General features: G+C 35.0%; 1 protein-coding gene across 1 annotated transcript; it reads left to right on the plus strand.

Annotated features, from left to right (window-relative positions):
* The first annotated feature begins 13,883 nt into the window (after positions 1-13,883).
* Positions 13,884-40,580, plus strand: LOC131152340 (26S proteasome non-ATPase regulatory subunit 1 homolog A). Its single transcript, XM_058104173.1, has 13 exons — positions 13,884-14,369; positions 20,621-20,684; positions 21,669-21,774; positions 22,787-22,898; positions 23,024-23,192; positions 23,980-24,455; positions 24,579-24,714; positions 24,820-25,068; positions 25,164-25,384; positions 25,479-25,737; positions 25,959-26,191; positions 26,266-26,782; positions 39,613-40,580. Exons 1-13 carry the CDS (start codon positions 14,224-14,226, stop codon positions 39,934-39,936), a joined length of 3,012 nt encoding a protein of 1,003 aa, XP_057960156.1. The 5' UTR covers positions 13,884-14,223; the 3' UTR covers positions 39,937-40,580.
* Positions 40,581-72,089: the final 31,509 nt, after the last annotated feature.

Raw genomic sequence — 72,089 nt, forward strand, 5'->3', positions numbered from 1 at the left:
TTCTAGTCTTTAAGATCATGCCCCTCAACTCGGAAACAAAACCATCAATGGATTGCCATGATTTTCTAAACCCGTCGACTGATTCAGAAAAACATAAAAATTCGTTAAGGGATTTCAGTCTCCAGGCTTACGAAGCAAAACTCAAAATTCCTATTCTACCTATTCCTATCCTTATTCCCAATCTGAACCTATACTCTGGTAAAACCATCCAACCTAGTCTACAAAACCTAGCAACCTAGGCTCTCATACCACTTGTAGCGTCGTGACCCTCCACGTGGACCCAGAATGCTAGTAAAACACATAAATACTCTCTGATACCACCTGTAGTTACATAGCAAGCCGCCCTAACCAGGCAATTTCGAGTGCACCTGTTATTACTGAAATTAAAATCATACAGTGGAAGATTTCTAAAACATCCAAACACTTTAACAGAGTTCTAATTATACCCAAATACATACATAATTCCATATCATGATATTGCAACCTAAAAAGAACAAATTGCTATCTAATGTATCACCAGCTCTGACAATAACAAGTCACTGTCTAATCCCAGCCTCGAAGTAAGCTATTTATGATCCCCTAAAGGATCTGAAAGAAATATTTGGATAATGGGGTGAGACACTTCTCAGTTGGACGAATTACATTATCATCAATGTGTGGCTAGCATGAGTTCCAACATGAATATAAAATCTCCATCATTTAACTGTATATGAAAATGACATTTTAAAACTATACTGCATTGTATATATGAAAATACATAATTTTTGAATAATAAACTGTAGGCTCAATATAACCCATTTTATAGTAAATTTGCCCATATATGCATAAAAGATACAACCTGGACTGCCGAAATAGTGTTGTCACGCTATCATATACTCATACGACATGCTTCCCCCCCATGACGGGTTGTGCAGCCCAAAGGCTAGACTCAACCATGGTTGGCCTACCAAACTAAGTCAAACATGACATAACTACACACGATTGGCCACCCAACATGGTCCGCCCATCTTATTCTCCGCAACACTTCTCAAGTCGGCACATAGTGGGTATCTTACTCTCCACAACACTTTGGGGCTAATCGGCCTCTGACCCAACACTTTCTGAATAGTATGGCTGCACTGTCAGCTAACACCATCCTGGTCCGCCCATCCTGCTCTCTGCAACACTTCTCGGGTCGGCACATAGGGGTTGCATTGTCTGATCTAGCTAGGTAGTTACGGTACTGTGCTCATAATATCACATTCATATCCACACGGCTCTAAAATCATATATGACAATTTACACAATAAAACTATATTAGATCTTATTTCGTATAAAACCTATTATTCAATAAAACCTGGCCCCCAATCGTTATGTAAAATCAAACCCCCGACCGTTATATCACTCTCGGCCCCCGACCGTTATATCACTCTCGGCCCCCAACCGTTATATCAATCTTGGCCTCCGATTATTATATCAATCTCGGCATATAGCCGTCATATCATACTATATAATATCAGTGAAAACCATTTGTTTATATATGTCATTTAAACTATTCTCATGCCACACAAATTTTCCATCCGATAAATAATAATTATTTCATCAACTGAACTCATCATATCATACTAAATATCGACTTAGATAAAAATACGGGTATAATTATCTCCACAGATTTTATTTAATATATATATGTAGGAAAATGGAGCTAATCAACTCTACTCACTTTGACCCTTTATAAAACACCCATAAGAATTTGAAACCAACAATTCCAATCGGTCAAAAAATTCAGAAAATCCAGTACTTTAATCCAGTAATCTCATATTCAAACTTAATTGATTGGTTTCGAAAATAATATTTATTAACCCTAGGCTCGAAAACCTCAGTTTGAATGGTTGATCGGAAGATAAAAGTCGTAATCATATGTATGTAAGCATATACTGCATTTTAATTGGTGAAATTAACTGACATAACATAATCCCCTTACTTGTTTTCCCAAAAACGACCCGAAACGGAGGAAAACCCTGAAACCCTAGCATTCTGAGCCAGCCAAACAACAAGATCCTATGAGCCGAAAGAAGGGAGAGAGAACCGAGGAGCACTAGCGGTGAGTTCCCGAGGCTAGAGAGAGAGAGAAACAAAGCCCTAATTTTTGGAGAGAGAGAGAGAGAGAGAAGAAATTAAAGTTATGAAAAATAAACATAACTTAGCCCTTAATTAAGCCTGCCCACAGGAAACCGTCACTAGTTTTCCCTAGCTTCTAGAAAACTGGCACCATTTTGGCAGCTGATTCTCCTAGTTGATTGAAATTGGCGATAGTTTTCTCACCTTCTAGAAAAACCGTCGACGGTTTGGGACCTACAAAACCAATTTCCTTCTTTTCCTTTTGTTTTCCTTTATTTCTCTCTTTTATATTTATTTTCTTTTATTTTCTCGGTTCGGGTTACTACACTGTAGGCATAGCTCTAGGAAACAAGTAAGGGGAATAAGTTATGTTAGTTATTTTAGAAATTTGTACTAATTAAAATATAGCATGTGATTACAGGATTATAAAGTATGATTGTCTGGATGATACAAAGTATGAAAGTTATGGGTATGGAAATTATAGTTTTACATATATACACGTATTTTGGGGAAAAGCCTGGTATTTTGGATTCAGATAAACCCTTGAGATGAGTATATTATTATTTCATAGTAGAGAATTATAGTTTATCCCATACAGCAAAGAAATACAGTTTTCCATACAGATTATTATATTATGAATATCACTCAAATTGTGTCGCATAAGAAACGATAGTTTTAAATACAGAATTTATATACATTATTTTACAGAGCCATGAAATTACAGTTTATATAGAACCATGATATTACAGATTTATACAGAACCATGATATTACATATTTATACAAAATCATGGTATTACAGTTTATACAGAATCATGGTATTACAGTTTATACAGAATCATGGTAACACAATAATATTTATAAATAGTATTATATAGTATCAGAATCCTGATGGACTAAAGATTTACAGAGAGCACTGACTCACTCTAAAAATGAGCAACTTAAAAGTTATCCAAAGTATAGGAGTTCAATTGTGTAATAATTAGCCCAATGACCAGATCGTCTCCTCAGGGAATGTAGTTTAATTCCAAACTTTGTGTAATCCCAAAAGAAAATAAGGAAAGAAAATTTTTCTGAACACAATTTAGATTCAGTTCCTGGAATTTTTAAGATTTTTGTTATGAAACTTATAATTTAACTAAAAATTTAACACGCATAAAAATAACTAAATAAATGCCAGATTCAATACTAGAATAACGAAAGAAATAAACCTTACAATCATTCAACTGAATGAAAACCAACTACGCAAAATAATAAAATTCAACTCAATAAAAATACCAGATTTAATGTTGAGATCAAGCAAAATTAAACTCTTGCAAAAATACTAAATAAAAATGTGAACTTTATTAATAGAGTGTCCAAGGAAGTTGTTTGAATCCTAAAACATGGTATTTAAATAAGATGAAAAGAAGTTAAATTAAACAGTCCCAAACAAACTTAAAGCAACAATAATTAATTAAAGTAGAAAAAAAAAAAACAAATTAAAACTTGCTGCTGCTAAAAAAAAAAAATTAACAATACTTCAAGAGAAAAATAAAAATAAAAATAAAGCAAAGTAATAAGAGAGAGAGAGAGAGAGAGAGAGAGAGAGAGAGAGAGCAGGAAAAGAGATGTGCAAGCCATGTGGAGAGCAGTAGCAGGCAACCCAAGAGGCAGAGAGATGAGACAGAGAGAGAGAAACCAAGAGATGTTGCGGCGCTCTTTGGTTGCTCCTCCCCCCGGAAGGAGAAAAGAAGACCTCCTGCCAAAACTATATATATATATAAGACCTAAAGAACTATATGTTCAACCCTAGCCTACCCTAATTCCTTAAAATCAAACCCACCTAAAATCAAAAAGCAAAACCCTATTAATGTCTACTCCCCAAAAGCAACCCTAGGCCTTTTTAAAATAATTTTCTTTTCTTTTGCACAAACTACTACCAACATGACTCCCAGCACGGTTCCCACACAAGCAAAAGTGCCGCCTCTCTTTGCATGGCCGGGTCAAATCAAGCTCGACCTCTCCCTTTTTTCTCTTTTGTTCCCAATGCACACACAGACCCATGAATACTCGCAATTCGGCTAGCCCACGAACGCCTTATGGTTGCATGGCCCTTCACTTCATTAAAGCTTCTTCACGAGCAAAGCTCACTTCCAATGCCGCCAGCCCACTTAGCTCTCCACAAGTCCACATGGCCCTTTTTCATTTATTCACGCATGCACACACGACTTCAAACACATGCGTGCATGGCACAATCACGCGCATGACTCACGTACATTTTTATTTCAACTTTAATTTATAAAAATTATCCTGTAATAGTAAAATACCAAAAGTTCATAAATTATTGAATAAAAATTAGTTATTATAAATTGAGCGCAATGTTAAAAGATTGAACATAATTAGGCGTTTAATTAAAAATATAATCTTTAATGCTTGATTTTAAACACCTAATTAAGCAATGTAGACGTGTAATCAAGCACGGTATCGTTGCTATACAGTTATAGCAGTGCAGCCACACTTTCAGATAAAGTGCTGGTAAATCAGTCGATTGGGCCAGAGGAGAGTAGTGGATCCCTCTAGAGTCGGAACAGGCTGGGTAGGCCAATCGTACTAACAGTTACAGTTATAATTATAGATACAAATATAGTTTGACTTAGCCTGGTAGGCCAACTATGGTTAAGTCTAGCCTACGGGCCGCACAACTCGATCATACGGGGTTAATTCATGATTACAGTATCCCTCCAGGGAAGTTTTCACGGTTATATATATACATAGATTTACGAAAGCTGAATTAATTATTATAAGTAAAAGTATGTTCAAATAGAAAATGTGTATCTTAAATGATATAGGTGTGAGTTATGTTATATATATAAAGAGATGTCTCTTCGGTTACAGTTGAATTAATAGCTATGTTTTGATTATAAAACTCATCTGCCACACACTAATATTAACTTATTCCCACTTACTGAGAGGTGTCTCACCCCGAGAATTCAAACATTTTAGGAGATCCAGATAGATAGGCGGAGCGAGCTCCGAGGTAGAGGAGGCTGTGGTACTGCTCTAGTTTCAGGGTAAGTGCTTGAGTTGGGAGATATGTTTTGGTGTAATCCCTACGACTTATGATGACTTTTGGGGATATATGTATGGTTATGTGTTGATGGATGATTAGAACTCTAGTATTATTATTGGATGTATGTATATATATACATATAAGGCGAGGTTGACCGCCCAGTCCAGAGATTATTTTTGGCCATTTTTTAGACTTTTCTTTGACTTCTTTTTTCAATATGCTTTTGAGTTTATATTCTTTGGAATGATTGATCAAGTATGTTGATATTCTGAATCTTGATAGTTTTAAGGGTTTTCTCTTTAAAAAACCAAAAATCACTTTTTTCTTCAAGGAATAATTTTTCAAAAAAAATATTTTAAAAATGATTTTCTGTGATGTGACTTTTGGACACATTTTTTTAGAACAAACTTTTTCTAAATTTCAATTTTTTCAAGGAAGGTTTTATGATTTTCCTTCCAAAAAAACCAAAAATTCAATTTTTTTTAAAGAAAAATATCTTTTCAAAAACAAGTTACTCAAGATTTGGGTTTAGGGTTGGAAAATATTTTTTTTTCTAAAATTGATGATTTCAAGATTCTTTTTTTGTTTTCAGGGTAAGCTTTTGGAAAAGCAAGTTTTTTCATTAAAAATGTTGATTTTTCAAAAATTCAAGGTTTTCTCAAAATAAACCCAAAAATATTTTTAAGTCCAAATTCAAAATATTTTGGGAACTACAGATGGTTTGATCCCTCTTCTAAGGGCATGTAGGCAATCTACTTTTGTAGATTCAACCATAGCATCGAAAAAAATATAATTTCTTTATTTTGTGTTTATTAGCATTTCTGTGCTTTGCGTTTTAGAAAGATAAAGAGTATTAGGGTTTCCATGGGGTATAGTTCTCTTCATAGATCTTATGAAATCCTTTTCAAAGAAGTTCTAGAATTTAAACACTTTTAAAAAAAAAAAATTTTAAAAAGGTGTGGCAGCCTGTTGCAGGCGGTCAACTGGACTAGCCCAAGGGCAAGGCATAATCAACCAATCTCTAGGAGTGGTAAGCCGACCCCTGCCTTCTCTCACATTTTCCTAAAAATTTTAAATTTTAACTTTAGAAAAAGAAATTTTTTTTATGGGAGACATGCACACACATTATAAGCACGATAGCCATTTTAAGAGTGGGTGTTGCAGGGTGGTAACCAGTCAATTTCGTACTTATGGAATTAATAGGTTATCTTTCCTATTCACAGTGGTACCCACTAACTCAAAACTCTTCTAAGAAAAAGGTTTACTTTTACTTTTACCTTTTCAAAAATGAAATAAAGTGGTGACTACATTTTCTAAAAAATAAAAAATAAAAGGGAGTTAGGTACCAATGTATAGTTTTCTATGCTTAGCTCATTTTTTAAAATGGTCACCAAAACTTGTTAGCTACAAGCAGGCTACCTGGGCTCGGTGTTGACAGCTTTGGCAACTCTATTGGGGACTAGTGAGATTTTAGTCACTTTTTATGTGTGTTTATTATTATTATTATTATTATTATTATTATTATTATTATTATTATTATTATTATTATTATTATCTGAATATGTTAGTTTTTCATGTTTGATGTTTTGTAGTGTATGCGTATGTCATGTCATGCATTCATATTTCATAATTGCACTAGCTCACACATGTCACTACATATGCACGAGTCCTATAGTTGCGCTTCCACCCTTTAAGACATAAGAGAAAGAAGAAGTAGTGGGGCTGTGGTGGGGCTTTGTCCTTTATATAGATTGTTGACTCTTTGAGCCCAATCCCTGCTTTGATGTTGACAAAGAACAAGATTCTTATGTGTGTATTCGGTGCTTGAACAGGTTTACAATTCATATCACATATAAGAAAAAGGGAAAGCAAGCCTAAGGAACTTAAAGAACACATCATCTGGCGTATTCCATGGAGAAGTGACGAGCAAAGAAGAGAGAACATGTATTTTAATTTGTAATGCATTTAGGTTTTTGGTCTGCAATAATGCATTTTATGCATGATATGATTGTATACTTAGCAAGACCATAAAGAGACCTTAGGGGACCCAACCTTTAATCAAAAACTTTTTTCATAGAAGACAAAACCATAGAAGGTTTTAAAAATGTTTTTGAAATTAAAATGAGGGCTTAAACTCACGATTTTAAGGTGCTCAGTCGACCAACCACTTTTAGGCATGAAAGCATCAGTCGATCGACCATCACCCGACCGACCAATTTTTCACTCCATCTTCCTCAGTTGACCGACGACCAAAATTATTTGAAATTACTTTAAGGCTAGTCGATTGGTACTTTACTCGGTCGACCCAAGTTCTTCATATGGCCATATCTTTATAGCTCTGTCGACTGGCCATTAAGAACAAAATACCCTCAGTCGACCGAAGAGTGATGCTCAGCCGACTGTCCAATAGCGACAGTCGACCAAGTGTCGAACGATTTGAAAATCGCCCTTGTTCAGTCGACCAACGTCTTACTCAGTCAACTGAACCTCTCAGGTTGACCTTAATTCTCAGCGCTAAATGTAATTAATTTCTTAATTAAACAAATTCAAAATGACAAGCGAGTCCCCAAAACAATCAGATATTGAAAACTTTATAAATACCCCTCTATAACCCATTTTTTAATTAATGCTTAGATTATAATTCTCCCAAAACATTTTGTGCTAAAATTTTTATTCTCTTTCTCATACTCTTTGTTAAATCCTTTTAGAAAGAGAGCACTGAGTCCTCGTCTTCACTTGAAATTTTATTACAACTTGAAGATTGTGGTTGAATCAATATTGTGGGCATATTTCATAAAGCATTCACTCTCATCCATATTGTTTTGAAAGTCATTTTGAGAGTTTTCCTTGAGTTTCTCCCATATTATTTTCTTGATAAATATTTTTGAGAAACTCATGATTACTTGTGAATCTTTGCACATCTATTGCAAAGATTTAAAAGCACATTTGATTTTATTTGCAAAAATCCTTTTGAGCAAAACCCTAGTGTTGACCCCATGGGTCATACCCTGTTTTGATTATGATAAATACTCAGGTATTTAATGGTTGCCAAGTTTGTGTGCAGGTTCTTATTGGCAAACACTCATATAATGACATGCGGTAACCTGAAGTGAAGCCTGAAGACCCTGAAGACTATTTTCATGGTGTAATTCATTTCATTATTATTGGGTTTGTAATATTTAAGTAGGAACGGTCTGTAATAATCTCTACATGTCATGCATATAGGATTTGTAAGCTCAAAGTGACCATAGAATGACCATAGGTGCTGAATGACTTTAGGGCACCCTTCGGTCGACCTTTGGTCGACCAACGCCGGATTTTTGGGACTATCTCAAAATGGCTTCAGTAAGACCCTAGTATGACTTTAGGTCCCAACACTCATACACATATATCATACTAAATTGAGGAGTGTTAAAAATGCGCTTAATTGAATATTTCTAAGGATTTTGAGAGAGCTCGAGTGACTGAACCCTAGGTGAACAAATCACCTCGGGCGCCCGAACTATTGAGAAGTCAACAGTTTGGTCATGCTTCGGGCGATCGAACATATTTTGAGTGTATCTCCCTCGGGCACTCGAACCTGTGTCAGGTTCCTTTTCAACTACCCGGGCGCCCTAACGATCACATTCAAAATAGGCTTGGGCGACCGAATTGGCTGGTTCGGTTAATTGAACCTAGGATCGGGCACCCGAATCTACGAAAGAATATTTCTGACTTTTTTTCAAGCTACTGAACTTAAATTTGGGCTGCTTAACCCATTTACGGACCTTTATTTATTGTGTCTGTTCAAGCGACCGAACCTCGGTTCAGTCACCTGAACCTTGTCGGGTTAAAACTATTTTAACAGAGGTAAACACGGGTTAATTTGGGTTAATATTTCTTAAGCATTTTAGACTTTTCTAAGAATACCCAACAAGTCCTAAACGGTTATAATTTTGCCCTTAACGTGAGATTAGCCAAAATAATTAGCAAAAGTCTTCTCTATCACAAAATCCCTTTTTGCCCAAAATACTCTCAAATATTTATTCCCTTAATACATTTTAGTATTGTGAGAGTATATTGATTGTGCTAGTGTATATTAGGTTGCTAATACTCCCAGTGTTCCTTTTTGATTGATTTATTTATTTTTGGGGAGTTAGCAAAGTTTTTCCCATAGATTTTATTTAATAAATCTTGTATTGGGAAAAACCTAGTAGCTTAAGGATCTTTGCATTGTCATTGCAAAGATTCCTATAACTTGATTTTGTTGTGCAAAATATTTTCTACAAGCTATACTATTTTACAAACTACTCTTGAGCATATTACATTGAAGAAAATCTTTTGAATTGTTTTGAATATTTGCAGCATCTTTGAAACCCTGATTATTATTGATATTTGATATATACTATTCCAAAGAAATAACTTGATTAGAAAACTCTTGAGCATATTAATGATCATATCTTGTTGAGTGTAGTTTGCACAAAAATACGCATCACTGAGCTTACATTTACCTACATTGTTGATGTGTACGTGATTGCGCGTATTAGGTACATATTTGCTTTACATGAAAGTATAATCACTGTACCAGTTATTTGTGAAAAATACTGTTGTATTTCCAGGCGTGGCCTGAGGGGGTTCGATCTAGCCCGAAAGAATCAGGTTAGGGTCAGCCCTGTGAATTTAACCTAGGGTCTTCTCCGCCCCGGAATAAGAGTTTGTAAATGTTGAGGTCAGCCCTGTGCTAATGGACCTGGTTGTATTAGGTGCCGCTCCACCCATTAAATGAGCCATTAGTGGAATCCTCAGGCTTGCGAGTTAGAGGCAGGGACATAGGCACAGTTGGCCGAACCTCGATAACATATCGTGTGTGCATTGTTTATATTTCTGCAATTTACATTTCCGCACGTGTATGTTATAATGTGAATGTCACGTATGATTTAATTTTTGCGTTATATTTATCTGCGCATATTGGAACTACATAGACAAACCCGAAGTTGTGAATTGATTGTTGCTGAACTAGTTTAACCTAGGAGAAAAAGTTTTAAATTCCAATTCACCCCCCCCTCTTGGGAATACACCAAAGCTAACACCTAGCTTCCCTTGTACTGTACCTTTTTGGATATCATTTTTGGGAAAATTTCTTGGGGTTGTTTAGATCTTTGAAATCACATATTTCATATTTCACTTTTGAAATCAAAGATCATATATCTTCATTTGTGCAAAAACCACTTGAGAACAAACCCTAGGTTCTCCTTCATTTTTATTGAAAAATATTTTTCGGAGAAAATAATTTGGGGTTAAATCTTTGAAGCATATATCATATATATAATATTCAAAGATTGCAATATTATATTGAGAAAAACCCATACTCTACTGAGCATTGTTTTATATCATACGAGTTCATTTGAGCTTCATATTGTACATTTATGCTTTTTGAGAAGCATTTCGTTTGTATGACAATTATTATCGCTGTATTCCAGGTATGGCCTAAAAAGGGAGATTTGCCCTATTAAGAGTCCTGAATTGGCTTAGACTCGGTTAAGAAAGTTAGGAGGTGCACCATCCGGTAAAGGGTGTACGACTTGGTTCCACCCGGAAAATGAACCGTGGTGTCTCTGCCTTGTAAGGAGAACCAGTTGTGGCTCAGCCCTATAATTTGAGCTGGGGAGTCTACGCCCTGTAAGGAGAGTGTAAGTGGCTTCACTCCACCTAATTAAGTGAGCAAATAGTTGAATCCTTTTGTTGGTTAGCTTAAGGTGGAGACGTAGGCTGATTTGGCTGAACCTCGATAAAAATATTGTGTCAATTCTCTCTTCCCTGTGCTCTCTAATTTCCGCATTATATTTTCTTGCACATGCATGTTTATAGTTGATATATTATGAATGTTATGCATGTTTTAAATATTGTGAATGGTTGTGAAGTACTGAGTCTACTATACTGTTTTACATATCTGCTCATTTAAATATTGTCAGGATTTATAATACTTAGAAAGACCCTAGGTTGCGTTATACTGACTATGAATCCTAAACATAGGACATAATTGACCTAGGAAGTTTAAAATTTCCAATTCACCCCCTCTTGGGAATACACCATTCCTCATAATTGGTATCAGAGACTTGTTGCAAAAAGCTTAACCGTTTGGGTTAAAGATCGCAATGGCTCTTGCTGGTGTATCCCCATTAGGCGAGGGACAGTCAATTACTAGGCCTCCATTATTTTTTTTGTGTTGATTACACCACCTAGCAATTAAGAATGAGCATATTTATAAAATCAATGGATCGGAGGGTGTGGAAATTGATTGTTAAAGGAACTTGTATGCTTATAAATGCTGTATATATATAATTGCATCAAATATTCATGTTGCCACACAACTGTATTTAGTTTATTTTCCCTTACCGAGAAGTGTCTCACCTCTGAACATTAAATGATTTTCAGGAAACTCAGAAAGCCCGGTGGATTCAGGCCGCCGTTGAGTTAGTTTGATACTACCCCGCTAGGAGGGTAAGTTTTGATCTAGGAATAGTAGATTTGTGTTGTGGGTTCCTAGATATGTATATATATTTTGAATTTTTTGGAGATTGTATATAAACACAGATATTTCGGGAATGTAGTTGACTTTGATATTTGTATTTTATGGTGATAAAATGTGATTTATATTTACTGCTGTTTAGGTTTCCGCTGTGAATGTCAAATGTGTCCCCGTTACCCACGGGTTCAAGTTGACCTTACTATTAAGTATGTTTTATTATATGATTGAATAAGCAGGTCGTTACAGTGCGGCGCTGGTTAAAACACTATTGTTTAACTAGCTAACCTAACGTTTACTACAGTTCACCAACATAACACTTTTTTAGTTATTTAAAGAAGTATAAGCGGAAGCATTAAACAACTTATGAAAGTAATGACACACAATCAATAGACATTGAAACAACGCAATTCATTAATCAATACCTTTAAAAATAATGTGTGTCTAGCAGGGGAAGCAAGTAGGCTAAACATATCCACAATAGTTAGTAAGTTTTGCAAGATGTTCACCCTTTGAGCTTTCTATGTTATTCTCACTTTGACACTAGTAAACATCAATATGATCAAGGAGTTATGCTTTTATTTTTAGTTTAGGGAAAAATTATCTTTGAAAAATAACCTTACACTAATATTTACATGATCGAAACTCATCTTAAACGCACGAGACAAGTAGTCATAGACAAACACAATGCCCTGAACATGCTTGATTTGTAACGAGGCCACCCTTGTTGATGCTTGAGACATAATTCCTTGCCAACAATAACATTGGTATTTTTGGTACTCAATATATATTTTACACTCCATGAAAGTATTATTAGAGGCTTTTCTACAACTTTGTGTCAATGATAAGAAAGGGCAAACCATAATTTTACTCTTTTTGATGCACGCTTCTGATTTTGTGTTGTGAGTATGAATTTATGGTCTCAAATTTAGATTTATATAAATTTCGACAAAATTTAATATAATAACATATACATTTTATTTACATCAATACAAATCCAAACTAAATACCTAGCATGTACATGGAACTAAGGTGAGTTTAGTCTAGTTTTTTCCTCTCAACTTCTCATTTTTAAAAATAAAAGTTGAAAACAATGTGTTTTGTAAACAAACTTTTTCAGCTTTTACAACTTTTAGTTTTTTTTTTTTTAGAAAATTGTAAAAGTTATGGATTTAAACTTTCAAAAGTTAAAAATTTGCTAACAAATTATTTTACATTATTGTTGTCCTTTAATTATTTTTAAATATTACAAAATTATCAATATTTAATTATATTTCCTAAGAATAATATCAATTTTAGTCAATTTAAATACTTGTAGACTCATTATAACATTTTTACTAAATATTTAAAGCAAACCTTATCTTCCTAACATGTAATAACACTTTTTTCACAAAAAGCCAAAATAATTGTTTCTGCAATGTCAATAAGCTCTTTTCAAAAATTGCACGAAACTAAATTAAACTTTAGCATTTTTAATTGAGTGAAAAATTTCAAATATTAGAAAAATTGTCTTTTTCCAATAAAGATGAGGAGAGATTAATATCTTTATTCTCTTATTATTTGATGAAAGCTTAATAAAAATATATTAAAGGATTATATAATCAAATAACAAGAAATATTTGCAAATGTCTTAACATTATTTTTATTGTTACTTGACAAAAAAAAGCTAATAAAAGGGTATAACTGAGGGTATATAATCTAATTCCAACATATATTTATAAAATTATTAATATTATTTTTATCATTTCATCATTTGACAGAAAAAACTAATAAAAATGTATAATTGATTTGTGTATAATCAAATACCAAGAACATAACCCTCATTCATCAGCACGTAAGAAGGAGTAACGGGAGTTTAATTTCAGGTAGATATACTCATGGAGTCAACAATACCTGTGGATGGTGAAAGTTCGCTCTGTAAGCCAGTGGGGATCGTTGATGGTAATGGAGATGTGTCTTGAGGGTTGGGTTGACCGAACATCTAACTGATGCACGAAAGCTGTGTCCGCATCTAGACTTTACCTTGATCAGCGAGATCAGGAGGTAGAGAACGCTGATCCATAGGTTTGGTGCCGCATCAAGGGGTTCGAAGGGCTCATTGGTGACCAGGTTCCTATGTAATAAAAAAAAGAAGAAGAAAAAATCCAAGAACATACTTATAAAAATTTTAAATTATTAAGAGAGATTTAATTTTTAAAAACCCGAGCTCCATAACACATTTTTTTTTATCTCCTCAGGCAGTAGGATAATAGTGTATTCCTGGGAACTGTAAAAAAAGCTTTCTTGTTTGAAAAGAAAGCATCAAACGATCACTATACAAGCCAAAACCAGCGAGGTAGTAGCCCTCATTGCTTCACTCTTTCTCCTCTTTCTTCTTCAAATCCCCTCTGTTCTCCAGATACTTTAGCCGTCACGGAACGTATCCTTGCAGCTCTCTCCCCTTTCTGATGCGCGGACAATTCTCATCGGTAGGGTTTTAGTTCTTCCTCAAAACCCTAATTTAGTTCCATTGAAACGCAATTGTAGAGATCGAAGCCCTAGACCGGACGGATCTTGGGCTTGTGACCATGGCGGCGACGATGGTAAGCTCCGCGGGAGGTCTTCTGGCTATGCTGAACGAGAGCCATCCGCTACTCAAGCTTCACGCACTCTCCAATCTCAACGCCTTCGTTGACTACTTCTGGCCTGAGATCTCTACCTCTGTTCCCATTATGTATGTGTTATGGTCCTTCTTTATTTTTTATATTAATTAGGTTTGCATCATGACCAGTTCCTAGCGCAAGATTCTATGTTTTTGTTGGGTGGGGTTTTTTGATCGGCAAGGTGGTTTATCTGTTTGGCTGCTGAGAAAAAAAAAAAACTGAGAAAGAAACGAAATGGAAGGAAAATTTTAATGCATTTTTGTCTCTTTTTTCTGTTTTTTGCTTTTTTTTTTTTATTAATTTATTTTTTCACAGAAAATGTCAACTATGATTGGGAAGCATTTTGGGCAATAGTTTGAGATTACAGAATTTGACAAATTTCCTGCAGTTTCTAGACAAGCAAATAGACCTATTATATTGATAATTACTGTATAAGGGCATTGTTTTGATTCTATAAGTAGAGCTTTGCAGGTTTTGAAACTGGCTGTTTGGTGAATAACATATGATGGAATATAGTTTATACCGGCGTATAGTAATGGGCATTCTATGGGGTACTAATGTTGAGCTAACTTCTGTATTAGAAGAATTTAGAAAAGGAGGGTATATTGCATAGCTTTAAAAGATTTTTCATCTGAAAAATCTCTTTCTGCAAGGTGTTCTATTTTATGTTATATAGAAGTAAAATTGTGCAATGGAAATATTACAATGGATGATTTTCCATGATTAGGCAGCATTTCATGATTGTTGAGTGTGGCATAAGTTGGTTAAGGCACTCAATGACCATTTGACAATGTGCATTCCCTTTCATTTCAAAATTGAAGATACTTGTCTTCATTTAGAATGACTTGAAGGGGAGTTGTAAATCCATATGGATGATCATTTGACAATGTGCATTGCCCTTTTGTTTCAAAATTGAAGATACTTGTCTTCATTCAGAATGACTTGAAGGGTAGTTGTGTATCGAGGGGAGATTCTCGAATAGCAAAGAGAGTTGGTGGTGGGATAAAGATGTACAAAAAATCATAAAGACAAAAAGAATTTGGAATAAAACGTGGCAAAAAAATATAAACAGAGATAATTTTGAAAAATATAAGGAGGTAAGAAAAGATGTGAAAAAGGCTGTTAGTGAAGCTAAATATAGATCACTTAATAGTTTGTATGATAGATTAGGTACAAAAGAAGGGGAAAGAGATATATTTAAACTTGTTAAAGTTAGAGAAAGGAAGAGTAAAGACTTAGGAAATGTAAAATGTATAAAAAGTGAGGATGATATTGTCTTGGTTAAAGATGAAGACATTAAAGAAAGATGGTGAAGTTACTTTAGTAAGTTGTTTAATGAAAACCAAATGGAAGGCTTAAACTTAGAATTGTTAAATGAGGAAAAGACTAAAAATATGAGATTTATTCGTAAAATTATAGTTAACGAAGTTAAATTTGTACTAAAAAAGATGAAAAATGGGAAAGCTATGGGATCAGATAACATCCCAATTGAAGTTTGGAAATGCTTTAGGTGATAACGAAATTAAATGGTTAACTAATTTATTTAATACAATTGTAAAAACTAAGGAAATGCCAGATGAATGGAGGAAAAACACTTCAATACCTATATACAAAAATAAAGGAGATGTTCAAAATTGTAATAACTATTGTGGAATTAAACTTATGAGTCATATGATAAACTATGGGAAATGGTAGTTGAATAAAGATTAAGGTTAGAAACAAAGGTCTTAGAAAATCAATTTGGTTTTATGCTTGGGAGATCTACCACAGAAGTTATTTATTTTTTAAGAAGATTAATGGAAAAGTTTAAGAAGAGGGACTTGCATATGATATTTATTGACCTTGAGAAAACATATGATAGGATACCTAGGGAAGTTCAATGGGGGCTCTAGAAAAAAAGGGTGTATGTAGTAGGTATATCGATGTCATTAAGGATATGTACAATGGAGTAATGACTAGTGTAAGGACTATAGATGGAGAAACTTGAGAATTTCCAATCACCATAGGTGTACATCAAGGATCTGCTTTGAGTCCTTATCTTTTTGCTTTAGTGATGAACCAATTGACTAAGAGTATTCAAAAGAAGGTTCCATGGTGTATGTTGTTTGCAGATGATATTGTATTAATTGACGAAATTAGGGACGGAGTAGAGGCCGAGTTAGAATTATGGAGAGAAGTTTTGGAATCTAGAGACTTTAGGTTAAGTAGAAATAAGACAAAATATATGAAATGTAATTTTAGTAATGATAGGAGAAATATTGGAGACAAAATTAAACTTGATGAAGAAATAAATAACACTTGTATATTTCGATACCTTGGATCTATTATGCAAGTTATTGAAGATGATGTAATGCATAGAGTTAAGGCAGCTTGGGTAAAATGGAGAAGTGCTTCAAGTGTGCTTTGTGATTGTAGATAGAATACCCTTAAAATTGAAATTGAAGTTTTATAGGACAGCTATAAGACCAACTATGCTATATGGAACTGAATGTTGGGCGATGAAGAAACATAATATCCAAAAAGTAAAAATTGTCGAGATGAAAATGTTTAGATGGATGAGTGGTATAACATTGAAAGATAAATTAAGGAATGAACATATTCGTGGTAAGTTAGGTGTAGCTCCTATAGAAGATAAGATAGGGGAGAGACGACTCAGATGGTATGGACACTTGCAACGTAGGCCGCATAGTGCACCTGTGAGGAAGAGAGATGGTATGGACACTTACAACGTACGCCACATAGTGCTCTTGTGAGGAAGAGTGACTTAGTTATTGTGGGGGGCAGTGGAAGAGGTAGGGGTAAACTTAAAATAAATTGGGAGGAGATAGTGAGTAAGGATTTAATATTCTTGAATCTATTAAAAGAAATGGTCCATGATAGCATAAATTGGCGGAAAATGATTTATATAGCCGACCCCACCTAGTGGGACTAAGGCTTGGTTTTGCTGCTGTTGTTGTTGTTTTATGAACATTTTTATTGGTTTCATTCAAATTTGTTTCCAAAGTAGAAGACAATGTATATTTATGCACGTTGTGCACGCATGAATTGTTACACTTGTATGTATGTACTTATGCCTGTCTGATGTAAAGAATGCTGAGCATGAAAACGTGGTTAGACCCATTTAGGGGACATGTGTTAGGTGGAATGGAGTTATTAATACACAGCTTCTAGAGATTGTTCTTAACTCGCTTTTCATGTTTGGTGATTGTTACTCCTTAACGGCTTTGGTCCTCATCCGATGCCTTAGGTGTAGGAATTTTCATGTGTGCAAAGGGATCCAAACTAAAGAGAGTTTTCTTTTTCTTCATGTTTCTAAGAGACTCCTTAGTTGATTAGAGACTACTACTGATGTATGCAGAATGGGGGCAATATTATATGGTTGTAACGTCTGGCATCTTGAATGATTGCAAATATCTTTATTTAGACTATGCCATTCCGTATTGGTGCTGACTAGGCCAAGACATCATAATCAATTTTCTATGTTAGGAGCCTTACTACCATCATCATACCAATCTCATTTTATTGTTATTCTCTTTGAAAGGCCATTACTTTTACAGGAAAGCTGCATGTTACCTCTTTTACCCTACCTCAAACTATGCTCCTTTTTCATCTATCATCATTGCTGCAGCACATTCAGCCTTGACTGCGCAACTCATTGTGAACTGTTTTGAGTCGCTGGTGTTTGTTGCATGTGCCAGCCCATTATAACCACTTTCTTTCACTTCTTGGTGTGATCTCAACTTCTCATGCATGTATTCTTTTTTTTTGCCCTCTTTGGTCCTTTCTTTGTATCCCATGGGCTAGAACATATCCGTTTTTTTTAAAAGAAAGTGTGGATTTTGAACAGAAGAAAACATCCAAGAATCCTTGGTTTTGTTTCGTTGTTTTCTTTTTTTTATCCGGGGGGGGGGGGGGTGGTGTTTGATGTCCCAGCATTTGTAAATAACTTAATATACTGGGCAGCATTGTTAGATTGCTGTCCAATCAACTGAACATTTCCTCGAATGCTATCATAGATTTGAATAGAAATCATAACCATTTGCCATTCATATATATATATATATAATTGTACTATTCATAGTTGTTGAAATAAAACATACTCTGTGTGAGCAATGGCTTCCTTGGATTGCCTCTTGTGAGGATTTGTAGTGTTTGGGAATGACTTATTGTGGGTAGAGCAAGAAATAGTTTTTCTCTTTATTTGCCTATTTTACTTTTAGTGGCCAGAGGAAGTCAAGGATTTGGCTTTTCTTTCACAAGTGTTTGCAAATATGGCAGGCCAAAGTCTGGTTTCACGTCTGTGAATGTTAAGCTTTCCCATGTTTTGAGCTTCAGGAGAATTTTTCTGTATGGAACATCTTATGCGCTGTCATTGCTCTTTATATAGCATCATTTTCAGATACAAGTCTTCACAACTTGGTTCAGTCATAAATTTGACTCTTCGTGTGAGGACCAAATTGCTTGACGTTGATTGTTTCTAATATTCTGTTTTTTACACACCCATCTTTTTCTTGACTGAGTTTGATTTTTCTTTAGTTAAATAGTCAATTCATGGGGTACACACGCATGCACGCACATTCTTATAGTGCTTATGTATTGGAACAACTTTATTAGTAATCGTCTAATTTATAAATCTGCAAGTCTAATGACTTGCCAGTGCAATATTTTGGCAAATGCTGGCATGTTGACATTCATCCATATGCAATGTTCCTGGGAAATGCAACATGAGAGCCTCTATATTAGTGGAGCTTAAGACATAATAAAAAAAATGATAAGAATAAGGGAGATGCTTCACTTGTTAGCAACTTGTTTATATTTCTATGGCTCGTTTGTTTCGTGGGACTTTTCGTGCTGCATCTCAGCGTTGATTTGGAATTATCTTTATTTGGTTCTTTTTTTCTTATTGATGGTCAATCTAAAGGGAGATGGAGAATAAAGATCCCATATTTGAATGCATAGTTCCTTAATTCTGGTGTTTGTGCTCCCTTATTTCTTTAGATGGGAAAAATTTGCATGCTTAAAATCAAAAGGTTCTTGGAGTTATCTGATATTTTGTTCAGAAATAGTAGGGATTTGTCGATTTAACTGCTTATGAGGAAGCTAAGTTTGGTGAAATTTTAGGGCTGACTTGTAAGCTTGTGAATTAATGGCAATCCTAGTGTTGTACTATTGTGGTTCAAGGATCTTTTGTTTGTTGGATACAGTGCCAGTTTTCTAAAGAAATGTGCTTCTGTTTGGTGACATCAATTTGAAACTTCCTCAGATTATACTGTTTGCACTGGATGAGCCATGAACTGGAAACATTAATGGACAAATACTATGAATAAATTAGCTTATAGGTTGAAATTCTCTGAGATTGTAATGGTATTAAATTAGAAAGTCCTAGAAGCTTTGTTTTTGTGTTTGAGCAGACGAGGTACTTGGACTTGTAGACATGGTCACTCTATTATTCTAACAAATTTCAGCTTCTGGTTGAATAAATTTACTTTTGAATACTGGAAACAATTTTAGTTTTCCCTATAGAATTATATATCATATAATTATTGCAAACTAGTTGTGTTCTTTCCCATTTCTCTTGAGTTTTGTGTGTGTGTTTTTTTTTTGCTTCTGGTGGATGCTTAACAGTTCTGCAAGCATGTTAATTTTTGTGTTCTTTAGTTATCTGGATAAAAAATATTCTATACCTAATTTTAATGCTTGCATTTAAAAAAAAAATCTTGTCATAAGATGGACTTAATTCCTCTAGGATGGATATTTGGTTTGGAATTTCTGGTAAGGAGATCATTTTTCCCGTAATTCTTGAAAAATTATTTACAAATTGAGTTAGGTTAATAATTTCTGAGGATTTTGTAAATTTGTCACATGATTTTTTCTATGATGTTTGAAGGACAAGATGTATTGAACTCCTCATGGTTGGGGTTTCTTTCTTGCCAGTCTGGTCCTACAAGCTGCTTGTACAAAGTTCTTCCCCAACTTCCTGGTGAATTCTAATTTAATATTCTAGGCAGTGAATAATCCTCACTATTGAATTTGGTCTAATTGTATATCTGTTTGGTTGTAGCTTATGCATATCTTCATCTGCTTGTTATGAATATTCTGTGCACATTACTTCCTAGTGTCGGGATTGATTGGTTATGCTTAAGCAATCGTATGTCTTCCTTCTGGTTTATAGAATGGTGAGATAGATACGCACCCATTATTTATTGCAAAGCTTGATGCTGTTGGATAACTTGTGCTTTAATATTTTACAAGTAAACATTTTTTCAGCTTGCCATTTGTAGTAATCTTGTTCTTGGAAAATAATTGTTATTTTTTCATGCAGAGAAAGTTTATATGAAGATGAAGAGTTTGATCAAAGACAACTTGCTGCATTGCTTGTTTCAAAGGTTATATCTATTTCTTTGTTATATTTATATTTTATTTTTTGCATAAATGCTTAAGAATTGAGTTAAGGCTTTTGATGACAACTTTCAGAGCGCTGGGCCGCAGTTTTTTGGTTTTCTTGTGTTTAGTATGGTGCCATTTTGTCATTGTTTTTATCTTTTAAATTCTTACAATTAAAAAATTAGTCATTCTCTAGCCGCAGTTACAATGCTGCTTTGGTTTCTCCTATATTAGCACTAAAAAGTTTCGTGCAAATTGGGTGGTTATATTTTTGAAGCTATGGAACCAGTTTGCTGTTTATGCTCCGTTTTTGCACTTTAACAAAAGGAGAACTAGATAATAGCCAAACTACAGAAGTAGAGTCATAAATTGCTTTTGACATTGGGAGTTCCACATTAGTGGATGTAGATGTGCACACATTGGGACTTAAAAGTAGCATGCCATCTTAAGATGGGAGTTCCATTTTATCTTATTAGCTTGAGATGTTAGGAATTATGAAGGTGACTGCGCACACAATAATGCCTGAAAAAATAGCATGCTCCCTTAGAAAACAGTTTGATTTTAGTGTTTGGGAAGTGTAAATTCGCTCACTGAGAAGAAAAGGGTGGAACTTAAGTAGTTTTTGTGCTACAAATATTGGTATCACACACAACCCTGAAGTGAAGTGAAAATACTTTGAATTTGGGAGGTATAAAATCTTTTGCAGTTTTTTAGATTGTATAATCTGTATCATAAATTTTGCAAATTGCAATAATGTGATCCATATCTTTTCTAAACTGGTTCAATTTATGAGAAGGTTGCTGTTTTCCAAATATCTTAAAATTAGTTTATGCCTCTGGTCAACCTCAATGGTGAAAGGATCTGCTGTACAAGATTGTTTTTGTAACTGCTCACTCTTGCTTGAAAAACATATTGCTACCTTGATCTTTTCTTTACATGGATTTTAATTTTTCCTCTTCTCTCTCTCTCTCTCTCTCTCTCTCCAGGTTTTCTATTATCTTGGTGAACTTAATGATTCATTGTCATATGCACTTGGAGCTGGTCCCCTTTTTGATGTTTCAGAGGATTCTGATTATGTCCATACGCTACTTGGTGAGCACGATTATCTTCTTGCAATGCAGCTTAATTGTGATATATTGTATTTTTAGGTTTTAATATTGCTTGTTATAATTTCCATCACCGTTATGGGGCATCTGGTTTGTGGCATCAAAATATTCCCATAAATGACATTTTTGGGAATATTAATGCCTGCCTCTTGGGAATATTTTTAAATGGTTTGCTTTTTAATATTCTCAGGACTGTACAAAGGATTCCCATGCCAATGTTTGGTTCAATGTGGGAATCTGTATTTCATGAAGATGACATTATACCCTGGATAGGTCTATAAACAACATAAGGCGAATAATTATATTTTCAACACAACCTACCAAAAATATGTACTTAATTAAATCCATGCCTAAAATTTTAAAAAATCATAAATTGAAAACAATCCAATTAACTGAAATAATTGAGGGCAATATGATCTCTAAATAGTACCATTATATTGTATTATTATTAGAATGCAATAGCAATATTATTTTCATTTTTAGATGGTGTTACTTTCATTCTATTAATAGTTTATTATTTTAAATATAGTAATAGTTTATAATAATAATACTATATTATTGCAGGCATTGATATCCAATGGTAAAAAATAGTGAGGGCAATTTGGTCCCAATAGCAGGATTCTTATTGGAGTGGGATTTCCATGAAACTTACCCCTAGGGGAGGGTAAAATGGGATTCTCATGTTTTGTGGGAATCTTTCACTTCCAAGAATGTTAAAGATGCTCATCATGTCAGATTTTGGTTCCCAAACAAATGTGGGAATGAGATGGCGTGCATCACATTTTTGGAAATATTGAAAGATGCTGTGAACAAAATGCCCCCTTAAAGTGGTAGGAAATAAATGGGAGTTATTGAAAGCTTAAAAGAGTATAACATCAAAATCTCAAACCTTATCTTGGCATCATGTTAAGAAATTACGTTACATGTCACGTCAGTTTATAGATTAATGATTATGGTATGATTATGTTACATAATTGGTCATTTTGTTCTTTCCTCAGCTAAAGCTATTGATGAATATGCGAGTCTTAAGACAAAGGCGGCGGAGTCAAATGATGAAGCAGCAAAGGTTGATCCAAGGCTGGAGGCTATTGTGGAAAGAATGCTGGATAAGTATGTGAATGTCTACCGAGCTTCTATATTAGAATGTGGCAGTTTTTTTCTCATCCTTTGTCGCTTACAATTTCTTTTTCCCCTCTCCCCCGACGTTCTTTCTTGTATATCACTGTTTCATTTAGGTGTATCTTGGATGGAAGATATCAACAAGCTATGGGCATGGCAATAGAATGCCGAAGATTAGATAAACTAGAGGAAGCAATTACAAGGAGTGACAATGTCCATGGAACTCTCTCGTATTGCATTAATATCTCTCATTCTTTTGTTAATCGTAGAGAATATCGACGTGAGGTGAGTGGAATCTCATGCTTGCCTGCTGAAAGCTGACCTTTTTTTTTTTTCCCTGTTCTAGCAATTATATTCTTGTGTTTATAATTTGAGGAATATATTCTGAACCTTTGAGAGAATTTTTTTGTGTCATGCTAATCTTAGTGATAAGTAGGGGGAACATACTTTGGAAAATAATTGGTTCAGTAAACGGTGAGACAAGCCTCAATTCATTTTATTCCATCTCATTTGCAAAGTATGATATGTCGTAAGATATTTAGTGTGGAAAACATTGGAAGTTCACATTTGAACAGATGTAAAAATTTTAGGGGAAAACAAATGTAAAATGATTTTTTATTTAGGTAATTATATTTGCATTTCTCAGCACAACTTTAAAAGCTGGATTTTGCTTTAATTAAATAGGAGTTTATGAATATCATAAATGCTGAGCTGTATAATCTCACTTGTAAATCGAAGGCTAAAATCTATTGTATTTTCTCCTGTTGTTCCTAGCCAAAGATTAGAACAAGTTGATCTCGCCCTATTATTTTTCATGGTAATAACCACACAAGAAAAATTAATTTTTCAGGGAAGGAAGTTTGTTACTAAAAAAAATTAGTTTGACTATGAGAGACCATCGACATTGAAAATTGATTATGATAGTGTTTTCTCTAGTTGCCCATTGCCTGTTGACTTGTTTGTTTACGATGATCAGTTTATCTGAAATTCAAAGAGTACATGAAGTTTGCAAAGAGTTCACAGTGATTCCTAACATGTCTGCACATTTGTTTTCCATCAACTGTGACTGCAGGTGCTTCGTCTTCTTGTTAAAGTGTATCAGAAGCTGCCATCACCTGATTATTTGAATATATGCCAATGTCTTATGTTTTTGGATGAACCTGAAGGCGTTGCGAGTATATTGGAGAAGCTTCTACGATCTCCAAATAAGGAGGAAGCTCTGCTGGCATTTCAAATAGCATTTGATCTTGTGGAAAATGAACACCAAGCTTTTCTTTTAAATGTGAGAGACCGCCTTTCTATTCCAAAATCTCAACCTCTGGAATCTGTGCAGCAGGAAACTGTTGAATCAGATTCTACACAAAATGGAAATCCTACTGTATCAGAGGATGTACACATGGCAGATGGAACTCTTGCATCGAATGGGAGTGTGCCTGAAACTGATCCAAATGAAGCTTTGTATGCAGAGAGGCTGACAAAGATGAAAGGCATTTTGTCTGGAGAGACATCAATACAATTGACCCTACAATTCTTGTATAGTCATAACAAGTGAGATGATTGATTTTCTTGCCACCTCTTGAAGTTACTTGTTTTAACATTGAAATTATATTTAAGGAACTCTTTAAAGTAGTAACAAGTGCTTGCATTTGATGGTTGTGATTTTGCATATAGATCGGATCTCCTTATTCTGAAGACAATAAAGCAGTCTGTTGAGATGAGAAATAGTGTCTGTCATAGTGCAACAATTTATGCTAATGCAATCATGCATGCTGGAACAACTGTTGACACATTTCTCAGGGAGAATCTGGTAAATTTCATTTTATTTAAAATTTTCCTTGATTATCCTCTTTTTTTGAGAGGTGATACAAATTTCTCTTGTTATATCTTATTGTCATGGTTTATAAATTCTCAGGACTGGCTGAGCAGAGCCACAAATTGGGCCAAATTTAGCGCAACTGCTGGGCTAGGTGTTATTCATAGAGGTCACCTGCAGCAGGGGAGGTCACTGATGGCTCCTTACTTGCCTCAAAGTGGGGCTGGTGGTGGTGGAAGTCCCTACTCAGAAGGTGGTGCTCTCTATGCTTTAGGTCTTATTCATGCCAACCATGGAGAGGGCATCAAACAATTCCTTCGTGATAGCCTGCGGAGTACTAATGTTGAGGTGCTTAATATGGATAATTTAGTGATGCCATACTCTCTTTGGTATGTAATTTAAGTCATTAACATATTCAAATTTGGTGTCTTTGATCAATGCAGGTTATTCAGCATGGTGCATGCTTAGGTCTTGGTTTAGCAGCTCTAGGAACTGCTGATGAAGATATTTATGATGACATCAAAAGTGTGCTTTATGTTGACAGTGCTGTTGCTGGTGAAGCTGCTGGTATTAGTATGGGGTTGCTCATGGTTGGAACTGCTAGTGAGAAGGCAAGTGAGATGCTTGCTTATGCACATGAGACGCAACATGAGAAGATCATAAGGTAACTTTGGGTCCTCTTTTCTGGGGTCCTAACAGAATGTCATTTAAATTATGAGTGTTTTTGCATCATTTATGAGGATTATTATGTGTTTCAGGGGACTAGCATTAGGAATAGCACTTACAGTGTATGGAAGAGAGGAAGAAGCAGACACACTAATTGAACAGATGACTAGGGATCAAGACCCTATCCTGCGTTATGGTGGTATGTATGCATTGGCATTGGCATACAGGGGAACCGCAAACAACAAAGCCATCCGGCAGTTGCTGCATTTTGCTGTATCAGATGTAAGTGATGATGTCAGGAGGACTGCCGTTTTAGCACTTGGGTTTGTCCTGTATTCTGAACCCGAGCAGGTTAGTACTTTCTTCTTCGCTTTCAGTTGCCTATATGGCATCCTTTAATTGATTTAATTTTGTAATGATTACTTTTGTTTCTTCAGTAGTCAGCATTTTCTTTCATTCAATAAAAGTCATTTTCTCTTTCTCTTATTTGGATTGATATGAATACATTTGTTGCATAGCTTGCTAAGGATGAAATGAACTTGCCTAAATCTGACTGAGCTGTTGAACTGCAGACTCCTCGAATTGTCTCGTTGCTGTCTGAGTCTTACAACCCACATGTTCGATATGGTGCTGCTCTTGCAGTAGGGATTTCCTGTGCTGGTACTGGTTTGAGTGAGGCTATATCATTGCTAGAGCCTTTAACTTCCGATGTAGTTGATTTTGTTCGTCAGGGTGCTCTCATTGCCATGGCTATGGTGATGGTCCAGATCAGTGAAGCTAGTGATTCTCGTGTTGGAACTTTCAGGTAGCTTACTATTATATAATTAATTTTTTTTTTAATAATTTGGGATTATTTGTTTTTAACAACTTATGTTGTAGGCGACAACTGGAGAAAATAATTCTTGATAAGCATGAAGACACGATGAGCAAGATGGGAGCAATCTTGGCCTCTGGGATCCTTGATGCCGGTGGAAGAAATGTGACCATAAGGTTGCTTTCAAAGACCAAACATGATAAAGTTACTGCAGTTGTTGGTCTTGCTGTTTTCAGCCAGTTTTGGTATTGGTATCCCCTGATCTATTTCATAAGCTTGTCATTCTCTCCCACTGCTTTTATTGGATTGAACTATGACTTGAAAGTTCCGAGATTTGAGTTCTTATCACATGCAAAACCTTCACTGTTCGAATATCCTCGGCCAACAACTGTGCCTACCACCACATCGACTGTAAAACTTCCAACTGCAGTTTTATCAACATCAGCAAAGGCTAAAGCTAGGGCTAAGAAAGAGGCAGATCAGAAAGCCAATGCTGAAAAGTCATCTGTAGCAGAGCCTTCCTCTGTTGGTCTGAATGTTGGGAAAGGAAAATCTAGCGAGAAGGATGGGGACTCAATGCAGGTAATGTTGTGAATATGTAACCATATTTTCAATGTTCGATTCATCATTCATGGCAAGGTTGGGTTTGATTCCTTGCATTTTGTGTTTAATAAATTGTTACATGACTTTTGTGTGAGTTCAAAATTTTCTTTACTTAAATATCTCAAGGGCTGTTTGGTATCAATGTAAAAGGATATGGAAATGAAAACAAAAATATGAAAACTAAATTAAAAGTCAAAACTGAAAGCTATCTGTTTAATTACCAAAATTGGAACAAATATTAAACTTGATTGTTTACATGCTCATTTTTGTCCTTGAATCAAATAACAATTAATTATCATACCATCTTTTGATGACCATAGGATCTTTCACCATCAAGTTCTTAGAAATGTAATACTACTATTGAAAACTTTAACAAATAAAAAATTAGAAACAAATTTGATGTCTGAATTAATTAAAATATGATTATAATAATTGGAACTGCAAAAGATACAAATTGAAAGATATTATTTTGTTAGAAAAAGAATGCATATTAAGAAAAGAAAGAGTGTATGAGGATCTACATCCTTCAAACTTGAAGCAACACAGAAGAGGAGAAAACAAGAACATGAAGAAACAGGCCCAAATTAAACTTGTAGAGCCAATCAATCACGCTGAAGATCCAAAAAACTCACACCCATAGCATCTTGATGGAAAAACCTACAATGAGGCTTAAAAAAACTATCTGATCCCAAATCAATGAATAACTGAAGCCTGATCTTAAAAAACACAAAGGGCTTGTTTATTTGTGAGAAAGCTTTTATTTCCATTTCTGTTCATTTGTTGAAAATAGTTTTATTTCCATTTTCAATTTTACAAATAATTACAAAAGTGCCTTTGTGTTTTCCAATTATTTTCTGAATTTTTACAGGAAAACTAAAACATTTTTTTTAAAAATTGTTTTCGAGATTTTTGATTTCTTATATAATTTTTGAAATTTAGAAAATAAGGTTTGATTTTGTAATGATTGGAAATCTAAAAAAAAATGAAAAATGAAAGCTGTTTTCTGCAACTGAACAAATCCTTTATTTTTTATTTTTTAATGCAAATATTGGAAAACAGAAAAATAAGCTAGCATTTTTATAATTTTTGGAAAAACTATAAATGGAATATAAAAACTGTTTTCCATAATTTTTTTTGGATGAAAGAAGACAGTTTTTTAGTATTTAAAAATCAGAATGCAACAAAACAACAAAAACTGCACATTGCGAAATTTTTTTTGCATCTTAATGCCTCTTGAACCTCTAATGTCAATCAACTAAAAAATCGTCCAAAGTGCAAGCTGACCAAAAAGTTTGTTCCACAACAACCAGGCCACATAATAATGGAGACATGAATGAGCTTGTGTCTTTCTACCAGCATAGCACATCACACACATATCAAGAGGAAAAGCCTTATATGGCCTTGTGGCCTTATTAACTCTACTAGCAATGGCTATCAACACACTGGCCTCAACCTTGAAGGGACCTGAGCTCTTGATAAACAATTAGCAAGATGAAAGAAATGTGAAGACCAACTTAGATGGATATAAAAAGAACCACGGGAGAAAACTCTGGAGTAATCCACATTCCAAATTCTAACACCCCTCCAATAGGAAAAAGAGATAAAAAGAAAACTGTTCCTTAAAATTTTTATGGAAGTCCTAAGAAGCAATATCATCAAACAACAATCAAGCAAAACGAAATAGGAGACCAATGATATGAAGAAAGGCGAAAGAGAGAAGGGAGAAACACTATTATGCAGTTCCAATCAATGATCTTCCCAAAAAAATGAATCCTACAATGATCCCCCACTTTAAAGTTGGTACAGGGAGATAGAGGAAATATATGTTAAATGAATTTCCATGGGTTTTTATAAGTCACCCTCACTCTTGTATTGGCATTCCACCCATTAATTTGCAAGTCAAATTTACTGTAGTCCAATGATCTACAGGTCAAAGAGAATCTGCTAGGAAGGGAAAATGCTGTAGCCATGGCCTACTAGGACAATGTTTTTACGCCCTAAGTTACCAAGACCCAAGCCCCAATCAGTGTCCTACACTGCCTAACAACCTCCTTGCTTACAAGATGGTCCATCCTCTCACCACCCATTTGCCAAAGAAAATCCTTTGTAATCCCCTGAGCTATCAGGTGCGCTTACTGGAATTTTAAACAAAGAAAGAAAATACAGAAGAAAAGAAGGGTCAAAATGATCTTATTATCTTTATGCCTAAAGCCATAAGTGTTTTCTCTACCATGATTGGTTACATTATGGTCAAATAACCATGGTTCCCCTAACTGGGCATGGGTCACGTCCTCGGGAGTACAACTTATCCTTATAATCTTTTATTTGGATGGGTACATGATACCTCTCGGTAACAAGTAGATTTGTCATGTTTACTTGATTCATTTTAAAAGGATGAGGGTGCGGCTCTCCCTTGAGGTTCAATCTTCCTAGAGAAGCTTTGGAGATTGCATTCATGCTAGTATTCCAATCAATAACTAGCTTAAATATCCTATTTTGACAATGAATGAAAGTGTGGAAAATAGTGGTCCATTCCCATTTCTCACTACTCATGGTAGCGGATAAGAGACACCTAGCCACACTAACATGGTGGTCATCCTCTCAAAATCATCAATGAGCACATTTTCATTTCACATGTACTCAGTGACATCTACAATCTGATTGTCACAGTTAGGTAGATCATCAGTTTCATGCTCTAAAGATAAAGGTTCGTTGGGCACATCGGGTAGCGTGGCAATGATGGCACTGCACAAGTGAGCTACTAGCTTGAGGAATACTATACCGACTAGAGTGAATGACATAGTGGGACTCTATTTGCTTCACAGAATTCTCTAGGGGTAGATTGAGGGATGATTGACCTAGATCAAGGAAAGGAGTTTTGGAATGACAAGACTCACTCACTTGAGATGAATACCTACAAGGGATCTTGAGGTACTTTTCAATGGCAAGAGCTTTCTGATAAGCTGCCTCTATAGATTTAGGTTGGAAAAATCCAACCTCTCTCCTAATTTATTCCCTAAAATCCTTCATGAAACTAGTTACAATATGATTTGTGACCTCAATACCACTCCTAAACATTAGCTGCTCAAATTGCTTATTATAGCTTGCTACAGTGGTGGTTTGTTGATGATTCAAAAGGTCACTGAACAACTGGTTCTTATAGGGAGGAGGAGGTACTTCTCTTTCAATTGTTGTCTCATCACTTTTTGGTTGGTCTCACAAGTTTTATCTTGGCAAGCCGAACGTTGTCCTCACCTTGTATATGTACCAATTAAAGAAATTCTTCATCTCTCCTAACCAATCTAAAAGGGAGCTCTGGTCTAATTTCCCATCATAGCCACACACATCTACCTTGACTCTTTTTGAACCATCTCCATAGTCCTCCTGGTCATGCGTAGGGGAATATGGCACATGCCTAGGTTGGTACCCTACACTGTCAAACTCCTCGAAGTTAACTTTGGCAAATTTAGACTCTAGATTGACCTGAGGTTAGAGGGGCTGAACTGGTCTAGTTTGGGGCCTGACTCATCTTTGTTAGGTGCACATAGGTACTCCTGGAATAGGAAGAGCACCTTGGGCTGACCCCTACTGAATATGAGGACTCATTAAGGTGCCTAACAGATTGTTCTACGTCATCTACAACAACACCAAACAACTTCATGACTTGGGGAAACTATTTTGCGAGGTTCCCAAAATTTTGGTCCAACTCCTGAAGAGTGTTTAATCGAACAGACGAAGATTTGGTATCAAGTGGTTCAAGTTCAGTGGGGATGAGTTCATTATTTTGTTGGTAGCCATGGGTATTGCAATATGGTACAATGATGTTGAGGAAGACTAAACTTGATTGCAAGTGATACAAATCCTAAAATTACTACAATGCACATGCATAAGCCATGAAGCTATCAAACATAATGCATATGAATTGACATGATCCTACATAATATGACTTCAAGGAGATTGGGTGTGAACAAGGACTCAAGCAATGAATGAACTAGAGGAATTCCATGAAAAAGGGCAGAATTTTTTTTGTTTAAATGGTAACAAAAGACTTGGAATTATGCAAATTATGAATTTTACTAATCATGCAAACATTAATCAAGAGAAATGGGAGAATTTGGTTATCTTACCAAGGATTTTTGAACACAAAGTGCAATGACTATTTGATTCTAAGTAGAGTCATGCAACTTATGAACTCCCTAATCCTTTTTTCCCCAGGAAACGGCCTTGCTGACTTTGAGATTTTCTTCCAAGAACATTTTTCATAGACTTGCACTTTAATTTTCCTGAATTCTACTTCAAAATCTCAAGGAAAAATCCAATTTATCGCAGCTGGAAGCAAGTTCTCGTGAATATGGAAACAGGAGAGGACACTGGCAATTTATCATTTGTGGATCTGAAGCTGGTCTAACAAGGGCTTCTTGGAAAATACAAGTAAAGGCAACCTTCCACTGATTATGAACAAGAATCTTTCAATAGGAGTAGCCACCGAACGAGCCCACCTATAGACCAAGTGAGCACTGCGTTTAGTTAGTGGCAATCTCTTTGACAAAACTTTTGCAAGGCTTCATTTTGGATGTCATCTGGGACAACCAACTTTGTTCTTGGAAAATTAAAAATTGAAATATCCTCCCAGGACTCATTTAGGAGAACAAAATGCATGGACTCAGAAAAGCTCCTCCAAAGGAACACATCCAAGCCCATGCTGAGAAGGTCCATATACCAAAGAAATCTACTACTGCTTCTTCACACAGAAATCCAACAAAATGGAAAAAGTGAAATATCTTTCCAGTCTATTCTGCCCCACTGACATACTTCTTAACCCACACAATCAATTGCCCCGGACCCCCCAGAAGAAATATACACCCAATTCATAAACTGGATGTTACAAACTCCTTATGAAAAACAAATCAAGTTTTAGAGTTCAATTTCAATGTCAGGAGATGCTCTCAAAATGATTTATCTAACTGCCCACCTGTTATTCTCCTCTCCTACACCCCTCGCATTCGAACTTGAGATTCTCATCAGGATTATTTAGTTCAGTTTTTACCTCTTTCCCCCATAATTAATAGATCATGCCAATTTATGCAGCTCTTTCTTGACTCTTGCTTTTCCCTAACCATAGGAACTTGGGGAGACGAACACCTTCACTTGATGATAGTGAACTTAAAATTGAAATCCTCCAAAATAACTTCTGGTTCTCTGTTGTCCCTTCTATTCCCTAAGGGATCAATGGATAAAACATCTTCCTTATCCACTCCTCTTCTTTCGCACAAGGATTAATTGTGAAGGAAGTAGTAGGCAGAATATCGTCTCTGCCCTCCACTGAGGGTTGTCAAAAGAATTCATAGGGCAAACATTTTTAGGTTAAGCACCGTTATAGGTGATGGAAAGAAAAACTAACAGGAGAAGATTATATTTGAATTAGGCTAAAGCTAACTAAGTAATGTTATATACCATGAGTCTGAGACCATCACAGGTCCATGTCGTGCACCCAGTGAGGAGGATATGAGCAGTTACCCATTTTGTGTGCTTCTCTCTGGTTGTGCCACATGGATCTGTGATGTCACAGTCCTATGACGCTGACTGTTCTCTAAGTTAAATGACCTTCCTTGGTTGAAGCTAGCGTCTTTCAAATGGTGGACACTAATGTTTTAAGAGGCGTAGGCGTAAGGCGAGGCGCTTTATCCTCCGCGAGGCGAGGCGTAAGCATTTTGGGAGTGTATTTTTTAAAATAATTAATAACTAAAAAAAATTTATATATAGTATAAAAATGAAAAATAAATTAGAATAATAAAGAAAAACTAAAAACATAATTTTTAAATATCATATAGGCCAATTTTAGTTAACAAACTCAAACAATGAATGTTAAAAAATAAGCATGAGCCATAGCATTACACAAAAAAAAAGAGAAAAAGCCAAATTAAAGCATCACAATGTCTCATAATCCAAGATTCAAAGAATCTAAATCTAAATCAACAAAGTTAAGAGGGAACTATCAAGGTTTTCATCAAAGTTCTCATCTTCATCAAACTCATCTATAGTAGGAGTTCTTCCACTTATAAATTCCCCCTCTCCCACTTCAACATCATCTTCTTCCTCAATTGTGACCATTGTTGTTCTCTTACCTTTGTCTTGAGTGCCTAGATAATCAGTAAGTCTATAGGTTAGGAGTTAGGAGAAATGGAGAATTATAAATTAGTAGATTGAAAAATGACTATTGATTTGTTTGTACTCAAGTTCTCACAATAATCACTAATCTTCCTTTTTCTAGGAATTATAGAATGCGAGCTACCACAAGCTTGTGTTGCTTAAGGATCATCTCCTTCTAAAGCTACCACGGGCAAAGCTCTTATGGCATCAACTTTGGGGGGAGATTTTCAACATCAAACCAAGAAGTATCTTTTGGGAGGATAGTTTCTTCCTTCTCAGTGATCCACTCATCATCTGAAGCTACTTCCTTAGCCAATATTGGATCATAATTTTGTATTCTTCTTAGAGCTCTCTTCCTCAGTTTGGTGTTGTACTTCACGTAAACTAGAGCATTCAATCTCGTATGCTCTATTTCTCTTTTTCGTATGAATCTACAATTGAGTTTAAGCCATTTAAAATTTTAGATATTAGAATATATTTTAATATTTGAGTGAAATGATAATAACATGGTATTTGTAAGAACTAAGAACTTGCTCAAATGTCCTCCAATTCCTCTCACATCCACCAGCACTACATGTCAGGCTAAGAGCACGAATAACAAACTTCGTCAATTATGGGGTTTTTGTCCCAAAACGCTTCCACCAAGCTGCAAAGGAAAAAACACATCGTAAGTTTTAAGTTATAAGAAGAAACAAGGATAGAGTACTACTAATTAGCTAATTTTTTATGAAGTATTATTTTTACCCGGGCCTCTCAACATTCTAGAGTCAATAGCCACTTGAGTCCCAAATTCCCCCCATGCAATTATCAAACACATTTAATTGGATGTCTGCCGTTAGTCTCTTCTCATATCTCAACATTCTATCCGTGCATTCAAATAATCCTTTCTTCACTTCTTCACAATCAGAGAAGTTCTCCTTATAATGCAATTGGGGATTAGATAATTTCCCGCAACATGTAAAGGGTGATGAAGTTGTGGAGTCCATCTATCATTTGTTTTTCTCCAAAAGGGTCCATACTTCTTGGCATTTCTAAAAAAATTTGCAGCAATTTTTTCCTTTTCAGAATCCATCAACTCATAGAGAAACCCCATGGCTGGTCTTTTCTTAGAATCAACTTCCCTTAGAACACGCACAAGAGGGACAACACTCTTGATAACATAAGCCTCATGAGGCCAAAAATGTTGTTCAAACAAAACTATTGAGTGAGTCCTTATACCTTCATGCATTTTTGCATATGTAGAAGTGCACCACATCTCCAAAGAGAACATAGATTGAAGGCCTCGCTTTTATTTGTAAATGCTTTGAAGTGTCAAAAATGCAGTAGCAAAGCGTGTCACTGCAGGGCGGATGAAATGCTTCCTCATCATTGCAAGTACATAAGAATGATTATAAATAAATTTCACAACTTGCTTAGCCTTTAGGATTGTGGTTGCATGGATCTTCAATTTTGCAATATCCTCCAACATGAGATCCAAACAATGTGCAACAAATGGACTCCAATAGAGCTTCTCCCTCTTTTCCAAAAGTTTCTTTCCACCATTTATCATGTTCTTCGCATTATTAGTTATCATCTGCACGACTTCCTCCTCACCAACTTCCTCTACCACCTCATCCATATACTTGAAAATCAAATCACCATTTTTTTTTTTATAGAATCAGAAGCATTAATGGATTTTAAAAACCATATACCAGTAGGACTATTCACGAGGAAATTAACCAAGACCCTTGAACACCCATCAGTCCATTCATCAACCATGATAGAACATTTATATTCCTCCAAGCTTTTTTGTGTTCTTTCAACATGCCATTGATGTCTTGCACTTCATCTTTAAGGATCCATGTCCTCATCTCTTGCATAGATGGAGGCTTGAAACCTAGCCCGTAATTAGCAATACCATCCACCATAACATGCCAATATACGTCACCCATCAAACTAAATGGTAGAACATTGTTAAACACACAATGGCCAACATTCCTACACACTTCATTGGAGTGGCTTGTTTGGTCAGTGAAGATTAAAACTTATCCATTGGACTTCTAGCCCTAGGATTAATGTCAGTCCCACCATTCTGTTGCTCGAGATCTCCAACTGATGGAGAAGTAGCACTCTGAGTCCCTCTTCTTGGACCCATCCCAATCTCATCAAGATCATTTCATTTACACTTCTCTTGGTATTTGTCAAGAGCGATCTTGCACTCATCTCTCACATTTTGAGGAGCTTTTGGGCAAGGTTTCATTCCCTTTCTTGTACCAGCCAAATGATGTTTAAATCTTGTGATAGTCCCACTGCAAGTTTGATCACAAAATTTGCATCTAAAATATTTTTCTCCCTCAACTTCTTTTATGTATTTCCAAACAAAATCTCTTTTCTGCCCCCTTTGATTCACCCTCAGACATGTTTTTGTTTATTGAATAGGAACAATCGGCAGTTGCAGCAGGAAATTAAAACTAAAAATTGAAAAATGAAAAGTGAAAAGTGAAAACAAATGAAAAGCAGCAGCAACTTACCTCAACTTTTAGAGCCACTGGCAGAGGGTCCCCTGGGAGTCAACGACGAACAACACTAGAGAGAGTTGAATAATCGAATTAGTTCGAGGAGAGACCTCAGATTGAGAAGAGACCTCGAAGCAGAGATGCTGTAGGGGGTCGTGGAGAGAGACGAGAGGCTGTAAAGGGTTGCTGGAGAGAGACAAGAGGTTCGAATGGGTTCTCGGAGAGAGATGAGACATCATAAGGGGTCGTCAAAGGCAGATGAGAGGTCGGAATGGGTTGTCGACTCATCGGAGAGAGACGAGAAGCTGGAGGAGTCTTCAAAGCTAGGTGCAAGCTTGGAAAGAGACGAGAGGTCTGAAGGGGTCGTTGGAGAGACGAGTCGTCATAGAGACATGAAGCTGGAGGAGTTGCCGGAGAGAGACGGAAGCTTGGAAGAATGAAAACTTTGTCGAGAGGGGGGGTTTTGTCGCTCATCAAAGCCCTATCAGTTCTGTTTATTTGTTTTTTATTTTTAAATATTTTAAATCAGTCTGCTCCCAAAAGGCGTCCGCCTTCCCATCTGAGGCATAAAAGGCACGCCTTTTCTCCTTGAGGCGTACGCATTTTAGGATTTACACCTTCCAAGTTACGCCTTAGGGCATTATGCTCAAAATGCATGGGCATGCTTCACGAATGCCTTTTAAAACACTGGTGAACACGAACACCTGTTCTGAAGTATATAATCCAAAAAGACTTCATTTCCTCCTCCTGTTCCTCATACAGTAAACCTAAAGTCTTTGGAAGCACACACAACTAGTTCCATCAAAACACAATCCTTGGAAAGACAAACCTCCTGATTTTGCTGCTTCCACCTCCCCTAGTTGTTTTAACATCAAACCATTCTCTACTTCAAGTGCACCGTCCAATGTCCACATCCTCTTCCCAATATGCCAGATCTGAGGCCAAGTGCCTGAAAATACCAAAGTAACAGGAATCGAGGAACTACCTTGACTGTGCCCTTCGTTTATGGACCATATGTAGGAGTCAGATCCTAAAACTGCACCTTCTTGCAGTGCCCCAAGTTCAGACTGTCTGTCTGCTTCTGATTATTGCAGATTTTCAACTCCCGTCCCGCTTTCGTGTCCACCTTTGAAAATGCACAAACAAATCTTGTGACTTTCCTCTACACAGTTGACGGGTGATTCAAAGCTTCTCACAATTTTAACTGGCCTATCTGCTAGACATCTGTCAAAACCTGATGTCAATGTTGAGCCCTCTTACCCACGCATAACCTTTCAGCCTTTAAGTCGGAAACCAAATATTTCTTGTGCGTTTCACTATTCTTAGCTTGATCTGCGTCATAGTAGTTAAAAGCGCGCCTCCTAGGCGCAGTGAAGCGAAGAGGCTTGCGCCACAAACTAGGTGAGGCAAGGCGACCTGCAAGAGGCGACGCTAGGCGAGACGAGGCGCACTGGGGCGATAGGCCAGTGAGTCGCGCCTTGTGAATTTTTAGTCATTTAAAGGAGAGAAATAGCCACAGCCAGACCTGTAGCCCTCATTCGACTCGAACGAACATAGCCCTAGCCCCGTTTGGCCCTTTGAAGTCCTACGTGAGTTCGTCTTGCACATTCGAACCAGCAGGAGCCTTCGCGATCCTTCAAACCAGCAACGTGAGCTCGTCTGCGAGCCTTCGAACCAGCTGGAAGCCTTCGCAACTTCGTCTTCGAGCTTTGAACCAGGATCGTGAGTTCGTCTTCGACATTTTGAAGAAGCACGACCCTTCGCGACTTTGTTTCGAACCAGCAGGAGCCCTCGCGAGTTATTCTGCCTGCCTTCGAACCTTCGTAAGTTGTCGTCTTCTTCTTCTTCTTCTGCTGCTGCTTGCGTCCTGCTTCTTCTGCTGCTTGCGTCCTGCTGCCTGCATCCTGCTTCTCTTCTTCTTCTTCTTCCTGCTGCCTGCGTGCTGCATGCTGCTGACTGCTTCTCTTTTTCTTCTTCTTCTTCTTCTTCTTCTTCTTCGTGCTTGTTGCGTGCTGCTGCCTGCTGCTTCTCTTTTTCTTCTTCTTCTTCTTCTTCTTCTTCTTCTTTATATGTAAGCTTATAAATTAAATATTTTCTTTAATTAATGTAAGCTTATAAATGATAACTAATACATAATATTTATTTATTTTTACTGAAATTTAGCTACTGTTTTTTAATTTGTAATATTTAGTTTAATTAATGTAATTTCATAAATTATAACTAATACATAATATTTATTATTTTTATTGAAATTTAGCTACTATTTTTTGATTTGTACTCTTTTCTTTTGATGTTGAACTATGTTGAATTGTTGATGCTTTTGGGCTTCGTACTGGCAATTTTATTAAATTTTCAATTTTGTAATTGAATGTTTTGTCATTTTTAAATTCTAATATTACTAGATATTCATATGTTCATATATCAATTACCCCAAATAGACATTTTACACCATTTTAATAATTGTGCGCCTCACCTTCATGAGGCGCGCACCTTCGCTTCGCGCCTCGGCTTCTAAGACCCTTTGCGCCTCGGCTCGCCTCGCGCCTCTTGACTACTATGATCTGCGTTCCAGTCCCACTTAGACTTCCTGGTGCAACCCCACCAAATCATCATTTTTTTCAACATTTATATTTAGAATCCTACTCAAGTTTAGTTGTTTGTGCTTGTTTTTTGAATTAACTTTGGTTTAGGCTGACTGGACATGAGATATAGGGCTTAACCATATAAACCTGGAGGGACCAAATGAAATAGATGGCTGCTTACTGCTCGCTTATGAATGGCTTATTTGGTTCAAACCTTATTTAAATTTGAAAAAAATTGGCTGCTATAGTTGGGCTGACAATATCACTTGAACAGATGATTTTCTGGTGAATCTTCACTGAGATGAGAACTGAGAACTGCCATGAATGCCACTGTTGAGGATTCTTCGTAAGGATGTGTTAAGACCATTTCTCTTGAAGAAGAAAATGATCGAAACACTGATTTTCTTCTTGAATCTTCACAAACAGCCTTTTCTGCTTGGAATATTTGGAACTGATTTCTTCCCCACGTCTTCTGCAGCTCACAGAATAATCTTAAAGAATTAATGCCCCTTCCAGGCTTCCAGTCAGCTCCCTGACTGCTTGTGTAAATCGCCAACATCCCTCTACCTCCAATCCCTTTATTCGATCTCAATTGCCTCTGAAATGACATAAATCTCCCATGGAAGTTGTTCTCCTGGTGCTGGGGGTAAATGTGCATTCACATTTGTTGTAGAGGACGGCTGCCCTGGACTGAGTTTTTGTAAACCAAATTTAGCCATCTTAGTTGCCACTGCTGCTTAAAAACTACTTCTAGTTCTGAAACTCGACGATTTTCCAAAGTCCTGAAGTCAAAAGACTTCCTCTCAAAAGTAGTTCTCTGTAAAATCGCATGCATGTTCCCTGCAAATTAAAAATCCGTCTTGCACCTCATTCCCTTAAGAGAGAGCATCAATGTTTCTTGACAGTGATGGGAGTTTCAAAAATCCATAATATAGGAAATGCATAACATAAGAATATGCATTTAATTTCATCTTATAGTACTACAAGAACAATCCTATTGTATATGAAGGTTGAAAAATAGTGAAAAATATTTTTTTGGATGATTTTTCTTATTTTTCTAATATTTTGAAAATTTATGGATATTTTTTCTATTCTCATTTTATTTTAAATGCAGGTAATAGTTTTTGCTTTAATATTTATCATTAAAAAACTGTTTTCATAATGATATAATTCACACAAGAAATACTGAATAATAAAATATTGTAGCAAATAGGTTGCCGCAAGGGTTGCCAAAATAAATAAAAAGGTTTCGACGTTCAACCACAGTAACTAGATATTAATAGTGGAAATGGAAAAATAGCAATGCAGAGAAAACATGTCACAGCTTGTTTTTCACTGTATTGCAGCAAAAATAAAGAAGAAAAGTGAAAAAAGAAATGATTCTACATAACCCTTTATTTTGCTGTTGTCATTGACGGTAAAAATGTTACTGTGTGATGCAAGAAAATAAAGGACCATTGAAATATATTATTATGATTGCTGTTTCTTTTTCTTCGGATTTGATTATGATCCAGTGAAGACTGTTTCAATCAGTCATAATATCTGTTAGCTTGTGTCCTAATTATTGTTTTACTTCTGGCAGGTTGATAGCCCACCAGAAAAGAAGGCGGAGCCTGAGCCATCTTTTGAAATATTGACCAACCCTGCCAGGGTAGTCCCTGCTCAGGAGAAATTCATTAAATTTCTGGAAGAAAGCAGATATGTTCCTGTAAAATCGGCACCTACAGGGTTTGTTCTTTTGAGAGATTTACGTCCAACTGAAACTGAGGTGCTCTCACTTACCGACACACCCTCATCTACGGCGTCACCTGCTAGCGGATCAGCAACAGCACAGCAGGGTTCAGCCTCAGCAATGGCTGTTGAAGAAGAGCCTCAGCCACCTCAGCCTTTTGAATACACCACATGATTTTGGTGGTGGTATCATTTCATCATTTGGGTAGCAACTGTTTCATGCTGTTTCCTGAGAAATTGGAGTCACTCTGGCATGTAGAAAGATTGGAATTGATGCGAGCAATTACTCTCCCCTGTTATGATGTATAACCATGGCCAATTTCAGGTGAGCTTGCAGGCATTTAGGTTTTTTTATGATGCTTCCACTGATGTGATCTCATCTCACTCTCAGTCGGAGTGGTCTGTCAACTGGTATTTCCAATTTTAATGTATTAAGCTAAAGCATAGAGTATAGGGGTGAACTCTGCAGTTCGTTCTTGAGATACAATGCATCCTTTTCTGGCCCTTCCTCGCCTGCTCCTGAAACTGATTATTTTTTATGTGATCTGGTCACTTGACAACTCCGTGGATGCTTTATTATGAGACTACCAGCCGTGTGCCTTCTGCACCAGTCCTCGTGCTTTTAGCGGGAAAGGTTAAATGCACTCGGTTCTTTCTGAATTTGAGGACTCGCTGTTTCTTTTTAATTTTAGAGTTTGGAATGATATGTGATTTACTCATCCATTGTATTTTTATGTTGTTTTTGGGCTCATTTTCAGACAAAATCTTTGGATGCAGTTGCATGTACTCTCTTTAGTCAAATCTGGGTTGATTGGTTTTTTTTTGGGTCTCTTATTTTTTAAGGCAGTAGTTTTTCTGTATTTTTTTTCGAGGCAATGCCATGATATAATGAAAATTGATCTTACTAGAAATTAGTTTTGGGAGGAAATAGATTTGATATTGCAGCAGAAAACATTGACCTGAAAAATAATTTGAAGGAATGGGATTTTACCACGAGACCAGTGGGATGGATGAGGGGACTCTGTCCAAATGGTTAATATTTTGTGTTGGTTTTAAATCATGGTTTGGATCTGTGAATTTGAAAGTTTAATATGGTTGTGTAATGGTTATGGATTTTAGGCGTGGATTGCATATATTTGCTTAAATTCATTCAAGTTTTGTATGGTATTTTATTTAAATTCATATAAATTTAAATTTAAAGTTTGAACTTCAAGCTAAGATGAGGATATAATTTTTAGTTGGTGATCAATCCACTAGGGTGACAGTTTCCACTTGGAATTCTAATGGTTTTGGTTTTGGTTTCTGCCTCAAATTTTGACTTAAAAAAAAAGTTTACTGTGTTTCATATCTATTCTATTAGGTCTGAACCCAATGTAGATGAGTATTGGGCAGGGTATTCTTTGTGGATAGGGGTATGCATGTGTCGCATTGTTTCAGGTCTGAGTTCAAAATTTTCATTCAACCTAAGAGGGCCCGCTTGTTTGAAAATTAGATTATTAAGGAAACAAAAGCAGAATGCGTAGGATTTTATTTTCTCACATTTGCTTGTCTTGTTTCTTTATTTAGTAATGCAAACAATGTGCATCTAATGTGCATATTGGCAATTACACTAGCTCATCAAATGCAGAATACGTCATCCCATGAAAATGAGAATTAAGATCTTGAGAATGGTTGGTGAGTGAATGGGTGCACCTCCAATTTCAACGCCCAGTCCCCTTGCTATCCTTTTAATTATATATGCATATTTTTTAAATTTTTTTCAGGGCAAAAGATACTAACCTTCATGAGATTTGATAAAAATACACTAATCTCTCAAGCCTTAGAATACTTTTGATGAGATTTTAAAAATTATAGGAACTTCCCTTGTGATTTGTCAAAAAAATATAAATTTATATTTTATAAAAAATCGGATCAAGGAGGGGTTCGTATTTGTCACTCTGTCATTTTTAAAATTTTTAGGAAAGTTTATAAAATTTTTGAAATTTCAAGCGAAATTTTTTTTTTTTTAAATTTTTTGCCAAACTTAAAAAAAGGTCAATGTATTTTGATCATTATTATTATTATTATTATTATTATTATTATTATTATTATTATTATCTTTTATTTACATGTATTTGTTATGTGTGTTGTGCAAATTGGGTTGCTATGGGGTTAGGTTGCACATTGAGCTCATAGAGTCGTATATTTTGCTTATGAAGAAATTCAATTAAATCATTATTTGGGAGCGATTTGGTTTCAGTAGTTGGATGAGCGGAGTTGAACAGCCCTACTCCCCATTCCCAGTAGATTCTGGGCTGAAGCCACTCAGCTGGTGACCATTGGCACGTAGCTTCAGCTTAGATCTCTTTTGGGAGAGTAGCTTCAGCCCCCACACTCCACAGCCACAAGTATGTTTGGCTGCAACTCCATTTCTCTTTTACCTCCTTAATTATTACTTTTACTTTAGAAAATCTTTAGTAATGCTTTCTTCAATGCAATCACTTTAGATAATAACATTTATTGGAGAACTATGCTGATCCTTTGAAAAAATCTAATTTTTTCTCTTGTTATAAAGGTTCTCTCTCTCTCTCTCTCTCTCTCTCTCTCTCTCGGCGGTTCAGTGGCTTGCAAGGCTGGAGCCTGATCTTGGGGCGCAACATGTTCCAAAATATCTTAGTACTGGCAGTCTTGACCGTTTTCCCAAATCAATAGGGTATCGGATTATTTGAGGATCCATGCACAGAAGTTGTCACCAAAAAAGGGAAAAAAATTTACCCCCCACTCCATAAATTTGAGGCTTTATGGGTGGAATATTAACTTCAAATATATAATTATAAATTACTTGATATCAAGTGGATATAGAGGAGTGTGTTCATTAATAGAGTATCCCATTGTTCAATATTGTCATATGTAAAAAAAAAGAAAAGAAAGAAAGAAGGGATTTACCTAATTGGTGCATATTAGGATTGATTTAATTTGAAGTCTTTCAAAATAAATACAATGATTAAAAGAGTTGGTATAATGATTTTAGGGTTTGATTCCCTTCATGCCAAATCTAAACATTTTGAGGAGTTTGAATTTAGACTTCAAATTTAAATTCATGTGGACTGGAGTTGCGCCTTAAGTTTCATCCAAATTTACATAAATTTATGGTTTCAAAAATCTATTTTCTCACACTTCATCGGACTTTTCCTGATTAGGTCTAGACTGCAATGTAAACTCAAAGAGAGTGAATAAGAAAATAAATATAAATAACAATTACAATTCGAGGTATAAAACAGAACAAACCTATGTGGTGCTTGATCGAAGAAAGTAAAAGTTGAAACTATTTACCCTTGTAAATTAGAAACTCATGATACTAACTCTATGTTTAAAGAGTCTTTAAATTTGAATTTAGTATTGAATTTTGGTAAAATGTAATATAAAATTGTATTGAAATTTGTTTAAATCTACTTAAATTCAAATCTCCCAAATTCAGCACTAAGAGCTGCCTCTGACCAAGTTCAAGTTATAATCAAAATTTTTTGATTAAAGTAATTATTTTACAAAATGCGTGCATCGTACCTAGAGCATATAAAAAAAAAAAAATATGAATACTAAAATTAAAAGTAAAGAAAAAAAATGACCTATAAATATCTATCCTGAAGACAGAAAAAAAAGCAAAATCTTGTCGGATGAAGTAGTCCTATCCTCCTGAACAGAAAGAGAGAGAGAGAGATCCAGATGCCCCATTTGAATGGCCCATCGATGCTTGGGTTTCTGTGCATGGAATTAAGGATGTGCGGAGTCACATGGGGAAGAGCCGAGGAGTAATAGGGACAACACAGGTAGTCAACGCGAAGTTCAATTTTGTATGATTGATCTGTCTCAATTCTCAATTCTCAATTCTCAATTCTCAATTCTCAATTCTCAATTCTCATCCATCAGGCAAAGGTTGGAGATGGATCTATCCATGCAAAAGTCAACACAACACATATATCATTGGCGGTGATGATGAGTTAACTGTAAAGCATTGGCCACCCTTCAGTTTCTACTTTCTAGCACACTCCATCTGCCAGCCTGCGCTTCCCCTACGTGGTCCTTGTTTTGTTTTTGACCTAGAATCAAAATTTCAATTAAATTATCCAATCAAATGACAAAATTCATGACACCCTTAATTTGATAGAACTTTGAATCATGTACAATTTTAATTTCTTCAATTAAGCTTATTGCTGGGCTGGTTATTCAGAGCCAGCAATTGGCTGCCGGCTTCGTCCCTTCATCTACAGAGCGGTAACGGACATAAGAGTACATTGCAACCAACAAGGACTAACTACGCTTAAAAGCAAGCAGACCTGCTGGCTGGGCACCCTTGGTGGTTAGCCCGTCCTTAGTCTGGATTAAAGATTTTATTTTTAATTTTATTTAAAGTAATAAATATATTTATTCATTTATTTTATTTTCTCATTTCAAAGAATTCCTGTTTGACTTCATTGGCATGAGCATCAGGGTCTCTAATAAATTCACGATAAAGAACTCCAAGTGCTTGAGAAGGTGACAGTGATTTAATGAACGTCAATTGTCTATAATCACCAAGATTTTTGAATGGGAAAGAAAATATATTTTGTTGATCGGGGTAAAGGTTTTGAATTCTTTTTTGCACCGAAATCCTGTGGGAAGAATCCTTAGGAATTTTAAAAAGACAGTAGACATCCCATCCTAATAAAACATCTTTTTGAGAAAGTGGATTTCCAATGACATGAGTCCAAATGATGCAAGTAGGAGGAAGTTTAATGGGGATATCCCCTTCAGATCTTAAATTTGCAAGGAAAGAATGTCATTCATTGTTAAAGTAAGGTTTAATTGAGCCAACCAGTTCCTCTTGGGCATGCCAAACATTTTATATTAAAAAAAGATCAGAAAAGATGAGAGGGAAGAAAAGATTGGTTATATTAAAAATAAAAATTTACTTTAACATGATTAAAAGTTAAAAAAAAAAATTAAAAAAACATATTTTCTTCTTATTTTTATTGATAACCAAATATGCAATAGTAAATTTTCACATACATTTCTATCTTTTTTTTTTGTCCTTAAATTTTTCAAGTTCCAAACACATTTGAGAATAGTAAGAAAGTATAGATTAGTTTAAGGGGAAAAAAAATACCTACAAGGGGCCAACAAAAGTGGTCTCCTTACAAACAATTTCTAAATATTTTAATATGAAACATTTATCACTTATATATATTCTCTCATAATTCTATTAATTATATTTCCAGTGATTCAATGCAGTTTGTGCTAAAATGTATAATTTCAATTTTATTTTAATTTTAACCAAATTTTAATTCTACTTCGAAATTGAATTAATGAAAAAAACATAATAACAAAGATCTTAAAGTGAAAGTAGAGGAAGATTCTTTAAAAATAAAAAAGTTAATAGCGAGATCAAGATATTCAAGAAGTCTCAAAAACAAAGAAATTGGTATAATATATGGCAAAAAATGTAGAAACATAAAAATTTTAAAAAGTATATAGAGGCGAGAAAAAGATGTAAAGAAAGCTGTTAGTGAAGTTAAAACATAAAGTATATGATAATCAATATATGCTAGACTGAATATAAAAGAAAGGGAAAAACACATATATAAATTTATTAGAATTAGAGAAAGAAAGTGTAAAGATTTAGGTAATGTAATATGTGTAAAGAAAGAGATGCTAGTGTCTTGGTTAAAGAAGAAGACATAAGAGGTGGCGAAACTAATTTAATAAGTTGTTTAATGAAAATCAAATTGAAAAAACTAAACTTCTAAGTAACGAATGAGAAAAAAACTAAAACTTGAGATTTATTTACAAAAGTAGTCACCGAAATTAAGATGGTTTTAAAAAAGATAAAAAGTGGAAAATTTATAAGGTCAGATAACATTCCAATTGAAGTTTGGAAATGTTTATGGGATAATGGAAGTATATGGTTAACCAATTTAGTTGACACAATTATAAAAAAAACCAAGAAAATATAAAATAGATGGAGGAAAAATATGTTAACACCTATACACAAACAAAGGTATATTCAAAATTGTAATAATTATAAGAGATTCAACTTATGTGTCATACGATGAAACTATGGGAAAGGGTAACTAAACCAAATAATATGGTTAGAAACGAGAGTCTAAGAGAATCAATATGATTTTATGCTTGAGAGATTGACTACAAAATCTATTTATCTTTTAATAAATTTAATGGAAATATTTAAGTAAAAGAAGAGAGACTTGCATATGGTTTTTATTGACTTAAAGAAGGCTGTGATTTTAGGTTTAGAAAAGAATGGAATATAAAATAGGTATATTGATCTCATTAAGAATTTATGTGATTGAGTAACAACTAGCTTTAGAATTACAACTTGAGAGTATAGAGAATTTCCAATCACAATAGGTTGTTGACTTTATGAGTTCTTCCACAAAATTAGATAAAGATGAGTAAGGTTTACCGGTAGATGTTGAGCTCTACCATGGCATGATTGGTAGCCTGTTATACTTGACTATTAATAGACCTGATATTATGTTTAGTGTATGTATGTGTGCAAGATTTCAGACTGCATCTAAAGAGTCACACTTATTAGCAGTCAAAAGAATACTTAGATACCTTATTAGGACTATTAAACTAGGATTATGGTATCTTAAGTACACTTCTTTTGAGATTGTCAGTTACTCTGATGCTGACCTTGCCGGTAGTAAAGTAGATAGAAAGAACACGAGCAGCACATGTCACTTTTTAGGACAATCTCTAGTTTCTTGGTTCTCCAAGAAACAGAACTTAGTTGCACTATCCACAACTGGGGTTGAATATATAGCGTTTGGGAGTTGTTGTGCTTAAACGTTTTACATGAAACAACAACTCATGGATTATGGATTGCACTATGACACTGTTCCCATAAAATGTGATAATACTAGTGTAATAAATATCTCAAAGAACCCAATATCACACTCACGAATTAAACACATAGAAATTAGACATCACTTTATTCGTAACCATGTGCAAAAGGGGGATGTGGTATTTGAGTTTGTGTGCATGGATGAGCAATGTATCGATATATTCACGAAACCACTTCAGGAAGATAGGTTCATTCAAATCAGATGTGAATTAGGCTTGATGCACAATAGAGAAGTTGCCTAGAGATAAAATGAAGTGCATAACTAAGAGGGAGCATCTTGAACTAAATTCTTTGCATAGATGATTATTTGCAATATGGTTTTATGCTCAAAATGAATTTTTTTCTTCAACACAATTATTTTTTAAGGAGATTTCTCTAAGCTAATGATGTATTTTAATGCTTATATTTTTTTGCCTTAGCCATTTTTGTTGATTTCAAAACGGGGAGAAATCTCAAAGAAAAATTTAGGCATAAATCTTGAGTAAGAAAACGGGGACATTTTTCAAATTAGATTGTTGAAAATTTTTATTGTCTTCATTCTACAATATGTTTGAATTACATTGCAACATTTTTTAATCATGCATATTCATAAAGAGAGCTTTTTTAGGCTAAACCCAAATTTTTGCTTGTGTATTTGTCATCATAAAAAAGGGAGAGAATGTTGACTCTATGAGTTCAATCATGTTTTGATAATGAAAAATCACATAGTATCTTACCTGTGCATTGAGCTTTTGAACATGATCATTATTTTGCACGCACGGATGGTAAGGTTGCGATGGAAGCCATGAGGAACTTGAAGTGCATAGGGCTTGACTCATTCCATGTAAGTAGAAGAGCAAAAGGATGAAGATAATTCAAATTTTCAATTGTAATTTGTATTTAGTCTTATTTGTATTTACGTGTCTCATAAAATATGATAAGAAGCTCAAAATGACCAATAGATTGACCCTAGGTCTCTTGCATTTCATGGAAAATTTACATACACTTGTCCTAGGTTGGTTTATAATTTTTGAAGGCTAATAGGGCTGAAAAACAGGGGACTTGTTGACTAGTGCTTTGGCCTCATTGACGAGTACATGAAGGCCACTCATCGACTAATGCCCTGTCTTTGTCAACGAGAAAATACCGAGACTTCAATATTCTCAGTCAGTGACTCATTGACTAATTCCCTGATCTTGTCGACTAGTGTGCCAACTCGTCGATGAGTCTGTCGGGTCAAATTTTTTTAAAATAAAATATATTTTAATGCTCCAACGGTTAGAAAACGGCTATATTCTGAAAATGCCTATAAATATCAACCCAAAAACTTATTTTATACCTTTTTCCAATATTCTATCACATTCAAACACTTTTGGGCATTCTCTATTCTCATTTTCCAAGATTCAAGAGCATCCACTCGCATCATCTTGAAAAGCTATATTGATCTTGAGGTTTGGTAAATAAGTTTTTGTTTTAGGCATTCAAATCTTCTTTTCAAAGTCTATCTATTTTTGAAAAAGCTATTTAAGAGCAAACCCTAGATTCTCCAACACACACTATTTGAAAAATCATTTTTTGGAGATATATTGCATTGAGTTTAGATCTTTGAGGAAACTCATTATGCAAATTTTATACGAAGATCACACACTCTCTTATTACAAATACCTCATTGGAAAAAACACATATTTTCTTTTGAGTTTCAAGCTATATCTTGTGAGAGTGTGTAGGTTTTCACTTGTACACATAAGCTAGTTGAGAAGCAAAGTTATTACTTATCTCTATTGTATTTGTGGTTTGGTGTTTGAACCTTCACGAGGAAGCTACACCTTGTGTAAGCAGCGGATTGTAAATAGGTAGCTACACCTCATGTAAGCAGCGGATTGTAAAGAGGTAGTTACACCTCCTGTAAGCAGCGGATTGTAATAGGAAGTTCCGTACCAGTTTAAGGAGCGAAATAGTGGAATCATTGGGTAGTTTGCCCACGACGAGGACGTAGTGCAGGTTTTGCCTAACCTCATAAAATCTGGAGTTTGCATCTCTCTTCCCTTATCTCACTTTATTTTTTCTTGAGTTTGATTATTTATTTCTCATTTTCCTATTGTGTATGTCTTAAATATTTATTGCATTTGAGAGTGATTGGGTAATACTGATTGTTTGGCAAATTCATTGCTTGAGTTTGCTAGGTTGTGTAATACTGAACTGTATATCTCCTAGCTTGTGCTTTTGTGGTTGTGCTTTTTAAAATTAGGACTTAACGACCTAGAATTTTAAAAATACCCAATTCACTCTCCCCCTCTTGGGATTACACCTAAAATCACATAGGTATACATCAAGAATCTACTTTGAGCCCTTCTCTTTTTGATTTAGCGATTGATGAACTTGCTAGAAGTATCCAAAATGAGATCCTATGTTCTATGTTGTTTGTAGACGATATTGTTTTGATTGATGAAAGTAGGAGTGAAGTAGATCTAAGTTAGAGTTATGACGAGAAGTTTTAATCTAGAAGTTTTAGGATAAGTAGATATAAGATATATAGAGTATATGAAATATAATTTCATTCATGGTAGGTGGAATATTGGAGAAAAGATTACATTTGATAGTCAATAAATTAATGGCATTAGTAAATTTCGTTACCGTGGATCTATTTTGCAAGCGAAAGGAGAAATCAAATAGGACTACATAGAGTTGAAGTAGGTTCGGTAAAATGAAGTAGTACTTTAGATGTGTTGTATTCTTGTTAAATATCCTTCAAAATAAAAGGAAAGTTCTATAAGGCAACTATAAGACCAATAATGTTATATGGATCATAATGTTGGTAATTGAGAAACAACATATCCAAAAAAAAGTTTCCAAAATATGAATCTAAGGTGGATAAATGTTATAACATTAATAGATTGATAGAAGATAAGGAGATAAGATAAGTGAGGGACAACTTAAGTAATTTGAGCATTAAAAATGCAGGTCAAATGGTGCAATAATGAATATGAGTGAACTAATTACTTTTACTATTAATAGAGGTGTGGGGTTGACCTTAAATAACATGGAATGAAATAGTGAGAAATAATTTAATTAATAACTCTTACAATGTTTAAAAAAAGTGCCATTGATTGTATGAATTGATAGAAAATGATTCATGTAGTTGATCCCACCTAATGAGACTTAAGACTTGATTTTTTGTTGTTTGTTGTTATTTGAAATTAAGTTAATATTTTGAAAGTAAAACAATTAAAACCATTTAAATACTAAAATTCAAAACCATATTTTATGTTTGTATCTCTTAACAATATAACATCCAATACTACTTATCTTTCAAGAGGACATTTATGTACTTGCTCATGATCACATAGCGATTTGTCAGAAAGAGTGAAATGATAAATCATCCTTTGTACTTTTAATTGAAATTTATTTTAGTCCTTACACTTTTAAATAATATAGTTGAGGACTTATATTTATTAATTTTATTCAGTTAATGATATTTATGAATTAAAGGGTGAGAAATAAAGGAATATCCCTCTAGCTATGGATTAGTACTCAGCCCAAAAGGAACACATATAACATTGGTTACTAAAGAATAATATAATTTTTGTAACTATTTTAGCTAACTATGCATCATTTTAAAACATGAAGTCATAAAGAGACATCATAATCATTTTAGGACTAAAACTTTATGAGCATGTGATTTTTTAGGTTAGACTCCTAGAAATTAATAGTGATGCGGCATGTAAGGTCAATTTAACATTTTATATATGAGGCCGATTGTACTAATTAGGATGAAAAATATAATTTCATGACATCATTAAATACAAGCCCCTAATTAATTGTACTAATTAGAAGTGTAGGGATTAAAAAAGATTTTAGTTTATGATTTCCCCTTTTCCAAAAATATTTACCAATTTATTATTTTCTCCTTAGAAGTATCTTTTTTTTTGGAACTGCCATACCTTTGATAACAAGTTTTGCAATAAGGATAATATTTTTTTACAGACATAGTTATTTAAAGTTTAATTCCCATGCTGTCCCTAAGCAAGTTGAAAAACTGCTATGATTTTTAGCTCTCCTCCCAATGTGCATGCTTCAATTCTTCACAACTCAAAATTATTTATTTATTTATTTATTTCAGTCATTTAACCTATCCAACCATTGTATCTCCAATTCACAACCTCTCAATTTTCTTGTTCATCATATCTTTCCCCCAAGTAACTTCAAATGGTTTGTGATGCATTCTTAGTTTCAACTAAATTCTCTTTGTAGGGTTTTAAAGAATTTTGAGTGTTTGGGTTGCATTGGATAGCAAAAATATTATTATTTTTATGTTTTGATATTGTTATTTCCATAGTTGATGGTATTGCTTTGTGGGTTGCAAGGAGAGGCATAAAGATTTCAGAAATCTAGAGTGTTTGGGTTGCATATGATAGCAAGCATATACTTATTTTAATGTTTCAATATGTTACTTTCATAATTACAGTGGTATTGCTTTGAGGGGTTACAAAAAGAGGCATAAAGATTGCATCACTAGCTAAGGAGGGACTTTTCCCTTAAAATTTTCATTTTTGGGTTTTTTTTTGTCCTTTGATTTTTTTTTTTGGAAGAGGGTAAGAACTTTATTTGAAAAAGAGAGAAAATACATCAAGAAGAAAAAGGAAGAAGTCTACAAAATAGCTTAGAACAGAGTTGAATTTAACAATTATCACATTTAATTTTTACATCAAGAATTGCTTGATCAGCTATCAAGTTGAAGTTTATATCAACCCTTTTAAATCCCTGGGGATTCCTCTAGTCACAAAGAAAATAACAAAACAAGATTGTGATTAGTTGATGGAGAAGATTTTTTCAAGGATTTACTTTTGGGCTAACAAATTCTTTTCCTATATAGGAAGACTCCAGCTTATACAGTTTGTGCTACATGCTATTCATAATTTATGGGTCTTAGCCTTGTTACTAAAAAGGAATGTCATTCATAAACTTGAAAAAGATTCAAATCTTTCTTTGGCACGACAATGACTGGAACTGTTAGAAATGGTGTAGTCCCAGGAGGGGGGGGGGGGGGATGAATTGAGTATTTAAAAAATTTAGGCAAATACTTAAACAATTTTAACAATGGTTTGAGCAAGTAATTTAAATGTGCACATGCAATAAATATGAACAATATAAATATGTTCAAATTAAAGAGATTAGGGAAAAGAGAGTAAAATCCGAATTTTTACAAAGTTCGGTTATACCCACCTATGTCCTTACCTCCAGAAAATCACTTGAGGATTTCACTATCTACTCCTTTAACAGGCAGAGCATTCTCCCTCCTTCACTTGGCGAAGAAGCCTGTACAATCTCTCCTAATAGGTGGAGATGCTTTTACAATCCCTCATTGTAGGCGGAGATACCTCTCCAAGCAATATCCCTTTGCTTGGAATGATTCACACCCAAATCGTCGTTTGTAGAAAGAAAAATCAAATGGTGTACAATAAATGCTCCCTAATTGGGCTAATGAGTACAATAAAAAGAGCACACTATACACTCTCAAAAACTTAGATTTAGATGATGGAAGTGTATATCTCTTTTTATTGTTGTTAAAACGAATTAGAAACCTTATATTTATAGTCAAAATGACCTACTAACCGTTTTATGACCATTGAGGGTTGAAAATATTTGTTTATTTTGAAAACTAGCCGTTTTACATCCATTACGCCATTTTTACAGAGAGGTTCGATTGACTGGGGTGTCACCCTTCAGTATTTTAGGTATAACTTTTTCTATAAAAACTTTAAATTGAACATTCTTGTCATCAAAAGAAAGCCAAGATAAAATACCACAAATTTCATGTTGACATAATTTTAAGATAAGAAGTGATTGATTGAGAAAATCACTTATGCATGCGGTGGCAGAAACATGAAGGATTTTGAAAAACTTGTTTTGAGGGTTTTTATTCCAAAAATGATTTGAACACTTTGAAATAATTTTTGCACATTTGTTAAATGATTTTCAACACTTTAAAATAATTTTTTCATGTCTTAAAAATGATTTTCAATAAAATATAGAGTGCCTAGGGTCCAACTAAGGTCACCTATGATCTTCTTCACATAATTAATGAAAGCGTACTTACATAGGTCCTATTTGCAAAATACATGAAATAACTTCTTTAAATTCTTCAAGCTTAGACTTCATGTGTTCCATAATCATAGCCATTGTCTTCAAGATTGGTATTTATATGCTCCATGTTCATAGTCAAATAGTATCGTCTTGTATGCTTCATGACTTTCCAATTTGCATCTTTTATTGTGCTTAGTACCTTAATACCTGTGTACACACTTAGTAGCACAATTAGATGCCTTGGTTTATCATTATCAAAATGGGATGAAACTAGAAAATCCAAGAATCTCTTGCTTTTTGATGATGACAAACAAGGAGCAAAATGAGGCAGCATTGACAATGCTCCCCGTCATGATATGCATAAACATAAAGATAAGCAATATAAAAGATGTTAGGCATATTGAGATTAAGACTTAGAATTCTTCAAGTTATAGTCATTTAAGCTCAATTTCAACCAGCTTTAAAAATGTATTTTGCTTATTAATTTTCCCAAATTTAATCATATTGATTAAATCATGAAAGTCAAGGTGTTATCCTTTGGGGGGGGGGGGGGTGAATTGGGTTTATAAAAAAATACTTTAAGTGTTTTTTACAGATTTTCAGCTTTTTATATACTTAAGCAAATCACACAAGAATTTTATGACTTTAATTTAAATACTCAATCCAACCACAATCACAAACACAAAAAACAATCACAAACCAAATAATAAACAATCACCCAATCACGCAATACTTAACCAACTTTTGTCAGAGCTGCAGCATTTTGTTTTTCAACATTTGCAAGATTTTAGTTATATAGCCTTATATGAATGAATTTTTAAGCGTTTCTTTTAATCAAGATTTTCGCAAGCTGTTAATCAACGTACTCCCTTTAAAATTTCCGCAAAATATTAACCAATGTACTTTCTTAGATTAAAAGGTCTTCTCAATCTTAGTTTTTCAACAAACTTGCACTTTGAAACACAATTTATATATGCTAAAATTTAAATAGAAAAGGGTAGAGAGAGTGAGACTGAGATTTTTTTATGAGGTTCGACTTATCCTCAGCCTACATCCTTGCCTTAGGCAAGACCACCTAAGGATTCCATTAACTTGTTCCTTTTCGGGCGGAACAAACCGATTACAACCCTCCTTTAGGGCGGAGCCCCCTCTCCAAGCGATACCCCACACTCGGTTACAATGATCCAATCACCTGAATCGTCAAAGAAATGGGAAACAAGAAAGGTTTCTTTTGTATAAAGAATGCTCTCAGATAGAGCTAGTAAGTACAATTGAAATCACTATACACTTAAATAACAAATATCGAAAGAAATAAAGTTGAAGCTCAAGAACAATTTTACCAAAATACTTCTCTAGATGGAAATCAGTAATTTAGATTGTAGTGCTAAAAAAAGAGTGATCAGCACTTGAGAATATCTCAGCACAGATTGAAAGAGTGAGCAAAAGAGAGTTTTGAGAAAATAAGATAGCTTTCAGCTTGAGAACAGTTTTTCAATTGCTTGGTATATGTTTAATTCGTGAAAACATGTATTTAGAGGTTCAAAATGGTTAATTCGTGTTGCCCAAGTTTACTTGGAGAATTTCCTAAGTTTTTACAAAATTTGGTGCACAAGAAAATTAATTTTGAATTTTAAAACTTTTAAAAAATATAACCGTTAACAGTGTTTAGGCACCTGAAGTCTCGGGGTCAGTCACTTGAAGTTCTTTAAAACTGAAAATTTTAAACTAAAAAATAGGGTCATGCGCCTGAGGTGGCAAGGGTCAGTTACCTGAGGGTACACTACCTCTTTAGAAATTCATCAAGAAATTCTTCAGTCACCTGAACTTATTCTTCAGTCGCCTAAGCTTACACTTCAGTCGCCTGAACAGACAAATTTTCTGTTTTTCAGGTTATTTTTTAGGAAGACTTGGCTCTCTTGCTTTGTTACTTTATAAAAACATTTTCTAGGTTTTAAATAAGGTCTCTAAGTCCAAGACAAACCCTAATCATCTTCAAAACATTTCCACATGATATTTACTATGAAATACTAACATAGATTCATCCTAAAGCTTTAAACACTCAAAGCTTTGAAGTCTTCATATGAGTTTTTGCTTTGAGTCCTCTGAGACTTTGAGCTTGAGTCGACTTTAGATTTCCAAATCATTTTGGTCCACTTGAGCTTCCTTTGGACCACTTTGAAGGTAAGTGTGACTTTATGGTCCTTGGTGATCTTGAACTTGCATTTCCTTTGGTATTTTGAACTTTGTCATTTGAGCATTCCTGAAACTTCATCACTTAACAACGTATGTTAAATCAACCTTCATTTGTTATCATCAAAACGAGATTCGAAAGCCACGTTAGGCCAACAATCTCCCCATTTTTAATGATGACAAATAAGGAGCAAGGATGAGAGAACCTTTGAAAAGACTCCTCCTTACAATAAGCATGCTTTTAAAACAAATATGAAATATGATGTTTTCAAGTATAAGTAAGTTAAAAAATAAGGCACAATTGAGTATATTTAATTATAGGTCATGTCATGTACATATTTGCATTATAGTATTGTTCTTCTTATGTTCTTATTTGTATTTGTGCTTTTACTCCCCCTTGCTATATGCCAAGATTTATATATTTTACATATTTTTTGTATGCTCATTTTTCATGATAGCATTGTATTCTCATATTTGCTCAAAATCTCTCCCCCTTTGACATCATTTAAAGAGAATTGAGGGGCAAAGGCAAAAAGAGTTGTAGCATATTAGGAGCGTAGTCATTTTTCAAAAAACATACAGAGTGGAATTACAAGCCAAATTTCAAACAGAAACAAACAAGGCAACATAAAACATAGCTAGTACATAGAGAGTGCTTAATACATCACAAAATGACAAACTAAATCAGTTATCAGCATCATCATCTTCCTCTTCAGCTTCTTCTTCATCTCCTTCCTCTTCATCACCTTCCTCACTGCCTTCCTCTATTTCTTCATCATCACTCCGAGGAGCAGAACTAGTGTCCATAGGATCAACATTGCGAGATGAGCTAGCCTGATACTTCTCAGTAAGAGTGAGGCGCTAATCAAGTGAGGAACATGTAGTGTGAAGTGAAGATACATCCTCCTGAAGGGATTGAAGTCCTGCTCTCATGTCTCTGCTGAAGGTGGAGAATTCATGATGAAAGGGAATGAACCAAGAAGGCGTATCAGCAGGAGGTCCTTGGTCTTGAGCTAGAGGAGGAAGAGGATGTACAACTGCTAGTGTTCTTTGAGGTCTCCCTCCTTTCAAGAACCAACCTTGATCGTGCTTTTCATAGACCATTTGTTTAAGGGTTGTGGAGGTGAAGAGGTCATAGCAGGTATGTTTTATGAAAACTCAAAAGGTGTGGTAAAGTCATGCTAAGAAAAAATAAGGTTCAATACACCTCCATAAGGAAGAGCGACATGAGTGGCTTCCAACTTGGCCCAAATCCATTTCAAAATGAGGCTGGAGAGATCAAGCTTCTTTCCATTAGTAAACACCATAAAACGAAGCAGTTGATGTAGGAAAGATGATCATAAGAGTCGACCTTAGGTAGGATGTTATTGGAGATGATTTTATGAAGTATTTGTGCCTAGAGGTTCAATTGCTTATACATAAGTGGATGGCCAAAGTACATGGGTTTACCATAATTAGAGGCAAAAACTCCTCAGGTGCGAAGCCTTGCTCTAGAATCCAAGATTGAGCAAAGGCGGGATATTCAAATTCACTCGAGGTGATATGCAAAATGGGAGCTAGAATTTGAGGAGTCAAAACTATTTTCTTGCCTCTAACCTCTATGGTTAGAACATTCTTGCCATGAATCATATTAGCATAAAATTTTTTGACTAAGTTGGGATACATGCCTTTGGCTTGATAAACAACAAAATTTTTCCATCCTATATTCCCAAACTTAGGCAATATTTCAAAAAATTCGGAATCAAAGAAGGTGGTGTCAATCACCTTACCAAAGATAGGGTTCGTAGAACAGAGAGTAGAACGATATCGGAGTTTAGATTGAGGAGTGACTAACCATTTCTCGATGTTGTTATCATCCCATCCGAAAGAAGATCCTCGGTTTGCTGTGGTCTTAGTGCAAGGCATTGTCGTGTTTTTGGAGAATGGAATCCTAGAATCCGATGGAAAGAGTGTAGTGGAAGGAGTTTGGGGCTGTGATTCGATGGATTTTGAGTGAGGGAGCAAGGAAGACCAAAGGTTGGAGCAGTGGGTGAGTGATGGAGCAGGAGTCAGTAGCCTAAAGTTAGGGTTTTCACTTGTTAAATATATAGATCCCGCGACTTTAGGTGCCTGAAGATTAAGTTTAGTCGCCTGAAGATTTATAGAATTGGAATCTCAACAAGCAGTAGCACCTCAGTCACCTGAGGTCTACTGGCTCAGGTGCCTAAGCCTTCAATATACAATGCTCAGTCGCCTAAAGTCTCTAATTTCTTAATTTTCTCATTTTGTGCAATATGAAACCTATGTAAATCACTTCCCTGCTATGTAACAACCCAAGTTCTCTTCTAATGGATATAAATCTTTCTTCGGGAAGAGGTTTTGTGAAGATATCCACCCATTGATCATTAGTGTTTATCAATTCAATTATGATGTCTTCTTTTTAAACATGATCTCTTAGAAAGTGGTGTCTTATGTCAAAGTGTTTAGTTCTTGAGTGTGATATTGGATTTTTAGAGATGTTTATTGCATTTGTGTTATCACATTTAATTGGTATGGTGGAATATTCTAGATTATAGTCCTTTAATTGTTATTTCATATACAAGCTTTGTGCACAACAACTACCTGCTGCCACATACTCTGCTTCAGCGGTGGATAAGGCTACAGAGTTTTTTTTCTTAGAAAACCAAGATACTAGGGATCATCCTAGAAAATGACAAGTCCCACTTGTACTTTTTCTATCAATCTTACACCCTGCATAATCAGCATCCAAATAACTAATCATTTCGAATCTGGTGTCCTTAGGATACCAAAGTCCTAAATCAATTGTACCTGTCAAGTACCTTAGGATTCTTTTAATGACTATTTGATGTGATTCTTTAGGTTCTGATTGAAATCGTGCACACATGCATACACTAAATATTATATCCAGCCTAGTAGCTATTAGGCATAGCAAACTTCCTATCATACCTCTGTAATATTTCAAATCTACCGGTTTTTCTTTTTAATCTTTATCGAGGCTTATGGAAGTACTCATGGGGGTACCTATGGGCTTACTACTTTCCATATTGAATTTCTTAAGCATATCTTTTATGTATTTGGATTGACTTATAAAAGTTCCATTCTTTGCTTGTTTGATTTGTAATCCTAGGAAGTAGTTCAACTCTCCTATTATGCTCATTTGAAATTCTTCTTGTATATATTTAGCAAATTATTTATATAGATTATCATTAGTTGCACCAAAAATTATATCATCTACATAAATTTAGATTATGAGCATATCATTTTTCTTAGATTTGATAAACAAAGTACTATCAACCTTACCTCTAAAAAACCCTTTATCTAGTAGGAATCCACTAAGTCTTTCATACCAAGCCCTAGGGGCTTGTTTCAAACCATATAAGGCCTTAGTTAGTTTGTACACATATTCCGGTTTTTGTATGTCTTCAAAGCCCGGTGGTTGTTCTACATATACTTCTTTATTAATATAACCATTTAAAAATGCACTCTTTACATCCATTTGATACAATTTAAATTCCTTATGAGATGCATAAGCTAAGAGCATCCTAATTGCTTCCATTCTAGCTATGGGAGCAAATGTTTCATCATAATCTATTCATTCTTCTTGGTTATATCCTTTAGCTACAAGTCTAGCTTTATTTCTTACCACTATTCCATTTTCATCCTTTTTATTTATAAATACCCATTTAGTTCCTATGATTGAATGGTTTTCCGATTTGGGAACTCATTTCCATACTTTAACTTCTTTCAAATTGATTTATTTCTTTTGGCATGACAATTATCCATGAGTCATCACTTAGAGTTTCGTCTACATTCTTTGGTTCATCTTGAGATAAGAAAGTATAGTGATTGCATAGATTTTTCAAAGAGGATCTTGTAGTTATACCTCTTGATGGTTCTCCAATTATTTGATCTTTTGGATGATTTCTTACATATTTCCATTCTTTTGGTAGTTCAGTATTTTCAACAGCATCATTATTTGATTTATCTTCATTTTCTTCTTCTTTTGCTTCTACTATGTCTAAGTCTTCTTGTTTTTGAGTGGTTCGTACTTCTTCAATTTTTATTGGTTTATTGAATGGACTTTCTTCATCAAAGGTTGCACGAATTGATTCCAAGATTGTAAGAGTTCTTTTATTGTATATTTTGTAGACTTTGCTTTTTAATGAATATCTTAGAAATATCCCTTCATCAACTTTTGCATCAAATTTGACTAAATCATCTTTATCATTTAATACATAGCATTTACAACCAAAAACATGGAAGTAAGAGATGTTAGGCCTTCTACCTTTCCAAAGTTCATAGGGAGTTTTATTCAAATTTGTTTTTATAGAAACTCTATTTATTACATATCATGTAGTGTTTACTTCTCCAGTCCAAAAATATTTTGTAGATTATGTTCATTTAACATTGTTCTTGCCATGTCTTGAAGTCTTCTATTCTTCTTTTCAACAACTCCATTTTGTTGTGGAGTTCTAGATGCTGAAAAATTATGATTAATTCCATTTTCATTGCAAAATTTTTCAACATCTTTGTTGTTGAATTCTCTTCCTTAATCACTTCTTATGTTTGAAACATAATATCCATTTTCATTTTGAAGTTTCTTGCACATATTTATCAACATATTACAAGCTTCATCCTTGGAAGGTAAAAACAATACCCATGTAAACCTAGAATAGTCATCAACTATTACAAAGGCATATTGCTTACCTCCTATGCTTTGGGTTCTAATAGGACCAAACAAATCTAAATGGATAAGTTCTAAGGGTCTACTAGTAGATATATATTTCTTCTTTTTAAAACTTATTTTGATTTGCTTTCCAAGTTGGCAAGCATCACAAATTTTATCTTTTATGAATTTTGTATTTGGTAAACCTTTAACTAAGTTCTTTCTAGATAGGTTTGATAATAGGTCCATGCTTGCATGTCCTAGTCTTCTATGCCAAAGCCAACTAACTTCATTCATGACAGCCAATCATGTTACTTCTTGAGAGATTAGGTTTTCAATGTTTATACAATATACATTATTTATTCTATAGGTTGTGAATAGAATTTCATGATTTCTTGGATTTTGAACTATACACTTATCTTGTTTAAAGATTATGTCAAAACCTTTGTCACTAAGTTGACTAATGCTTAAAAAGTTATGTTTTAATCCATCAACTAACAAAACATCATCAATAGTAAGTGAGGGTTCATATCCTGACGATTTTACCTATGGCATTATCCCCGAAGGTCACATGGTCTCCATCTTTTTGAACTAGGGACATGAACTTTGTTCTATCTCCCATCATATGTCTTGAACACCCGCTGTCCAAGTACCATTTTTCCTTTGATGGAGTAGTCCTAAAGCATACCTACAAGGAAGGATTCATGGTGTTACTTTTGGAACCAAAACCTTCTTAATTCTTTTTAAGTCATACCTAGTTTTAGTGTTTACTTTCCATTCCTTGATTTTGACATATTCTTTTTAAGTGGACAATTGAACTTTATGTGTCCCTTATTTCTACACAAGTAGCAAGTAGTGTTTTCATGTATATTTGTAGAAGATGTGCTTGCGTAGTATTTAGCTTCTCTTACAAAATATCCCATAAATAAATTTTTCTTCCTTTTGTTTTCTATTTCATTGTAGCCTATTCCTTCTTTATTACTTATCATCCTTTGCTAACCAACCATCTTTTTCAAAATTTTCTTTTCCTTTAGTAAAATTATAAATGATTTTAACTTTATCTTCAATTTTTTTTTTTTTAAGATCACTTATTTCTAGATATTTCTTACTTTCATCATTTACTTGTAGTTTTACTAATTCTTGAGACATATTGTTAATTTTCTTCATTAGATCATCAATATGAGTATCTTTTTTATTTTTCAGCAGATTTAGAACTTTCTAGTTGATTCTTAAGATTTTCATTTTGTTCTTTTAAGGCTATGTTTCTTTTAGACACTTTGATGAACCTATTGTATAAGTTGAATAATTCAGCTTGTATTTCCTTATATGAAGGCAAACTATCACATGAATTATTACTAGACTCTCCATTAGATTCTTCTGATGAACTATAATAAGAGTTTACCTCAGCATTGTGTGCCATAAAACACATGTTGGCAACTTCTTGTTCATTTGAGTCATCCTCCAATTCATTTGAGCTTGTGTCATCCCACGTAGCTTTCATAGCCTTCTTTTTCTTCCTCTTGTCCTTCTTCAGCTGTGGACAATCGGGTTTAATGTGCCCAACCTTCTTACAATTATAACATGTCGGTGGATCGATCTTAGTTTGCTTTGTGTTTGTTTCTTCTTTGTTAGTTTTTGATCCTTTAAACTTTTGAGGGAATTTTCTATTCTTATGAAAAAATTTTCCAAGTCTTTTAGTGATAAAGGCTAATTCTTCATTATCTAATTCATTGTCTTCATTCTCATCACTAGAACTTTCTTTACAAGCCTTAAGGGCTATTGATTTCTTGTTTTCGTTATTGTTCTCTAAATTTATTTCATTCATTGCCATCTCATATGTGAGAAGAGAACCTATTAATTCATCTAGAGAAGTGTTTTTCAAGTTTCTTCCTTCCATAATGGCAGTGGCCTTAGGTTCTCAAATTGGTGGTAGTCTTCTAAGGATTTTTTAGATCATTTCATAAGTTGAGTAATTTTTCTCTAAGGCATTGAGGGAGTTTATTATGTGAGTGAACCTAGTGTACATACTAGTGATGGTTTCATCTGAGTTCATCTTAAAAGCCTTATACTCGCTTGTGAGCATGTCAATCCTATTATCTCCAACATCTATAGTTCCTTCATAGTTTACTTCCAACATGTCCCAAAATTCTTTGACTGATTTACATGCCATGACCCTATTAAACTCATTAATATCTAAAACACAATATAGTGCATTCATGGCACTAGAGTTAACTTACATAATTTTATAATCATTGTCGGTCAAGTCTTTTTCTTCTTTAGGGACTTCTTTACCATCTACAAGTTTAGTGGGAATGTAGTCACCATGTGTGACAACCTTCCATGCTTTCCAATCCATGGTTTGAATATATATCCTCATTCTTTGTTTCCAAAATATATAATTTAGACCATAAAAATAGGCGGTCTAGTAGATGATTGGCCTTCAGCAAAAGGGGAAACACCTAGGTGTGCCATTTGGACCTTTATATAACTTCTAATTAGGATTTGCTATAACTAGGCTCTAATACCAATTGAAAGTCAAGGTGTTATCGCAAGAGGGGGGGTCAATTGGGTTTATATAAAATTCTTTTAAGTGTTTTTACAGATTTTCAGCTTTTTATATACTTAAGCAAATCACACAAGAATGTTATGGCTTTAATTTAAATACTCAATCCAACCACAATCATAAACACAAAAAACAATCACAAACCAAATAATAAACAATCACACAATTACACAATACTTAACCAACTTTTGTGAGAGCTGCAACATTTTGTTTTTCAGCGTTTGCAAGATTTCAGTTTTATAGCCCTGTATGAATGAATTTTTAAGCGCTTCTTTTAATCAATATTTCCACAAGTAGTTAATCAACGTACTCCCTTTTAGGTTTCTGCAAAATATTAAGCAACGTACTTTCTTAGATTAAAAGGTCGTCTCAATCTCAGTTTTTTAGCAAACCTACACTTTGAAACACAATTTGTATATACTGAAATTTAAATAGAAAAGTGTAGAGAGAGTAAGACCGAGATTTTTTATGAGATTCTGCTTATCCCTAGCCTACATCCTCGCTTTAGGCAAGACCACCTAAGGATTCCACTAACTCATTCCATTCCGCGCGGAACAAACTGATTACAACCCTCCTTTAGGGTAGAACCCCCTCTCCAAACGATATCCCATGCTCGGTTACAACGATCCAATCACCTGAATCGTCAAAGAAATAGGAAACAAGAAAGGTTTCTTTTGTACAAAGAATGCTCTTAAATAGAGCTAGTTAGTACAATTGAAATCACTATATACTTCAATAACAAATATCGAAAGAAATAGAGTTGAAGCCCAAGAACAATTTCTCTAAAATACTTCTCTAGATGGAAATCAGTAATTCAGATTGTAGTGCTCAAAGAAGAGTGATCAGCACTTCAGAATATCTTAGAAATTCAGATTGAAAGAGTAAGCAAGAGAGAGCTTTGAGAAAATAAGATAGCTTTCAACTTGAGAGCAGTTTTTCAATTGCTTGGTATATGTTTGATTCATGAAAACATGTATTTATAGGCTCAAAAAGGTTAATTCGTGTTGCCTAAGCTTACTTGGAGTATTTTCCCAATTTTTACAAAATTTAGGCACAAGAAACTTAATTTTGAATTTTAAAACTTTTAAAAAATATAGCCGTTATCAGTGTTCAGGCGCCTGAAGTCTCGGGGTCAGTAGCCTGAAGTTCTTTAAAACTAAAAATTTTAAACTGAAAACAGGGTCAGGCGCTTGAGGTGACAAGGGTCAGTCGCCTGAGGGTACACTGCCTCTTTAGAAATTCATCAAGAAATTTTTCAATTGCCTGAACTTATTCTCCAATCGCCTGAGGAAAATCTTTAGGCGTCTGAGCTTACACTTCAGTCGCCTGAACAAATAAGTTTTTTTTTTTAGGTTACTTTTCAAGAAGACTTGGCTCTCGTGCTTCGTTATTTTATAAAAACATTTTCTAGGGTCTTAAACAAGGTCTCTAAGTCCAAGACAAACCCTAATGAGCTTCAAAACATTTCCTCATGATATTCACTATGAAGTACTTACATAGATTCATCCTAAAGTTTTAAACACTCTAAGCTTTGAAGTCTTCATATGAGTTTTTGCTTTGAGTCCTCTAAGACTTTGAGTGTAGTGACCCGACAATTATAATAAAAAAAAAAAATGGAAAAATGGATTTTTGCCTAAGGCAAAAGAAAATTGGCGACAGTTTTTTGAAGGAGTCAGAAAATCGGCGACGATTTTGGGAAGTTACCACAGCCGGGTAAAGGTAAAATGGTAAATATTTGAGCTAGTTAATAGGAAACCAGCGACGATTTTCTGGGAAGCACAGAAAATCGGAGACAGTTTTCTGGCTAATGCTAAAACTTATAAAGAATCGAGAACATCATATTTTTTTTTTTGAAACAAATCAAACTCTCCCTCTCTCTTCCGAACCCATGACCCCTCTCCCTTCTCTCTACAATTTCTACTCCAATAAGCCTCATTTCAATGACCAGGAACCACCACGGGGTTCCTGGGAAGATTCTCTACAACATAGGTAGAGTAGAATTTCAATTTCAGGGTTTTGCGGCACCATCCCAAAATTGAGGTAAGGATGTTATTTGAGTGTTTTGGGTTGATTATTTAATTATTGAAGGTATAAGCTTAGATGTGAATGTATTTCTGAGATTAAATTAAGAAATTGGGATTTTGTATAATTTAAGGTTGGTATATACACGACAGGAAGGCTAGATTTTCAGTGGGGGTTTTTCCTCAGGGACCCAAGTAAATGATAAATAGTTTATAATTTAGGAAATGTGAGTATGAAACTATTCTGGGAAATTCAGTTGACTGACGGGGATATATATATATATATATATATATATATGTATGTATGTATGTGTATGTGTGTGTGTGTGTGTGTGTGTAATTTCAGGATTATGGAATTATGAATGCCGTGGGAGTGAGTTAGAGTTAGCAGGCGAGTTCAATTAGCTAGGTAAGGGAAATATGTTATGCTAGTAAATTCAGAAATTTTATCAGTAAGTTATAGTATTTGTTTATTAAGATGTAAGGTATAAATTATACAGTTTTATAGATTTCAGAACATGAGTTTTATTAATTGTGTGACCTGAGTAGATATTTGTTCAGTACATAATTGATACAGTTTTTCAAAATACCATGATTTACAGTATTTTTAGCATAAAAATATATATTACCAGATTTTACAAAATTATGAATTACAGTGTATATACAAACATATATTATACAAACATATATTTTACAGATAGATATTACACAGATAGATGTTTTACAGACAAACATTTTACAGACAAATATTGTACAGACATATATTTTACAGACACAGATATTTTACAATATTTACATAATACCATGATTTCCAGAATTACAAAACCATAACACTCAAATATTACAGTTTATTCAGTCAGATCATACAGATTAGATATACAGTTATTGTAGTTAGATATTACAATATTTACAGATCATATTTACAGTGTTATGGTTATTTTGGAATTATGATGAAATAGTAATATAATTATATATTAGTACTATATAGTCGCAGACCTTGATGAAATATTTCAGTCAAATTAATTATTTCAGTTAGATTCAGTCAGTAGAGCACGATATCGTAGCTATTTTAGATTAGAGTGCAGCCACATATCTTAGATAGTGTGTGGATTTCCGTCAACCGTGCCTTGGAGGGAATGCAAGCTCCCTAGTATTCTGGGTAGAGGTGACCGGTTTGACGAGAGAGATGCTAGTACTGAGCCTTTGGAGGGATTGCAGTAAGCCCGAACTGAGGATTGATAGAGTATTAGCTGACTTATCCTAGTGGGCCAACTAGAATTAAGTCCTGCCTATGGGTCGCACAACCCTGTCATGAGGGGTTAAATCATGACATATAGATTTCCCAGGTAGTTTTCACAGTTATTTATATATATAAAGATTTACAGAATAACAACATATATATTATAATACTAGCAATATGATTAAATAGAAAACTCATATATTACAGATGTATTTTAAGCCATATTGTTGACTTTATAGGTCGCGCCCAGTTTTAATAATGACAAATACTCTTGTATTTAATAAATATCTAGTTCATGTGCAGGTCTATATTAGTAGATCATTAATGACACATGAAAGCTCAAAACTTGAAGACAAATTCATGCTCTTGATTGTAATATTTTTGTAGTGAAATTTGTTTGTAATAGTAATTAGGGTATCTGGTTTTTAATAAGCACACACATCACATGTATGGTTTATTTTGTAAGCTCAAACCAGATACAAACCAAAAGTGACCATAGAAAGACCTTAGGGCTTACCCTTCGGTCGACCGACACTGAACTTTTTCGGTGTCTTCAAATTGGACCCTAAGTGACCCTAGGACACACACATTTACACATATGTTTGTTAGGCACTTGAATAGGGGTTGTAAGTTTCGAAACGGGACTGAAATGCACACATGGTGCACTTTTGGTCGACCAGTCAAGTCAGTTCATTTTGGCCTGGTTGACCGAAACCTCCTTGGGTCAACTAATTGACCGTGGCCCTGGTTAACTGAACCAGAATAGTTCAAAAAGCCCCGATCGACCGAAACCCTCTATGGTCAACATTTTGACCACCTGGTCGACCGAACCAGGTAGTTCAAAAAGCCCCAGTCGACCGAAACCTCCCTAGGTCAACATTTTGACCATCTGGTCGACCGAGCCAGTTTTGTACTCCAACTACCTGGTCGACCGAGGGTCCTCGGGAAAAATTCCAGTGGTCTGGTCGACCAAACCAGCCAGTTCGAAATGGCCTAGTTGACCAAGCCTCAGAAAATTGAGAAATCGCCCTCTCCTGGTCGACCGAGCCCTTAGTTCAATATTCCCTGGTCGACCAAACCATATGAGACTTGGTCAACCGAACTTGTTCTAGTCGATCGGACCTCTCGAGTTGCACTTAATTTTTTACCACAGGTAAAATTTTTAAACAGGGTTAAATGCTTTAAATGTCATTAATCTTTTTTAACAGTCCCTAATAAGTCCCCAATAGTCAAATATTTTGGTATGTCTACATATACCCTTTCATTTGGGAGAATTAAGCATTGATTAGCAAACATACTCAAAAATTCTCTCCCAACCTAAATACATCCTACTTCTCATACTCTTGCAAAATCCACACAAACTTACCTTCTTTATCCTTCTGTATCATTTGTAAGTGTATTGAGTGTTATTGTTTAGAGGTTTGCTTTCATTGTTTGAAGTGCTTTGAATCGATTTTCTTACGAGAGCATAACCTAAGTATTCTTAGGAGGCTTTTCTAATAAGCCTATCCTAAGAAGACTTGTTAAACTTCCAAGTGTTGCATTCTCATTGCAATAACTTAGGAAGTTTGTATTTGTTTTTGGCCTGCAAAAATATTTTTCAAACGTACTCAAATATCTTGTGGTGTTCATATTGATATATTTGTGAAAGGATATTTGTGTGTGTTATATTAATCTTTGTGGCAATATCCATTCAAGTCTATATCATTTGCTGAAATACAAAGATTACATATATCTTGCAAACCAAGCATATACACTATTCACGTGATTGACATATTCTGCTATTTGGGATATTTGAATCTTGCATGATATCTTTGTTTGAACACCTTGATTGAGAACATCTTGAAATACAAAGATTGCTTGTTGACACTCTCACGTACATACTACACTGATAGAAAATACCCTTGAGAGTTAAACTATCTAGACCACACTGAGCTTACATTTTAAATCATCTGTGGTGTTTGTGATTGTGCGCATTTGTGGTACAAATTTGCTTTACGTGAAAGCACCCTTATATTGTACCGTTTGATTGTATATTTGAGAGATTCCAGGCGTGGCCTGAGGGGGCGGTAATCTAGCCCGGTAAGGATTGGTGTAAAGGTTGAGGTCAGCCCTGTGTTAATTTGACCTGGTTTGTATAGGTGCTGCTCTATCCGTTTAAGTGAGCAAGTTATTGTGATAATCCTTGTACTGGTTAGCCAAGGTGGGGACATAGGCAGTTGGCCGAACCTCGATAACATATCTACGTGTCACCCTTTCTTTACTGCTTTCTGGTGCTTGTGCGATTAATTAAACTGCTTCATTCAATTTCTGATATATTTATATTATTCGCATTAGATTGACCATAGGGTTGTGAACATACTGCTGTTAAGAGGTTTATCTAGGGGTTAAATTTTAAAAATACCAATTCACCCCCCCTCTTGGGATCACGGTAAAACTAACAATTAGTATCAGAGCTACGTAGCATAGACTGGTTGTTATTTTGAAAAAAGATCACATATGACTCATAGCTCCATGACCCCTTTCATTGAGGGACCATCTTCCACATGACCTCCTGTTTTCAGTGGTGTTAATTACACCTTCTAGAAACAGAGGATGCGCATCTACCTATATAATACTAATTGGAAGCTGTGGAGGATTGTCTCTAAGGGAAACTATGTCCCTATGAAAATTGAGGGTGCAGCTAGGGTTCCTAAGACTAAGGATGAATATGATGATGATGATATGAAAGATGTTAGTCTTAATGCCACTGCCATGAATATTTTATATTGTAGTCTTGATGTAAATGAATTTAATAGCATTATGGCATGTTCTACTGCAAAAGAAATATTAGATAAGTTAGAGGTCACATATGAGGGTACTAGGGATGTGAAAGATAGTAGGATAGATATGTTGACCAGTGAGTATGAGGCCTTTAGAATGAATGTAGGTGAGTCCATTTAGAGCATGTACACTAGATTCACACACATCATAAACTCACTGCATGCATTAGGAAAGACCTATCCCACATATGAGATGATCAGGAAGATCCTCAGAGGCTTACCTCCTGTTTGGGAAGCCAAGGCTACGACCATTGCTGAGGGTAGAGACCTTAAAGCCATGACCTTAGATGAATTGATAGGTTCCTTGATTACTTATGAATTGTCCATAAATGAGAGACTTAATGAGCATAACAGGGCTAAGAAAGTGACTGCACTCAAAGCATCTAATAACACATCTAGTGAGTGTAGTGAATCTGATACTGATGATGAAATGGCTATGCTAACTAGAAAGTTTAGCAGATTTTTTCAGGAAGAACAGGAAGCCATTTAAAAAATATAGAGACTCCACTAATGAGAAAGGAGAGTCCAGCAAGAGAAAGGACAAATCAAATGCTCCTACGTGCTACAACTACAACAAGGTGGGGCACATCAAACCTGACTGCCCACTACTGAAAAAGGAGGCTAAGAAAAAGACGAAAGCCATGAAGGTTGGGACTTCATGGGACCAATTCAGCAGCAGCGACTCGGATTCAGATCATAGTGACACAGAGGTCGCTAATATGTGCTTAATGGCACAAAACGATGAGGCATTGTCTTCTAGTTCATCATCTTCTTATTATTCATCTGATGATTGTGATTCTGACAGCATGCCTACATTTAGAGAATTACAATTTGAGTATATTCGTGTTTCAAAATTGTTAGGCAAAATAACCAAAGAAAATAATGATTTGAAAAAGAAATGTGAAAATTGGTCAAAATTATTTAATATGGCAAAAACCTCTCATGCCTCTACTTTAAAAGAAAATGATGCTACTATTGTTGAGCTTGAGAGGAAATTGGAGGATAGCTCCAAAATCATTTTTAAATTCACTAAAGGCAAAGAAAATTTTGAAAAATTACTTGGTGCCCAAAGAAACCCCTTAAGTAAAGAGAGTCTTGGTTTTAATGGTATTGAAAATGTTAGACTACCCAATCTTTACTTGGGACATTTTACACGTGAGTCAAAATCTCATATTACTCCTAAAGAACCTACGTGTAGATTGAAATGTCTTAAATGTAAACAGATTGGTCACATTCAATTTGATTGTTCACTTAGGAATAAGCATGCTAGAATTGGGAAGGTATGGGTAGTTAAGGGAGATCCTGCTACTAACCCCCGTGGACCCAACAAAATTTGGGGACCAGCATCAGTCACTTAGCTTATTTTGCAGGTATGCTTAAGATCCTCCTCCTCCAAGGACCGGTGGTACTTAGATAGTGGATGCTTACGACATATGACCAGCGACAAGGGAAAATTCACTTCAATTGTTCCCAAGGATGGAGGCTACGTGACATTTGGCGACAATGCCAAAGGACGTATCATCGGGGTAGGTAAGGTTGGTAAGGATTCCTTTCCTACTATCGATAATGTTTTGTTGGTTGATGGACTGAAACATAACCTACTTAGCATAAGTCAATTGTGTGACATAGGATATAAAGTATCGTTTGAAAATGACAAATGCATAGTAGAAAATAAAACGGACCACAAAGTGCTTTTTACTGCTGATAGACATGAAAATGTCTATACTACCTCACTTGATTATTTAGCTTCACAACAAGTAACATGTTTTTCTGCTATAAATGAAGCTACTTGGTTGTGGCATAGGCGTTTAGGACATGCCAGCATGGATTTATTGTCTAAACTTGTTAGAAAAGAATTGGTTAAAGGTTTGCCTAAAATGTCTTTTGTAAAGGATAAAATCTGTGATGCATGTCAAATGGGTAAGCAAACAAAATCTAGTTTTAAGAAAAATAAATTCATATCTACTACTAGACCTTTGGAGATGCTTCACGTAGATCTATTTAGGCCTAATTCTGTGCAAAGTCTTGGTGGTAAATCTTATGCTTTTGTAATTGTGGATGACTTTTCTAGGTTCACATGGGTGTTGTTTATTGCACATAAAAATGAATCATGTGAACAATTCACCAAACTTTGTAGGAGAATTCAAAATGAAAAGCGATACAAAATCACTCACATAAGAAGTGATAAAGGCACAAAATTCAAAAATAAAAGCATAGAAGAATATTGTGACTTAGAGGGCATATCACATAACTTCTCTGCACCTAGGACACCTCAACAAAATGGTGTAGTGGAAAGAAAGAATAGGTCACTGCAAGAAATGGGTAGAACCATGTTGAATGAGCATAACTTACCTAAATATTTTTGGGATGAGGCTATTAATACTGCATGCTATGTTATGAATAGGGTGTTAATTAGACCATCAATTAATAAAACCCATTATGAATTGTGGAACAACCATAAGCCTAATATTTCCTATTTTCACGTGTTTGGTTGTAAATGCTTTATGCTTAGAGATAATGAGCATTTAGGAAAATTTGACTCTAAATCTGATGAAGGCATCTTCCCAGGCTATGCCCTTAATAGTAAAGCATATAGGATTTTCAATAAAATAACTTTAACTGTGATTGAATCTATTCATGTTGTGTTTGATGAGTCTAATCCATTTTCTAATAAAGATGATGAAGATGATATTGATATTAGAAAATGCTTAGAGAAAATGTCTATTGAAAACAATGCAAGTGAAAATCAAGAAACAAATGAAAAATCACTTAAAGATAATGAAAATGGAAATCAGGAGTTGCCTAGAGATTGGAAATACATTAGAAGTCATCCTTTAGATCAAATCAGAGGCAAACCATCCCGTGGAACCTAGGTTGCTAGGTTTTGTAGACTCTAGAGTACAACAAAAAATAATACTAGAATATAGGAATGGAATTTGGAGAAGGATAGAGTAGAATATCAGTGAGTTAATGTTGGGAACCTAGGATGAGAATTTATGGTCCTGTTCTGCAGTATGGAAGCAGGAACTTCGGGGTGATTTCTGTGTTTTTTTTTGGGTGACGATTTCAAGAAAATCATAGTAAACTATCGTCAGTTTCTTTTCTATATGGTAGGACTAGACCTTAAATTAGTGATAGGAGGTATGAGAGATATTTTAGTAAGAATAGTATTATAAGGTTTGGGTTCTTAGAATAATTTGGTGTTACTGCAGGATGGACCCTGGAGGTAGTAGTGCTCATGCTAGCGGCGATGATGGAGCAGGGCCCTCTAATATGGGCGGCAGAGACTCATATGCTGTTTTACGCAGTGTAGCTCAGCAGGTCATGACTAAGGTTGTATAGAGCTCCAGGGAGCAAGAAGGTCCATTTGCAGCTCAGGAGTGTGCCATAGAGAAGTTCACGAAAATGAATCCTCCAGTGTTTTCGGGAGCAGCTGATCCTATAGTTGCTGAGAATTGGATGTGGGAGATAAAGAAAATACTGGTGGTGCTTTATTGCACCGATGAGTAGAGGGTCCTCTATGCCACGTATAAGTTGACATGAGAGGTTGAGAGATGGTGTACGACTACTAGATTACTGGAGGAGCAGAGGCCCATACCAGTGGCTATGACCTAGAGTCGGTTAAGAGAAATATTCCTTGATAGATATTTTTACGCCACTATTAGAGAGGCTAAAGTGTAGGAGTTTTTGGGTTTGACTCAGGCGCCGTTGATAGTCCAGTAGTATGCGGCAAAGTTTATAGAGCTGTCATGATTTGGTCTATACATAGTGCTAGATGAAGTTAAAAAGGCCAGGAAGTTTGAAAGAGGTCTGAGGCGAGATATATATAAGCAGGTGGCAGTTCTAAATGTAGACACCCTATTTTTGCCCTAGCCAAATAGAA

This window comes from Malania oleifera, chromosome 3 (genome assembly GCF_029873635.1).
Source record: "Malania oleifera isolate guangnan ecotype guangnan chromosome 3, ASM2987363v1, whole genome shotgun sequence".
In the NCBI taxonomy this organism is placed as follows: domain Eukaryota; kingdom Viridiplantae; phylum Streptophyta; class Magnoliopsida; order Santalales; family Ximeniaceae; genus Malania; species Malania oleifera.

Bases quoted from the DNA above. Each gene is read 5' to 3' on its own strand.
- LOC131152340 (XM_058104173.1), top strand. From the start codon at position 14,224: ATGGCGGCGACGATGGTAAGCTCCGCGGGAGGTCTTCTGGCTATGCTG. The intron at 23,193-23,979 runs GTGAGTGGAATC...CTGTGACTGCAG, and splicing joins GTAGAGAATATCGACGTGAG to GTGCTTCGTCTTCTTGTTAA. The intron at 24,456-24,578 runs GTGAGATGATTG...TTTTGCATATAG, and splicing joins TTCTTGTATAGTCATAACAA to ATCGGATCTCCTTATTCTGA.